The sequence below is a fragment of the Mercurialis annua genome, linkage group LG6, assembly GCF_937616625.2.
Source record: "Mercurialis annua linkage group LG6, ddMerAnnu1.2, whole genome shotgun sequence".
Lineage (NCBI taxonomy): Eukaryota > Viridiplantae > Streptophyta > Magnoliopsida > Malpighiales > Euphorbiaceae > Mercurialis > Mercurialis annua.
In genome coordinates this window covers 1780005-1851776 of record NC_065575.1, presented here as the reverse complement: position 1 = coordinate 1851776, position 71772 = coordinate 1780005, and the positions used below count along the sequence as shown (strand labels likewise).

At 30.5% G+C, this 71772-nt stretch overlaps 8 protein-coding genes across 10 annotated transcripts; 3 read left to right on the top strand and 5 right to left on the bottom strand.

Annotated features, from left to right (window-relative positions):
* Positions 1 to 11479: 11479 nt before the first annotated feature.
* On the bottom strand, positions 11480 to 14960 carry LOC126686181 (uncharacterized protein C24B11.05-like). The gene is made up of 8 exons (XM_050380227.2): positions 14844 to 14960; positions 14391 to 14470; positions 14202 to 14267; positions 13494 to 13591; positions 13356 to 13393; positions 13182 to 13272; positions 12185 to 12463; positions 11480 to 11799 (listed from the first exon to the last, which is right to left on the bottom strand). The coding sequence occupies exons 2-8, from the start codon at positions 14443 to 14445 to the stop codon at positions 11578 to 11580; spliced, it is 849 nt and encodes a 282-aa protein (XP_050236184.1). The 5' UTR covers positions 14446 to 14470; positions 14844 to 14960; the 3' UTR covers positions 11480 to 11577.
* A 2518-nt stretch (positions 14961 to 17478) lies between these two features.
* Positions 17479 to 20207, bottom strand: LOC126686182 (suppressor of disruption of TFIIS-like). The gene is made up of 8 exons (XM_050380228.2): positions 20042 to 20207; positions 19849 to 19914; positions 19616 to 19713; positions 19486 to 19523; positions 18955 to 19042; positions 18613 to 18867; positions 17932 to 17997; positions 17479 to 17727 (listed from the first exon to the last, which is right to left on the bottom strand). Exons 1-8 carry the CDS (start codon positions 20100 to 20102, stop codon positions 17575 to 17577), a joined length of 825 nt encoding a protein of 274 aa, XP_050236185.1. The 5' UTR covers positions 20103 to 20207; the 3' UTR covers positions 17479 to 17574.
* A 5627-nt stretch (positions 20208 to 25834) lies between these two features.
* LOC126686174 (ATP-dependent zinc metalloprotease FTSH 10, mitochondrial-like) lies at positions 25835 to 30265 on the bottom strand. The gene is made up of 8 exons (XM_050380212.1): positions 30085 to 30265; positions 29773 to 29986; positions 29597 to 29674; positions 29232 to 29362; positions 28195 to 28674; positions 27259 to 28026; positions 26584 to 26811; positions 25835 to 26434 (listed from the first exon to the last, which is right to left on the bottom strand). The coding sequence occupies exons 1-8, from the start codon at positions 30130 to 30132 to the stop codon at positions 25979 to 25981; spliced, it is 2403 nt and encodes an 800-aa protein (XP_050236169.1). The 5' UTR covers positions 30133 to 30265; the 3' UTR covers positions 25835 to 25978.
* A 1199-nt stretch (positions 30266 to 31464) lies between these two features.
* LOC126686701 (uncharacterized) lies at positions 31465 to 35505 on the top strand. The gene is made up of 6 exons (XM_050380890.2): positions 31465 to 32234; positions 32997 to 33830; positions 33913 to 34218; positions 34620 to 34667; positions 34742 to 34879; positions 34954 to 35505. The coding sequence occupies exons 1-6, from the start codon at positions 31935 to 31937 to the stop codon at positions 35503 to 35505; spliced, it is 2178 nt and encodes a 725-aa protein (XP_050236847.2). The 5' UTR covers positions 31465 to 31934.
* Positions 35506 to 38559: 3054 nt separating this feature from the next.
* On the bottom strand, positions 38560 to 41138 carry LOC126686700 (uncharacterized). Its single transcript, XM_050380889.1, has 4 exons — positions 40542 to 41138; positions 39882 to 40455; positions 39153 to 39766; positions 38560 to 38991 (listed from the first exon to the last, which is right to left on the bottom strand). Exons 1-4 carry the CDS (start codon positions 41136 to 41138, stop codon positions 38560 to 38562), a joined length of 2217 nt encoding a protein of 738 aa, XP_050236846.1.
* A 1825-nt stretch (positions 41139 to 42963) lies between these two features.
* Positions 42964 to 44358, top strand: LOC126686179 (uncharacterized). The gene has a single exon (XM_050380224.2). It carries the CDS (start codon positions 43075 to 43077, stop codon positions 44254 to 44256), a length of 1182 nt encoding a protein of 393 aa, XP_050236181.1. The 5' UTR covers positions 42964 to 43074; the 3' UTR covers positions 44257 to 44358.
* Positions 44359 to 45751: 1393 nt separating this feature from the next.
* Positions 45752 to 52101, bottom strand: LOC126686178 (abscisic acid 8'-hydroxylase 2). 3 transcript variants are annotated; one of them, XM_056106224.1, is made up of 9 exons: positions 51674 to 52101; positions 51029 to 51195; positions 50874 to 50942; positions 50353 to 50459; positions 49595 to 49834; positions 48594 to 48683; positions 48320 to 48505; positions 47504 to 47622; positions 45752 to 46241 (listed from the first exon to the last, which is right to left on the bottom strand). In XM_056106224.1, exons 1-9 carry the CDS (start codon positions 51928 to 51930, stop codon positions 46127 to 46129), a joined length of 1350 nt encoding a protein of 449 aa, XP_055962199.1. In that variant the 5' UTR covers positions 51931 to 52101; the 3' UTR covers positions 45752 to 46126. The 3 variants fall into 3 exon arrangements, with proteins under 3 accessions (XP_055962199.1, XP_055962198.1, XP_050236179.1); XM_056106223.1 differs by having other exon boundaries at positions 50353 to 50505; positions 50874 to 51191; positions 51670 to 52101; XM_050380222.2 differs by having other exon boundaries at positions 50353 to 50505; positions 50874 to 51195.
* Positions 52102 to 65688: 13587 nt separating this feature from the next.
* LOC130015715 (cyclin-dependent protein kinase inhibitor SMR4-like) lies at positions 65689 to 66475 on the top strand. The gene has a single exon (XM_056106408.1). The coding sequence runs from the start codon at positions 66017 to 66019 to the stop codon at positions 66266 to 66268; it is 252 nt and encodes an 83-aa protein (XP_055962383.1). The 5' UTR covers positions 65689 to 66016; the 3' UTR covers positions 66269 to 66475.
* Positions 66476 to 71772: the final 5297 nt, after the last annotated feature.

Here is a 71772-nt window from a genome sequence, read left to right as displayed (position 1 = left end):
AAACAAATGGCGATCAAAGAAGAAGTCGACAAGCTGCTCAAAGCAGGTTTCATCAGAAAGGTTCACCACTCGGAGTGGCTCGCTAACGCGGTATTGATCAAAAAAGCAAATGGAAAATGGAGGCTTTGTATAGATTATACCGATCTTAACAATGCTTGCCCGAAGGACAGTTTCCCTCTACCAAGCATTGACCAGCTGGTAGATGCGACCTGCGGTTTTGCGATTTTTGCGTTTCTAGATGCCTCCCAGGGTTACCATCAGGTGCCAATGGATGAAGAAGATGAGGAGAAAACATCTTTTGTCACAGACATGGGAACATTTTGTTACCAGAAAATGCCTTTTGGATTGAAAAATGCTGGAGCAACTTACCAGAGGTTAATGAATTACGTGTTCGATGACCAGTTGGGTCGGAATGTGGAGGTATACGTTGACGACATAGTAGTGAAGTCCAGAAGCATTGAAGGCCACGCAAAAGACCTCGCAGAAACTTTTGCTAAGCTAAGGAAATACAACATAAAGCTCAACCCGGATAAATGTGTATTTGCTGTGAGATCGGGGAAGTTCCTGGGGCATGTAGTGTCCGAGAAAGGGATAGAAGCCAACCCGGTGAAAATCGAAGCAATCAAAGAGATGAAAGCACCTCGATCGGTGAAGGAAGTGCAGAAGTTAAATGGGTGTGTGACTGCACTCGGGCGTTTTATGAGTTGCTCGGCAAAACGGTGTTTACCATTTTTCAAAACATTGAAAAATACGAAGAACTTCCAATGGAATGACGAATGCGAAAAGGCGTTTGAAGAACTAAAGGTTTATCTTTGCACTCCGCCAGTACTTGGAAAGCCAGAACCAGGAGAGATCCTGTACTTATACCTTGCAGTGGCAGAAGAGACGGTAGCTGCAGTCCTAGTTAAAGAAGAGTTGGGTCTCCAAACACCAATATACTATACGAGCAAGGTCTTGAAGGGACCCGAGGTACGATATGCAAAAATCGAGAAGTTTGCTTTGGCGCTCAGATCGGCTGCATTAAAGCTAAGGAGGTATTTTGAGGCACACGTAATAGTAGTACGAACCAACCAGCCATTGAAGAAAGCATTACACCGACCAGAAACCTCCGGCAGAATGGCTTCGTGGTCGGTTCAGATGAGCGGATTTGACATAAAGTATGAAGCTAGGCCGGCCCTGAAAGCACAAGTTCTGGCAGATTTCGTGGCTGAAACAACTACTCACGATCAACCAGCAGAAATAGACACAGAATTAATAAGTTGGATCCTAGAGGTGGATGGGGCATCCAATTTAGAAGGAGCCGGAGCCGGTATAGTCTTAAAAGGACCAATGGGCGTTGAATTGAGGAGCTCAGTGAAATTCAGTTTCAAAGCGTCCAACAATGCGGCGGAATACGAAGCACTCTTGGCCGGACTCCGGTTGGCCAACATAGTCAAAGCAGAGCAAGTACTAATTAAGAGTGACTCACAGTTAGTGGTGAAGCAAATTTTAGGAACTTTCGAAGCAAAAGATCCTGAAATGAGAAGGTACGTGGATAGAGCAAAGTATTTTCTTGACCGAATATCCGATCGTGGGGGAAAATGGGAGTTTGAGCAAGTACCCCGGTCTCAGAATGAGGAGGCTGATCGTTTGGCCAAGTCAGCTGCCCGAGGGGAGAGGCTAGTTGGAGTGCATTTTTCCACACTCGCCCAATCCAGTATAGATTACCCCGAGACAATTTTCCTTACCCAACCATTGGATGAATGGATGACTGGCATTACTCGGTATCTAACAGAAGGGAGCCTCCCAGAGGATAAGAGGGCGGCCTATAAGATCCTATGTCAAGCACCGCACTATGCCTTTTTAGAAGGGACCCTCTACAGAAAAGCTTTCCTCCGACCTTGGTCTCGATGTTTAACTGCCGAAGAAGGAGAATATGTTTTGAAAGAAGTGCATGAGGGCATATGCGGTTCCCATATCGCACCGCGATCACTAGTCAAAAAGGTAGTCCTGCAAGGATATTACTGGCCATTGATGCTTAAGCAAGCTGAAGATCTGGTGAAAAAATGTGAAAGATGTCAACAACACCAGAATTTAAGGCACACCCCGGCCACCGAGCAATCACCAATCATCAGTCCTTGGCCTTTCTCCACCTGGGGAATTGATATCCTGGGTCCTTTCCCGCCAGCGACTCGAAAGAGGAAATTCCTCATCGTGGCAATTGACCATTTTACTAAGTGGGTAGAGGCAGAAGCAGTAAGCAACATTACATCTGCTCGGGTTAGAGAGTTCTTTTGGAAAGAAATAGTTTGTCGATTTGGGCTCCCACGAGTTTTGATAGCCGACAATGGAAAACAGTTCGACTGCAAGAAATTTAAAGCTTTCTGTGCCAGGTCAGAAATCGATCTCCGGTTCACTTCAGTGACACACCCACAAAGCAATGGCATGACCGAGGTAACAAATCGGACCATCTTAAAAGGACTGAAAACAAGGCTAGACGCCAGGAAGAAGAAGTGGGTAGAGGAGCTGCAGAACGTGCTATGGGCCTACCGAACAACACCACGAGAGGGAACCGGTGAAACTCCATTCTCTCTAACATACGGATGCGAAGCCATGGTACCAGTAGAGCTCGGTATGCCTACTCTAAGAGTTCAGTTTTTCAATGAAGCCACAAATGAGGAAGAACAAAGGCTGAGCCTGGATTTACTTCAGGAGAGAAGGGAGAAGGCCTCTGCTTATATAGAAGCGTATAAACAAAGAATGGCCAGGTACCATAACAACCGAGTCAAGCCTCAGGTTTTTCAGTTGGGCGATCTTGTGCGTAGAAGAGCTGATATCGGAAAAGGAAACGCTGGGGTAGGCAAATTAGAAGCAAATTGGAAAGGGCCATACCGAGTTGTCCAAGTCGGCAAAGGGGGAGCATATAATTTAGCATCTATGACTGGTAAGACTATACCACGAACTTGGAATTCGCAAGTGCTAAGGAAATACTACCAGTAGCAGGTCGTTAGAAGGGGGTTTTTGGGCACTCTATGTTTACCTTTATTTAAGCATTTTTCGTTTTTTGTAAGTTGAGGTCCAGGGGTTTTTTCACTTATGTTTGGGTTAGGCTTTTGTAAAACTCAAACATAAGTTTTTCCCCTTATATATAAAAAGAAAAGTTAAAAAGACATGCATACTCAGAAAGGCTTCGGCCGTCCTAAGAAAGGCTCAGGCCGTCCTAAGAAAGGCTTCGGCCGTCCTATGAAAGGCTCAGGCCGTCCTAAGAAAGGCTTCGGCCGTCCTAAGAAAGGCTCAGGCCGTCCTAAGAAAGGCTTCGGCCGTCCTAAGAAAGGCTCAGGCCGTCCTAAGAAAGGCTCCGGCCGTCCTAAGAAAGGCTCCGGCCGTCCTATGAAAGGCTCAGGCCGTCCTAAGAAAGGTTTCAGCCGTCTTAAGAAATGTTTATTCATCATCACTTTTTCCGACTTAGCAAAATATAACCACGATCTAGCAATCTATTGAGGCACCGAAATAGAATAGGATCCAATACAAATCACTTTCGAAAAAAGCTCTAACTACGATTAGTAAATATGTTATTTTATACCGAGATAAGTTATCAAAATAAATACACCAAAATCATAACACTTAGAAAAAACCACTATGATACAAAACACACGTATAAATATTCCCGAAAGACAAAACAAAAATCAGGAGAAATCAAAAACCAATATAAAGCAATGTACCGGGATAAAATCCCACTTAGGATCCCACCACGGGATTCCAACATAACAAAAAACAAATTCGAATATTAGAGTAACGTACCGAGATACTAGCACCAAAAAATAAAATGTACGAATCTGTAAACCAAAATTACACTAAAAATCAAACTACAGCAAGGGCGGGTCATTATGTTCCTCAGGAGTCACGATAAAATCTTCTTCTTCATCCTCTTCATCATCTTCTGGGGGCAAGGTAGGGACCATGGCGACCAGATCCTTGACATCCAAAACAAAGGGTGTCAAGTCCACTTGGTCGCCCCCAAGTTTCTTCGCAGCATCATCAACCTTGTATTGCCCGGCCCGCAAAATCTGACGAAGGTTTTCATACATTTTCTCCTCCTTCTCGGACAATTTTTTCTTCCACTCATCATCCCTCGCCGCTAGCCGATCTGACAAAGTTTTCTCTTGACTCTTGGCTTCTTCCCTCAGAAGACGTATTTCTTCCTTTTGCCGGGCAGTAATCTTGTCATTCCGGTTGGTCAGATCTTTGATCCGGGCTTCGCACTCTCCCGCCAGCGCAGTCCTCTCAGCTTCAAAATCCGAAACTTTAGAAAGCAATAGCCCTTTCTCCTTGCTATCAGCTGCATTCTGTTCCTCCAGAACCTTAATCCGATCAGCTTGCTCCTTCACCAGGTGGGATTGATTATCAAAATCTTTCTCCGCTGCCGACAACCGGTCTTTCTCGATTTTCAATTGCTCAGAAGAGACCGACCAATCGTCATACAACTTCTCATAAGCCTCGGTCGCCAGGTGGCCGATTTGAGAAAACTAGAGAACACAAAATACTATAAGCAAAGGCAAACAAAACTTATCATGATAACACAAAGAATTTTTTGCAAACACTTACTTGCAAACCAAGAGAAGACACCATCCGACCATACAATCTCGGCGAATGTTTCTGATATCCCTCCAAGTCATCCGGGAGAGTTGTCACCCGGGCAATCTCATCTGCCACTGGTAGGGTCTCCAGGGTCACTGCAAGTTTGTTCTTTGAGCAACACAGCGACATCCAATCGAAGAAAGAAGCAGGAGTGATGACCGGAATTTCAGAAGCACTAGAAGTATCACAACTCGGTCCACTCCTTTTTCTTTTTTGCGATTTCCCGGTAAAGGTAGTAGAATCAATGTGGATCACATCCATACCTTGCTTATCGTGGGGTCGGAGCACTTGATTAGCCTCATCAGAGTTAGAAACCCTGTCCGGAATCACAGGGTGCGAAGGAGAGACGAAATCCCTTCGTTCAGGATCATCATTCGCCGTATGAACCGGGCTAGATGGATCCGCAGCTCCGAGCAAATCTTTAGCAGCATCCACTTGATGGATATTCGGAGCAGGAGAAACCTCCGCAACCAAACCAGGAGCAGATGGGTTCGGAACAGCAGGATTGATTTTCTTTTTCTTGCCCTTGGGTTTCTTCAACAACCGGCTTACATCAATATCCACTGCAAAGAAAACCACCAAAAAAAAAAAAAAAATCAATCACAGAAAATCAAATAGACACAACATATCAAAGAAGGAGTCGGTTACCATCCTCCAGGCCGGCCTTTTTCTTCCTCGGCCAAAACTTAAAAGGCACTTTAGGGCACACATGGTTAGCATGAGGTACCCCGGTCATTTTATTAGCCCTATTCAAAATTGCTATACTAGCTAACTCTAGATCCCCGGGGTTGAAAAAATGCTTTTTCAGCACTTGAGGTTTATTCACCCATAACTTACAACTCTCGAAATCTTTCTGATCCGATCTAGACACTCGAAAAAAGTCTTCCCTCCACTCTTTCAGTGAATCTTGCATACCCAAAACGACCTTCTCAATATAACCCTTCCGAGCTGGACGAAAACGAAAATGTGCATAGTGCTGATTGTCCACAAGGGTCATGCTATACAAACAAGCAAACAGCCGCACCCCAGGGACAATCCCATGAGCCCGGCACAATTTCAGGAAACAACTAAAATGCCTTATGGCATTAGGATGCATCTGACCCAGCGGCACCCGATACGCCTGACTTAGCTCTTCATATAAAGGATCTAAGGGAAATCGGATCCCGGATTGTAGATGTTCGGTGTGCAAAGTTAGAGTGTTAGACGCAGTAGTAACATTCGCCAGCTCTCCTTCAGGAACTAATGAAAGCTCATACGGAGCAGAAATACCAAATGTCTGCGCGACCTTATCCAAGTACGTCGGGGTGCACCGAGATGGAACCAACGAATCTTCCTCCTCAGTAGTTGCCTTCTCAGACACTTTCTTTTTTCCTTTTCCAGGAACTTCGACAGCGGCGACAGGCAACGGTATGTCGTTCGTCTGAGACTTTTCAGGATATTGTTTATTCCCTCGTTTTCTACCCCGAACAAGTATCACCGAATCATCCAGGTCGGTCGAAGTAGCTTTTTCAGTGTCCTTGCCACGACGCAAGCGTTTGAAAGGCCGGGCAGGTTTTTCAATCGACTGACTAAAGTCATCCCCATCCGAGTCACCCATGTGATCATCGGTATAACCCCTCCCTTCGCGATCTTCGTGTTCGTCAGACATACCTAAATAAAGTAGCAGTCTTTGGGTGAGGAGAACCGAGATATGAAAACAGTCTTTTTAGCAAATTCCCAGATCTAAAAGATCGAAAAACGCAAACAGTTCCCCCACAGACGAACACGAAGATACAACGAAAGAACAAAAATCATAAACCCAGAAACCACGATCAAAGATCACAAACACAAAACCAAAGACTAACAATTTTCCTAAAAAAACAAAAAAATCACAACAGCATGCATCAGAGAAATGGAAAAGGCACATAAAGGGAACTCTCTGCAATCCTAGCAAACACTACGCAAAAAACAAAAAACAACAATAAAAGGGGAATGAAGAAACTTACTTGTAATCTCCTCAGGCAAGCAGACACACGGAAAGCAGAAGAAACGGGAATCACCGGCGAGAAAGAAAGCACCGGTAGTAATCGTCGACGACGCGAAAGTAAAGTCTTCAGCAACAGTTAAGAACAGAACAGTTAAGAACACAGAGAAAGAAGGAAAAGTGCAGAGAGAAGAAAAAAAGAAAGAAAAAGAGTAGAGCAGGTTAGAATGATATTTATAGGAGCAGAAATTTAAGAGTCGCGACGGTTATGGAAAGTAGAAAGGTCCCGAAAAACAAGGAACAAGGGAAATTGGAGGGAAACTGAAGAGTCTTCTCCATAAACAACAGTTTTAATTTTAAAAATTCAAATCGTCAGACACGTGGCAAGCAAAATCATGACAAAATACACCCCAAAACACATTCCCAACAACTGTCAACAGAACGAGAAAGGAGGCCAGATGAAAAGACACCCAGTCTGACATAACCAGGTGAAACACGGTACCTCACCATTTTTTGCCGCCCGAAACAGGACAAATCCAGATCGCATTACCAAAGTTGCTGACTCCGGACATAAATGTCCGAGATACCCGGGGGCGGACTAGTGATAACGAGTCCCGAGATACGTAGGCGGTAAAATAGCCTCTATCATACCGGATTACACCAGATCAGGCAAATAAGGGAACCCGGTGTCTAATGATTAACGCAACCGACTTACTAAAAAGAAGAGTTGAAAGGTAACCAGAGCTTGATTCACATATCCCGGAGTAGAACATCGTCAAATAGTAAAACTGATTTCCTACCGAGCATACCCGTAAACCGAATTAAACATCCACGATAACTAACTCTGACAGTTTTACCTGACACTTAGGAAGATTCTATACGACGCATATCTCACTCGACAAACGGGACGTACCAAAAAGAAACCACGTCAGGTAACCGATTTTGTGGGGACCAAAAGAAGAGCAGGGATCCACTATGGAACACACGTGCCAGGTAAACCTATATAAACCACCTTATCAAAAACCCTAAAGGTACTCTTTTTTCTCACTCTACACTCTTTTCTCTTCTTTTCTCTTCTTCTTTCTTCTTCTCCAAGTAAATACTGACTTGATCGTCGGAGCGAATTACCGGTGACCTCCACCGGTTCTTCGTCTGACTTTCTGGGTTCTTGTTCTTTCAGGTTCATCTGACCGGTCCAGGCGTTGGTGATTTATCAGGAATGGTACATCACAAAATCAAATTGTGGTTTACGATTTGAGTAAAAACAGCTTCTGTTTCATTATTGATCCTCCTGATATTATTACCGATCCACCTGATGTATTAATTAAATATTCACCAACGGTACATGCTTTATCCGGTGGGAGTTACTACGTTTGTCAATTGTATAATGGGACTCTCAGAATGTGGCAACTCAATTACTTGGACGACAAGCAACAGCCAGAGTGGATTTTTAAGGGCCAGTACATGTTGCCTCGGTACATCCTTCATGGCCGTCGCTGGTCAAAATATGTGGTCGTGATGAATGTTCTTACCATCCATCGCTATGATCCCAATATTGTATATTTGCGTGCTGGTGCAAGACTGCTTCCTAATGGGAAAAGGAACAAAAAACAGGATGTTTTTACTTGCAATTTAAAAACCAGAACCTTGAATCTGAGAATGATTTGGTTCAACGTGCCAATGCTGCTTACACAATAGGGCTTTACATGTGGCCACCTCCTTTATCTCCAATTCCTTAAATTGGTATGTGCTCATGAATTTTATATTATGTATTTAATTAGTTCACTCTGCCTTATTTATTGAGAATTTTTCGAATTGTTACTATTTTTTGGGCTGGTAGATGCTCTGTTTTACTAGTCATCACTAAGCCATGAATAGCTGAAGGATGAAAGATCATTGATTTAAAAATCTATTTTGCTACCCATTAATGTTGGTCAAAATAAATTGCTCACTTGATATTTTGCTATACAATGAGTTTTTCATTCTCATTGTTTCCAAATTTTGTTAAGTCAAAGCATTCTCAGTTTTTTAATTATAAATGTTATTGCTAGACTATGCATGCGTGGAGTGTGTCGTTTTAGATGTCTAAAATTCGACTTACGAGCCTAGATATCATGAAATTTGATGACAGTACTTACCTATATAAATGAACTCATTTTCTGTTACCTATATTAAAAATGTTCATCATTTTCTCTTTCATATTCTCATACAACTTTTTTCTTTTGGTCATAAGTTAACTTTTGCAGTTTATAAGCTATAAATTGTATTAAATTGGTGATTTACCATTCCTTATTATACTTGTCTGATCTCAGTTGATAAAGTTGTTGTCAACTTGATTTGAGTAAAAACTAGATAGTACTGTTTTATAGAGGCTGTCACATTTGATATTTCATTTGAAATATATAATTTTTTGTTAAAAAATTTGTTGGTTTTGATTAGTAGTTTGGATTTGATAAAAAAAAATTCAATTTTGTGCCTCTTGTTTCTGTCCGTTGCTTGAAATTTTGTTGTTTAATTTTCGGTTTCCTGGTTTGAATGTTGTTGTTTTTGGATGTTGTTGCTTCTGTTCTACAGGTTGCTGCTGCTTTTGGATGTTGTAAGCTGTGGTTACTGATGTTTTAGGAGGCTGCCGCTGCTGGAGGGGGCTGCTTTAGGAGGCTGTTGCTGCTCCTCCTCAAGGCTGCTGCTGCTTACTTACTTATTGTGGGCTGTTTTAAAATTTGTTTATAGAATTACTTAAGAATTTTGGTGGTTGTGGTTGTGTTTTGAATGGTTGCTTAAAACTATAACTTTTATTTTGGTTGGTTTGTAAAGAATTTAAATGGTGGTTATTTAAAATAGGTTAGTATTTGATTAAAAATAGGCTTAATTCCTCAAAAAAAACCACCTTGCATTTTTTTTTCGTTTATACCCTAACCTTGTAAAAACACCATTTGTACCCAATTTTGAGTTTTTATGTTTCATCTCTACCCAAAAGCATTAAATTGTACTCTTTTCATTTGGAAAAGAGTTTAAAACAATCCTTCATTTTTAACTTATATACTTTTTTTTTGCCAAAGATAACAATATATAAATATGTAAGAAGAATGGCCATCTCCTGAATATAATGAACCATTCTTAAGCAAAGAAAATAAAAAGTACAAAATACCATCTTCTTCAAAAAAATTAAAAATAATATTAATTTTTTTTTAATTTTTTTCAAAAGTATTTCCGAATTTTTTAAATTTTTTAAATTTTTTTTTAATTTTTTTAAAAAATATTTCCGAAAAAAATTAAAAATAATAATAATTTTTTTATTATTTTATAAAATTAAAAAAATTAATTAATAATTTGGATGTATTTGATTATTTTTTAAGTTTAAGGATTTATTTGTATTTTTTAAAATAGAAAAAAGTACGTTTTAAACTCTTTTCCAAATGAAAAAAGTACAATTTAATGCTTTTGGGTAGGGATGAAACATAAAAACCCAAAATTGGGTACAAATGGTATTTTTACAAGGTCAGGGTATAAACGAAGAAAAAGTACAAGGTGGGGTTTTTTTAAGGAATTAAGCCTAAAAGTTTTACAAAAGTCCCAACCTTTCAATTTTGTCGATTTTGGCCAAAAACAAATTATTTGGTTTCAATTGTGACCAACTCTCAATTTGATTTCAATTTGCCTATATAGAGCCTATGTGGCATGCCAAATATTGAAAGGTCAGGACTTTTGTGAAACCAAATAATCCATTTTTGGCCAAAATCGACAAAATTGAAAGGTCAGAACTTTTGTGAAACCAAATAATCAATTTTTGGCCAAAATCGACAAAATTGAAAGGTCAGGACTTTTATGAAACTTTTGTGAAAGGTTTTGCCTTTTAACAACATTTGGCCTAAATTTTATCATCTTACCATAAATAAATAATTATTTATTATTTATTTTTAGTTTTAGTTTAAGTGTTATTTTTTTTTTCTTATTTAATTTTCTACCTTATATGGTTTTTCTCTTCTATAAATTAAAGCTCGAGTGTTTATCTCATCATATTTACAACAAGTTAATAAGTATTTATAATAAGAAATTTTTATTTATTGCTTATTTTATAATTTTAAATATTTAAACATGGCAAAACGCCTCATTGATTTGTTGCACTAATGATGTGGCACACCTCGTTCTAACCGTTGATCGACAAACTTGAAATATCTATAGCTATCTCTTTGAAATATTAATCATGGTTTGGAAATAATAAAACCAATTTATGTCCGTTTAGGATTTTCTTATTATATTTTTTTTAAATCTGCTAGATTTATTTATGATTTAATTTTCTCAGATTTGATGTAACAGACTGTTTTGGGTGGCACTTTAAGTGGCCGGAATGCCGTATTTCGATGTATTTATCTAGTCCGATGTTGTGGTTGGATTTTAGACTCTTTTAATCGATTAATTATATATTTTTTAAAGAACTTTTTAATAGAGGTGTGTGTTCATTTTAATCCTAATGGAACCGAACTAACACTTTCAATTGTCTCAAAATCAAATCAAAATTTTAAGAATAATTTTTCAAGCCGAACAAAATCAGTCAGTTCTGTCAGATTTTTAGTTCATCAAGTCATTTTGATTCATATTTCATTACAATTTTCTAAAACAATTAATGTCCAAAATCGAATCGAACCGAATTAATAACTATTCTTGTATAATATCAAACCGTATTTGCATATTCGATTCGATTTTTTTTTCTAACTGATTCAGTTTGTGCACAACTCTATATATTAGGAAATAGATGAAATGTCAAGGGATTGTGAGTAACAAATACCCACACCAAATGCAAGTATTTTCCATTTGTTAATAGTAATTGAGATCCTCATTAATTTATTTCATTGCTAATGTGAAATTTAGTGACATATTTATTACAAGGGTGAAGATATCAAACAAAACAATTCAAACTTCATTAATTAATTTCCAGACAAAGTCTTAGATTACATGATTAAATGATATAATTATGAAAATGCACATCAACTCATAACCTATGCTTTAACTGAAGTCTCAATGGCAACTTTTTCCGCATACTTCACACCTTCAGACTTCTCATTAGACTCCCATAGCTCTGGCAGTGCTTCTTTGATATTGTGGATGCTCTCTAACGCGTAGTCCACACCGTCCGTTCGGCGAGAAGAGCCTACCCACACGGTGGTGAGACCGAGTCGTTTCCCGGTTTGTATGTTTCGGATACTATCATCAAAGAACATCTGAAAAGCATGAACACACATTGTCAATGAAATATAAGCTCAAATAACAAGCATAATGACAGAGCAAATAGCAAACACAGTATGATTTGAGGATGAAAATTCTGAATATTATGCAGTGTTCATGTTTAGATGTATTAAAGTTTATTGTTCTGCATCACATATAGAGCGGTTAGCTGTAAACGAACCAAGCGGCTTAGCATTCAGCTCGATTTGTATATTTATTAAAACGGCCCAAGTTTGAACATACTAGTGTTCTGCTCGTTTACATTGACAAACAACTAGTATATATACGCTCGTTTAATAGTTCGTGAACAAGCTTATGTATGAGCTCAATCAATTAAGACTTCGTGTACTAACTTGTATAAGAAAAGTGGAAGTATCTTACTGTTCTTTGAGGGTTGATGCCTGCAATCTTAAAGGCTTGCTCAAACGCTGCTTCAAATGGTTTGCAGACAACTGGTGTCCTCGGAAGTTTGATTCCAGCGTTTGGTGCAGCGCAGTATTCATTGATGTCGAAAACCCCGTTTTCATCATCGTTTCCAGGTTCATTGCCTTTGTTTGTGTTGTTTAAGGTCTCAAAGCATATGATCTGTTCAAAGCAGTCCTCCAAGACAAGTTTACTCAAAACTCTGTTGGCATGATTCTTATCTGCATTGGTGAATGCCTTTACAAAGAGATTAAATCATTAGAACTGCAACAAAAATTCGCGAGCTATCAAGGATTGACTCAAAGATATCCAAATTGACTCGGTTTTATAGTCGAGTTGAGTCCAATTCAAGTTACTCAAGTTTGAACAAAGATTTAACATGCTCACGAGGCTAATCGAGGTTTGATTAGTTTACCTGTTTATCTTTCAGAAATCATCTATGTTTATGATAATATTCTTTTACTAATATTTAGTTTTAGAAAAGTTTATACATATAATCGAGTTGAGCCAAGTCAAATTCAATTTTCGATTTCTCTACGGTTCATGTTTGAGCTATTAAAATAAAATTCGATCAATTTTGAGTCGAGTTTTCAATTTTAAATCAAGTCAAGTTCGAATATAAGAGTATTTTCACTCAACTCGACTCAATCACACCCTAAACTAAACACCATCATAAATGAAACTGTACTTTTAGTTCACAGTCGACTTGATTACACCCTAGAGTAAACACATACAAAAATTATACATATAGTCGAGCCGAGCCAGACTCAATTTCCAGTTATATTATCGAGTACGTTCGAGCTATTCAAATAAAATTCAACCAAATTTAAGTCAAATTCAGTATTTTTGAACCTAGTGAAATTCGAGTTTAATAGTGTATTAATTTAACTCGACTCGATCACACCCTAAATTATACATCATTCAAAATATAATGAAAGAAGCAAATGAAACTTACAATTTTTCTAACTGGTAAGCTGTGCAAGAGATTTCTAAGAACAGGGTCAAGTTTTAGATTAGCATCATAGGGCAATCTTCCATGTACAAAACTGTAAAAAGTGACCAAGTATTAGCATTTAGACCATAGCCACAGTCAATAAACATAGTATAATATATAGATAAAACCAATTACCTATGAAAATCATCATAATCAAATTTATATCCAATAGCCTGTAAATAAGAAAATCCACAGAACAAAATATTTTCAATTTCAAGACAGTCTCATAAAAGCATACCAAGAACAAAAAACACATTCATGAATCATACTTACTCTTAGACCAGCCATTGTAGTGCCATAATGCTTGTACAAGAAAGCACACAATTCTATGACTTTGCTTTTCTCAATGCCAAGCTTTTCTATCATATACTCTACACAAACAACAAATTCCAAATTGAAAAACGCTATATCAATGATCCATAAATACACGAGTTAAGTTGCACGGAAACAGAAACGTTGAAACGGAAAAGGCTGGCAAGAATACATTGTAAGTATAAAGATTTGAAAATTCAAGAAATGAAATGCCAGAACATAGGAAATATGATAAGTTTTTGTTCAAGTTTCAACGTAGCAGAATACGAGTTAAGTAGCACCAAATTTCATTCGGTCAATGTTTTTCCATTTCAAAAACGTATCGAAAGTTTGATATATTTTGGAACATAAAACTTCATCTTTAGAACTGGAGACCTTATAGCAATATTTTACTGTACTCGTATCAAGTGTTCTTTTTTTCCGAATCCATGTCCGTGCTACATAGCATATGAGCAAAGTAGCACGAACAATTCATTCAAACCATATTTTCCGTTTTGAAATCGTGTCGGAAACCTGATGTTTCATAAACGAAACATCAATTTTAACATAGAAAAATTTAAAATAACATATAGTGTAGCCATGTTCGTGTACACATGTCCGAATTTTCCCATATCCATGTCCGTGCTACATATGATACAAGAAAGAAAGAAAAAGAGCAAAGCAAAATACCTTGAATATTTTCTGTGATCTGATGTGAAAAACCGGACCACGCAGAGTAAAGAGTATCATCTATATCTGAAAGCAAATTATAGAATTAAAACTCAGTCTAACTACAAGATAAATGTAGTTCCAAAATAACAGTAACGATAAAAAAATAAATAAACTTTTTTTAATCCAAAAGCATAAAAATAGACCTACCAAAAATGAGACATTCATACTTCTCTACAGCCTGTTGGTTTTCTTCATACTCCATTTTTACTTATTTCCAACTCCAAAACCTAAACACATAAAAACATATAAATAATAAATTACAAAAAATTTAGACTGGAATACAAAAATTACAACTTTAAAACTTCCAAATTCAGAAAATGCCAGATCAAAAGCATAAAAAAGTCAGTAGAATGCATCATTAGTGTCAAGGTAGCACGGACAGCTCATTCAATCAACGTGTCCCCGAATTGGACACGTTATGTTTCGTACACGAAACTTTCACTTTTTACACAGAAAACTTTTTCCATGTCCATGTCCGAGCGTCGCATTTCCCGTATCCGTATCCGTGCTACCTTCATTAGCTCAACATTAACAGCAGAGAAATTGAAAAACAAACACTAAAGCCTCAATCTTTTTTGAAAAATAAGAGAACCTATTTACCAGCAAGATCAAAGAACTTCAAAACAATGTAGAAACTCGAAATCGAAGAGAAATTTAGAAGAAAAAGGTGGAGGAAATAATATGCAGGGCTTTGGTTAGTTTAAATAGGAAAAAAATAAATATAAAAGGAAAAGAAATAATGGGTTTTTTAATTGGCTGTGGAACACGCAATTGCTGGAGTAGTTGACTTCACATTAAATGTGACGTATGATCGTTTGCCACGTTTACCTTTTGCGTAAGACTTTTCCTGAGTGTAATAAAGAGTCAGAACGTGAAGATATTTGGCACGTGGAAGTTGAACATTGGCGTGCTACGGATATTGTATAGTATATCCGCTTAAATTAAGATATTTTCATAATTAGTGTCTACTTGTATGTTGAAGTACATTTTATTTTATTCATAAAATTGAAATATCTTTATAAAATTAGAATAATCAAAAAACGATTAAACTATAAATAATTACAGTACTTAATATCATATCAAATAAATAATAGAATAAAAAATAACTTTCTGTTAAAATTTCATTATTATAAGAGGATTTTTCACATTTGTCTTTCAGTTATTTAAGCCTTGTGTATAAATTTAGAATCAATTAGGCTTAAAATTAGAGACTTTCGTCTTAAATTAGCAAAAAGATCTAACTTTAAATTGTTTAAGCGTGTATAAATTTAAGAGTCGATTTATAAAAAAAGTGTCATTTTGACATAAAACTATCAACTTTTTGTCTCTAATTGCCAAAAAGACTAAGTTTGAGTTATTTAAATTGTATGCTTAAGTTTAGGGTCATTTCTTTTATCCCATATGAAAAAATTACCTTTATTTGTAAGGGAAAACATACATACAAGCCCTTCAATGTTTCTTAAAATAATACTACATGCGTTAAAAATCTAATAATTGAAATTAGGGTCATTGTTACAAAATAATATTTAAGCACAATTTAAAAAAATCACATCCCAATCTTTTAAAACATTTCATCCCACAACTCAGTTGTCGTTTTATGCGTTATTTTTCATAAAAATTATGTTGTTTTGGCCGTTTAAAGACTAAAACGATGACGTATGAGGCACTTAGACTATATACGCCACAAAATAAAAGGTCGGAATATATAGGGGCGGATTTTTTAAATTGTGCGTAAATCAAAAAACAATGCTAAAGATGGGGGTATTTACGACAATAATCCTTAAGAATTATGTACTTAATTTTCAATTTATAAAAACGGTGATTATAATAATCTTTTATTTTTTATATTATTAATAATATTAGGGTTTAAAAAAATATAGCTATCAAAAAAAAACTACGCTATATTGTGTCAGTTCACTAAAAAAATAAAAATGTTGTGCATTATACTTATTTTATGGCTTAATGTTTTAAAAAAATCATGACCTTTCATCCCTTTTTCAATCCTACTCTGACGTTGCAAATCTGTCAATTTTATCATATTTTACATTTTTTTTATTTCAATTGTACCCTAAAACATAAAATTGACCTTTTTTTATTTGGTAAAAATTCTCTAAATTGACCCTTTTTGCATTAGATTAGCTTTTATATTAAATTGACCATTTCTAAAAAATTTATTGAACTTTTGTCAAATAAATAAAGGTCAATTTTATGCTTCAGGGTACAATTGAAATGAAAAAATACAAACTGGGATAAAATTGATAATATTTTAACATCGGGGTAGGATTGAAAAAGGGATAAAAGGTCGGAGTTTTTTTAAGGCATTAAGCCTTATTTTATTAGCCATTTTGAAGCATGAGCAACACAAATTCACACTAAGATAATGGAAGAAACTAAAAATAATTATTAGGAAACAAAAATATACCAACATTAGATATAGGGATTATAATTACTTTCAAGAGACTCAAAGCAATTGCCCACTGAAATCAAGGAGTTGCATTGAAATCCAGTTTTCTTGCGTTATGCGGCTAATTCGATATTTAATAAAAAAAAAATAGCGTTCATATAATAAAACTAATTTTCATTTTGCAGCTAGTATGATATTTAATAATAGAACAAGATATAAGAATTTGACTGTATTTTTACTTGTGATAAAATTGAATTAATTTTTTTGTGATATTATAAGCGAAAGTTGAGAGTATTGATTAAAAAACAAGATAAGAATTGTGTATTATAGGTGCTGCCCCATTCCACCCACGTACCATAAAGAAAGATATTCACTTAATGCAATATAGTCTTCCTTTTTCATTCTTGATTCGGAGCTTGTATATGTAAATTATATGACCCGTCATTCCACAATAAAAACACATATCTGAAATTTTTTTTTATATAGTTTTAGAAAACCTTGAAAAAGGTTTTTCTGTGTCTAAAACCGCCCTCCTAAGCAAAATTTTGTTGTCCCCAAATAGGATTTATATTATCTAAATCTACTTCTAGAAATTTAAGAGTAGTATTAGTCCATTTTATGAATATCTTCTTCAATTACGTGTTTTTTTAGTGAGAATTTTACCCACCAAAACCCAATTATATTGCGCTGAAACTACTGAGTTATCACATTGGAGGGTAAGCACATGATCATTCATAAACATTTTTTTAGTATTTTCAATAATTTCTGTAATGTTGGTATGAGAAGGTTTATTTTCAATAATTTTCTGTTGGTGTAATAAAAAAAATCATATAAAAAAAAATTATTGAGAATGCTATTATTAATGACCACACATAGGGATAAAAAAAAATTCCCCTTAAAACATTTAATTACATAGACAATCTTAAATTAGGCATAAGTCTCTATAGCCACATTTTCTTTGTACTTTATTGTTTCTGAATTGTTTTCATTTGCTTCCCAAAGTTCTGGCAATGCTTCTTTGATATTGTGAATGCTTTCTAGAGCATAATCTGCTCCACCAATTCGGTTCGAACCGCCCACCTAAAATTCAATTTTTCGCATAATGGTAAGAATTGATTTATAAAATTCCGAAATCCGACAATTAGGCGAGCAATTATATGCAAAAATATATTATAGTTTTATTTATTTTTATTTGAATATAAGGAAAAATAATAACTAAATATTGAATTTACTCAAAATGTTGAATTTAGAAAAGCATAGAGTGTTGAGTTTTATTGAATTTACCAACACTGTCTTGAGTCCCATTCGTTTTCCTCCCTGTATATTTCGGATACTATCATCAAAAAACACCTGAAAACAAGTAGTACACAAAATGCTAAGGATCATATATATACTATTCTTAAAATTAAATAAATATATGAGAATAAATTTAACTCTCCAAACGTAGAGAGTAAAACGAATTTTATATTTTATATTTATATGTAAAAAGTCTATTTAACTTTAAATTTAGTGTTGATAGCAAAAAAAAAATCTTAGAGTGTTTTGCATTTTAACACGAACTTTTCTCTCTGACACTTTAAACTATGAATTTCATTTTTTTTATAGTTTGGAATGCCAAATATTTTTTTTATACAAAAATTGCTACTATTGACAATGGAAAATATACTATTCTGCTGGAGTACACATCAGCATTTTCCAGTGAAAAATTATCCGGTGTTTTAAATTATAAAAAATGATTCATAAACAATTTTAAAAAATGACATTTCTTGTTTGAAATTGTCAAAATTAGAAGTTTGTATCAAAACTTCAAAACATGCTAAATTTTATAAAAAAAAGTTATAAGTACCCTAAAATTTGTTGATCTTTTTTACCGAGTCTATCGGACATGCTCAGACACTTATCGATAATTCCGAAACTCGGAAAATAATTTAAACTATATAAGAAAAAGAAATTGAAATGGCTTACTGTTGTTTGAGGATTGATGTTAGCTAATTTGAAAGCCATCTCAAAAGCATCTTCAAATGGTTTACAAATTATTGGAGACTTGGGAAGCACCAAATTATCAAGATTTAAATTCTCACTTGCAAATTTAACATTGCAATTAGTGGTTTTATGATTAGGATTAATAGATTCAAAGCTTATAATTCTCTCAAAACAGTCTTCTAATCCAAGCCTTCTTAGGATCTTTGCCACGTGGATTTCATCAGCATTTGAGAAAATCTAATAAAAAAACAGAATCGTCATTATCATGCTAAATTATGAATTAATATTCTTATTAAATCAAAATTAATTAATTAATTAACTTACAACTTTACGGATCGGTAAGCTAAGCAGAAGACTCCTTAGAACATGGTCAGTCTTTAGATTATCATAAGGCAATCTCCCATGAACATAGCTGTAAATAATATTTATATGTCAGCATTTGAGATTTATTTATATTCATAAATCGCCTAATGTATTAAAAAAATCAAATCGTACTAAAACTTTAAAATTCGGTAATTATAACCAAATTGTAAAAGCGGACGGTGATTCTTACCTAATTTCAATGTGGATGTTGCATTAAAATTTGATTTTTAAAAAAGTTTTGCGTGTAAGAGTACTATTAAAAAGGTTAATATTCAGAAGGATTGATTTTTTTTAATTCATCATTAAAAATACTATGCATATATGTAAAATTGTGTTAAATGTTGCTAATCTTTTAAATTGTAGCATTAAAATTTTCAAGATTAAATTTTTTGATTAAATCAATAGGAAAGTAGAAGGATTTTGATTTTTGGATCATTAAAAATCATGAATTTTACAAAGAAGATTAAGGACTAGTAGAGAAATTTACTATACCTGTGATAGTCATCATTGTCAAAATCATAGCCAATAGCCTATGAACAAGGAATGAAAAATATATATTAAAACATCATTAAATTCAATTAAAATTAAAACTAATTAGTAAAATAGTTCTTGAATATTATACCTTGAGACCTGCCATTGAAGTTCCATAATTCTTGTACAACTCTTGATTTAATGCAGAAACTTTATTTTCTTGTATTCCAAGCTTCTGAATCATATATTCTAAACAAAATAAAGATTGCAGAAGCAGAACAATTAATAATCAAATATTTATATCTAGTTCAAGAACAAGAAGAACAATATGATAAATTAATATTTATTACAAACATTCATCAAAAAAAGAAAATTATTACAAACCTTGAATATTGATTGTACATTGTTTGGAGAAACCAGTACTTAAAGGATAAAGGGTATCATCAACATCTGCAAAAATGATAACAAAATCGAGAAAAATCTTAAAATTCATGCAACTTGAGCACACGATGTAGCAGGTTACTGTCGAGCGCTTATGATCTCGTTTTTGGTGGAAAAAAAATCAGAAAAGACTTACCAAAGATAAGAGTGTCATATTTTGAAACTATGGATTGTTGATACTGATCTTCAAATGCCATGATCAAATTGTAGTGATTTTTCAAGAACCAAAGAAGAAATTATGAAAGAAAATGAAAATAATTATTAAAGAGATGCAACAGACAGAATTATAGGTGGATTAATATGTGAAGGATTTGAAAGATTTTATAGAATTCATAAAGTGAAAGGCAGATGAGAGGAAAGAAAACAAAAGCATCTTTCTCTTCCAATGTTTTTAAAACCGGACCAAAAATCAACCCGTTATCATGGGTGATTTTTGATTTAATCACTTCGACCAGTTTACTTCAGATTTTTAATTTTTAATAATTTTATATTTAATTAGAAAATAATGATACTCCTGTAAAATTAAAATTAACAAAAACTAATTATAGAATGTAGTATTGAAAATATAATTAAAAAATTGTTGATCCATCATTTATCAATTAGTATAATATAAAAAATAATAACATGTCTCGGAAAATGTTAAGAAAAAAAGAGATTCAACGATAGATAAAACTAAATTATATTTTATGTCAAAATGTAATGTTAAAGTAAGTGATTTTATTAAAACATGAGTATCTTACCGGTTTTGAAATAAATTTTTTATTTTTGAATTTGATGTCTGATTAGTTTTCGGTTCGACCAGTCGGTTTGGTTTTAAAAGCATTGTCTTTTTCATACTGGGTCCAAACATCCAGAAACAAAAAAAAGCTTATGACCGACTTAAAATATTAGTCGGCCACATCTTCTTGACTTCTATGTCAATATAGAAATTTATTTAAGTGCAAGACTTTACTTTTTCACATTGATAATTATTTTCCGGCTTAATCACCAAAAAATGCCAAACCTATACGTTTTGTGTCAATTATAGCCAAACCTTTAAAAATCACCAGATTTAGCCAAACCTTATATGTTATGTTTCTTTTTTAGCCATTTTTGAATCGAACCGGTTTTTTTGACACCGTGTCGTCCACGTCACCGCCAACTAAGCAATTGGCTGACATGGCAGCTGAAATATTTAAATAAGGTTTGGCTATAACTGACACAAAAAATATAGGTTTGGTATTTTTTGGGTGAATAAACCTAATTTTAAATTCAAGCAATTTTTAAATTTAATAATTAGTAAATTAATTATATCATTTATGAAATTTATATATATTTAAAAATAATTAATATTTCCTATTTAATACTAATTAAAATTAATTTTAATTTTTTATTAAACTTAATTAAATCTAATAAATTTATATTATAATAAATTTTAATGAATATGTAATTAAAAAAATAAATTAACGTATTATTTAGGAATTAATATTGAATTAAACTTGGTAAAAGGATTTAATGTTTATGATGATTTTGAACTTGATTTAGTATTTTTAATGTTGTTGAGATCTTGTTATGACTGGATTTAGGTAATAAATAAAATAGTTATGTATAAATTAAGGTAATTTTTTGGCTATGCCGAGTAAAATGACATATGCGTTTATGCTTATAAACATCATGATATATATTGATTACACCACAATGAGCTTCACTTTATAAAGAAAAAAAATGAAAAAATAATTAAACTCGTCCTTTAAATAAACAGTCTATTCAGTAATTATTTTATATTTATATGTGTATAGTTGACTTATGAACACTGTCGTATGTTTGTTGTGTATATTACTCTCAGATTGTTCGTTGGAAGACGAATAATTGGGTCTCAAACGGCGGCGGTGTCAAAGAATCGACGACTGGAATTTAAAAAAATAAATTTTAAAATGAATATGACATTTTTTGTTTTTATTAGAATTTAAATTAATTATATATCCCTCAAATATGTAAAAAAAATATTATAATTATTTAAATTTAGTAAAAATAAATTAATTTTAATTAGCGTTAAATAAAAATATGATTTTTTAAATATATATGAATTTTATTATAATATAATTAATTATTTAATTATTTAATTTTAAAATTAGTTTTATTCATCAAAAAATACCAAACCTATGCATTTTGTGTCAGTTATAGCCAAACCTTATTTAAATATTTCAGCTGACATGCCAGCCAATTGCTTAGTTGGCGGTGACGTGGACGACACGGTGTCAAAAAAACCGGTTCGATTCAAAAATGGCTAAAAAAGAAACAGAACATATAAGGTTTGGCTAAATCTGGTGATTTTTAAAGGTTTGGCTATAATTGACACAAAACGTATAGGTTTGGCATTTTTTGGTGATTAAGCCTTATTTTCCCTTTAAGCTCCTTTTCATTTAAGTATAGTTTAATATGTTTACAGTTTAATAGCAAAACTACATTACGTATTAGTTATTACTTTGATTAATGAATTAAATCAATATAAATGAAAAAATATCAAACAAAAAATGAGATTTTTTTTATAATTGAGAAAGGAGAGTGCTTGTCAGGGACGAAGCCAGGATTTTATTTTTGGAGGGGTGAAAAAAGAAAAATTTAGATAGTTGGAGGGGCATAAAAATTTAAAGAAAAACTTAAAGTGTCAAAAAAAGTAAAAACAAAATTTTTTAAGGATGAAAAAGTAAAAAGTAAAAATTTAGGGGGCTAATGCCACTACAAACCCTCCTTGTCTCTATCTATGGTGCCTGTGGAAGAATTTAAACCCACAACCTAATAGTTTATTGCTAAATACTAATACGGTTTGAAATATAACTCATTGGTAAAAATGATATACTGATAATTGGGATTTTCTAGTAACCTAATATATAATAGTGTCGAATTCTTTTTTTCAAATTTAGAATATCTATTTATTTTTAAAAATTATAAATTTGTCGCAATTTGATAAATTTTCTAAAATTTATTTAATTTTTTAAATTGATTTAATTATTACAATTGAATGTCTAATGTTTAAATTAGTGTTTTTTTTTCAGATCGTCAACTGGAATGCCAAATAGTTCAAATAAATTGTTTTGAAAAATATTAGTTAATTTAAAAAAAATGAACAGATCCAAAATTGGCTAAACTTCTTACGAGCTATAAAACAAATGATACAAGGACTCAACAATATTTTGTTAAGGTATTGAGTTCAATTTCCCCTACAAGTGTTCCTCATGCCTAATTATCAAAATAAAAAATGGCTAAATTGAAATAAATTTACAAATTTTAGAATATTTGAATAAATTTTAAAACGTTAAAAAATTATCTTTTAGCATAGCTAGCCCTAACTTAATGAGGATAGAAAAAAAAGTTATTTGTATCTAATATTTTTTCAAAATATCTCTTATTTTAATTATTTTAACATTTTTAAGATTTATTTATCGACATCGAACTTTTGATATAAATTATAAATTCAATTTTTTTTCTAAAAGCTATTGCCTGAATAATAAAGAAAAACGAGAAAGAAAAATAGAAATTATTATTTAATTCTTTATTTAAAATTATATAATTATGTGGATCGCAATATAAATGGATGGTGTCACCATAATAATTATTGATGCTTTAGGCATAGAAATATTTAATTTGATAGTTGATACGTATGATTTTTCTCTCTTTTTTTAAATATTTTCTGTTGCTACCTTATGAGTCATGTGTTGTGCTGTTCATATATATAATGTATATAAAACGTTTAAGTATGAACATTCTTTTTCTTATTTAATATTTGCCACACTTTAATGATTAATTTGATCAATCTTGATAATAATTGTTCAAACTAATATAATACTTAATGGTTGCTAAAAATAAAATAATATAAATTGACTAGCATGTTTAGAATGACATCAAAAAAGTTGAATCAGCACCACGCGTCTTTGATAATAGTATTTTTTTTCTCTTTTTATAATTAGTTTATGCAAATGGAAATTATTTCTTTCCCTTTCTCGTGTTATGAATTCTGAGTTCTTTATGAAAACACACATTTACACGTTCACGAGTTATTATAAAAAAAATTGGCTAAACCTATTTTTAGGTTTATAAACTATATAATTTTTAATTATTTGATTTTTTATTTTTAATTATATCTTCTCCAGTTTCCAAACTGATAAATTTTTTTCATCAATTGGGTACTTTTAAGCGACTGAAGAAGTACCTGATTACTAAAAGACATAAAAGGTTTAAAAATTCAATTGCTGAAAAATTAAAAATTTAAGGATCCAACTGCTGAAAAGAATAAAAGACTCCAAAGATTATAACAGATGATAACACTTTCATTGGAAGACATCCTTTTTTTAGAGAGCAAAATTAAAAATTGTTTATTGTTTGGAGTTGTAAATTCATATATACATCTTATTTGACCCCTCCGAGATAAAAGACATATTTCATGGTTAAAATAAGCTCCTAACTAAATTAGTTGAATGTGAATTTAATTGAAGAACAAATATTCATGACCAAAGATTTAAATTTAAAGACATAAAAATCATAGAAAAGCAAGGTCAGTGAATTGTGAGATGTGAAGGTCAATAACATATAATATGATGGTTCAACTTTGAAGTTGGTTTTTTGTATGACCTGAAATGGAAAAATCAATTGAGGCTTTGGCAACTCAACAAGCCAGAAAATGGGAAAAATTAATGAAGAAATTCATTAGTGGTCAATTTCAATATTAGGTTCAGCCATTCTTTTTGATTTTTCAGTTGATTAACTACCATTATTTTGTTCTCCACCATTTATTAATTGTCCCATTTGTTAGCCATGGAATATGTCTAAAATTTACTTTTATATATAATTTTATTCAACCTGCTCAACCCGTGGTTGTACCGGACGCGGGGCCTCATCAGTTAAGCCACCGGTTCAAATTGTAAAACACTAATTTAAACTGTCTAAAAGAAGATCCAATTTCTAGTCCTTTGCCTTTTTAGGCCAGTAACAAAGTTTAAGGGGCCGTTTGGTTCAAGGTTGGGAATGGGAATCGGAATGAGAAGGAATGGGAATGGGAATGATTGTTTTCATTTTTTGTTTGGTTCAAAATTAATGTAGGAATGGGAATGGATAAAGTTTAATAAAAAAAAATTATTTATTATTTATTAAAAATACTTTTTTTTATTTTTTTTTATATAAAAAATAAAAAAAAATCGAAAAAATTAAAAAAAATTAAAAAAAATTAAAAAAATTATTTTTAAAAAAATAAAAAATCATTTAAAAAAATTAAAAAAAAAATAATTTAAAACAATTTTTTTTTTATTATTTTAAGTATATTTTTTAAAATAAATATTTAAAAATTGTTTTTTTAATAATTATATATTTATTATTTATTATTAAAATATTTTATAAATTTTGATTCTCATTCCCAAAAGTCCATTCCCATGGGGTAAGGGGGGAGTGGGTGATTCCCATTGAGGGTGTAATCACATTCCCATTCCCTAGTACAATTTGACAAAACAAACACAAACAATGGAAATCATTCCCATACCCATTCCATTCCCCCCTTTTTATGTAGAACCAAACGGCCCCTAAGTGACTTCCTAAACTTCTGTAGCAAGATCAAGATGTATGTAAAACAGAACCGAAACCACTTAATAGACATAAACCGATAATTTACTTCACTTTGAAATTATTAAACTTCTTTTAATTTTTTTTGTTCCATTCGGTATTATCAAACCGAACCAGACAAACCGATTGGTTTAATTCCATTTGGGTGTGACATATTTAAAAGTTATTGTTAAGGCAGTTTAGAATAGAATTTTAATTCTGTTCGATTTGAAACAACCGGATGTACATCCGGTGTAAGATGCCTGTGCAGATACTTATTTTGGTTTTATGCTCATCACTTTTCGCAACATTTAACATAAACAGAAACAAATAGAACATATGACGAACAATGAAGTTGGGATTTGAACACTGAATGCAAGTACTGCACTTTAATGCGATTTTCGAATCTAATGACACTCAGTCCGTGAATTGCAATTATACAAAATTCAGTTATAAGTAAAAAAAATTGAAAAATAATGTACAAAGTTTATTAACGAGCCAATTGTTATGCAGGAGCAACCTGTATGGTTGAAGCATCATCATCCTCATTACCACTTACTAAAGTTTCTTCTTCTTTAAATCCTTCCTTAAATATGTCATAATTTGTAGCCTCGCTTGATTTAAACGGCCGCTCGCCCAAAACCCGTTTCAAGTCATCTTGGTGAAGAACTTCCTTTTCGAGCAAAAGCTCGGCAATCTGAGCTATGTGCTCTTTGTGTTCTTCAACAAGTTGGACTGTCCGTTCATATGCCTTGGCTACCCACTCTCGCACTTCCCCATCAATAAGTGCTCCGGTCTTGCTGCTGTACGGCTTGGTCATCTCCATTGAGTCCTCTCGTTGCGGGAACGAGAGAAGACCGACTTTTTCACTGAATCCGTAAACTGCTACTTGGGCGTAGGTCATCTTTGTTACCTTCTCCAAGTCATTTTGAGCTCCGGTAGATATTTTCCCAAGCAAAACCTGTGTTTGAAAATGAAACCCGATCAGCACGACATGGTAAAAAACTTAAATCATTGCGAATAAATAGAGTGGAACTGCATGTTTTAAGTCCGAGCATTATTTATCATTTGTGCAGTTCAATCCCACTCATACAGCAACTTCATAAGTACCTGTTCAGCTGCTCGGCCACCAAGAGTCATACATGTCATGTCAAATAGCTGCTCCTTGGTCAAGAGAAGGTTTTCATTAGGAACGTATTGGGCGAACCCAAGTGCAGCAGTACCACGTGGAACGATTGTCACCTTTAGAAGGGGTTCAGCATGTTCCAAAAACCACCCAGTAACAGCATGACCTGATTCATGATAAGCAACAGTCCTGCGTTCCTCCTTGCTTATTACCTGCTCAACAAAACAAAAACATTAGAAATTATTTGCAGCAGTCTCGAAAAGAAGGGACAGAAAAATTAGTCATTGTAGTGACGGAAAATATCACCCAAATATGGCGCGACAGATCAATATATCTATGCATTTTCATGTCATCTGAAGTTTTGTATCTACATTTCTCCGTCCCAATTAATAGGCAGTTTACGACAAACAAGTATTAAGAAATTTAGTTTATCTAGGTTACATGAGTTGATCTATAAAAAAAATCACCTACCCTTATTTAATTATGCAGTGCTTCATGTTTTTAGCGACTTTTGTTTCTTTTTGATACATGAGGATATACATATCATTTTATCATTTAAGTAATAATTGAGTGCCTATAATTTGGAAAAAAATACCCTTAAAATAGTGCTTATCAATATGGGACAGGGAGTAATAGCTAGTAGCAAAAAAGATTGTTACCTTATTCTTTTTCTCCAAACCACCAATGACTCTATCTATTGCTGACTCGAAATGATCCATTGTGATCCGCAGTCCTTCATGCCTTGCAGTAATTAGAGCAGCTTCATTACAAACATTTGCTATATCTGCCCCAGCAAATCCAGGCGTAAGGGCTGCAAGCCTCTGAGAGTAAAACGATGGCTCCTTATCAAGTTTAAGTTTATTCAAGTAGATCTTAAAGATCTGTTCACGACCCTTTATGTCAGGCTTATCAATTGATATTTGGCGATCAAACCGACCCGGTCTCAACAAGGCTTTGTCTAAAATGTCTGGTCGGTTAGTGCCAGCAAGCACAATGGTTCCAGTGGTAGTTCCAAAGCCATCCATTTCTACCAGCAACTGATTAAGGGTACTTTCCCTCTCATCATTGGAACCCGAGAAACCACCTCGACCCCTAGCTCTGCCAATTGCATCAATTTCATCAATAAATATAATACTGGGAGCACATTGCCTTGCTTCTTGAAACAAGTTTCTCACTCTGGATGGTCCGACACCGACAAACATCTCCATAAAATCTGAACCAGATATGGACAGAAAAGGCACGCCGGATTCCCCTGCAGTTGCCTTTGCTAAAAGGGTCTTTCCTGTTCCCGGAGGACCTACCAAAAGAGCACCTTTAGGAATTTTAGCTCCCAGTTCCTCGTACTTCTTCGGGTTCTTGAGGAAGTGTACAAATTCCATAATCTCTTGCTTGGCCTCGTCGCAGCCAGCAACATCTTTGAAATAGACCTGGAGTGGTAGCACAAGGGAAACGAACTAAATAAATATCTCAAATAGTGTGGAACCATTTTCTAAAGCACATCTTTAATGACTAAGAAATGATAATTGGAAACTTGGGACTTTAAAAAGCTATAAAAAAGAGTAGCCACCATTACTGATAGAAAACAGAAAGTAAACCTTGTTCTTAGCATTTTTATCCACTTTGGTCACGTGGGCCTTCCCTATGTTGAATATTCCACGTGCACCCTTTCCGCCCCCACCACCAACACCGATTCCACCTTGCATTTTTCGTCCCATGTACATTAGGGTTCCCAAAAGCAAAAGTGTTGGTGCAAACCTCATAATTTCTTGGTACCAAACCATTTCAGATGCATATGTAACAGGTACATAGTCATGAGGGTCAGTTCCTATAGCTTCTTGGGCTTCCTCTAACTTCTCCTCAAAAGACTCGACGCTTCCAATATTAAAGTAGTACTTGTACTGGCCGCTATGTCCTCTAGCAGGGGCATTGTTGGTGGAACTCTGCACAGCATCATCATTTGTTTGAGTCTGAGGCGAGCTCCTTACATACACTTTAGCAACTGATTTATTTGAAACCACTATATGGTCAACTAAACCTGGTTCAAGAAGCTTGTTTTTGAACTCTTGGAAGCTAATCTGCTAGAACAAAATTCAATAAGCAGCAAAACAGAAATTTATTAGCGTGAGAAACAAAACAAAGTTTGAGCAATTTCCTCGCATGAAAAAAAGTTGACACAAAGCTGAGGTGAGGACAAAGTTTAAGTAGTGACACATTTCAGCTAGCTAATTCGCTAAAAGCTGCAATACTCTGCCATCAATACATATTTACCAGCTTAGAAATAGTGAGTTTTAATTGGTGGTAATATTTTGAAAAATTGACACTCGAAAAGATAATTAGATTTGTAAGCATAACAAAATGTTGCTATTAAATATCAGTCTGTAACATAAAATGAATATGCATAGAACATTGTAGACGTGTGAGCAAAGGCTAAGAGATACTAATACACATTTGAAATGAAAATGTTACGTTGCACATGTCAATAAAAAAATAAACCAATGTCATTTTGCTCTTCAAGAAGCTGTTATCAGGCCACTAACTAACATCTTATTAAAATAAGAATGAACAAAATGACATCGCACTAAGACATGCTAAAAGAACAGGAAGAAAAACATCAAGAAATTGAATAGCTAACCTGCTTGTGTTCATCAGAACCAAAAGGGAAGCTAGCAAGCAACAACCCAATCACTATCAAAGGAGTAAGTAAATTAAATTGTTTCATGAATATTTTCTGAAAGTTCCACTCATCGTCTGCACTTGATTCCTCTGAAATTGAGAATGACAGAAACAATAAGGATCATTGTATGTTAAAGTTTCATTGTTTATAAGGTGTAAAATTACAAGAATCCATTTAATTACAGTCAAATTCTAATGTTTGCAAAGCCCGTAATAACAAACATGATTAACAAAAACAATAACTAATTCCTATGGTCATCAACATCAAATTAATAAAACACGAATTCAACATTACAATCCAATCCAATCACCCTAACGAAATACCTTTTGACTCAGATTTCTGATCATTATTATCCCCTTTCGGAATCTCCTTCTTCTCCTTCGGATAAAAATTCTCATAATCTGCAAATAAACAAACACCACAACTTAACACAAACAATTAACTTCTTCAATTCAATTAAAAAAAAGCAACAAAAAAGCAATAAAATTAGCTTCCTTACTTTTCTTTTTAGGAGCTTCACTAGAGAAAAACCGAACAAATTTAGGGTTAGAAAAGAGAAGGTGATTAAAATCAGACAATTGAGTTGTTCTATTAGAACTCAAAAACCCTCTAAAAAACCCTAATTTTGCATCAATTTGTTTATTATTGTTAATAATTGAATCTCCAGCTGCTGCCCTTATTGCTGATCTTCCAATTCCGAAAATACCCCCATTCTGTTCGATTCAAACACACAAAAATCAGAAAAAAATTGGAAATTAGAAATTCACAACATAAAATAAAATAAATGAATTGATAATAAAATTAAGGTTACCGGCGAACGGGAAGATCGAGATAACGAACGGAGCTTTGAGAGTATCATGGAGACTAAAATGGATAAATTATGAGGTGAAAATTGAAGGACTTAATTGTAATAATAATTCGTGTTTTATGTTACAGAGGAAATAGGAATAATGAAAAGCATTTGGATATGAATTTGGGGAAGATGAAGTGAACTAATTTATCTAAAACAATTTGAGAAAAAATAGTTTAAATAATTATGCCAATTTGCATTAACAATTTTATTGTTAATTTTAATTCAGTTTAAAAATAAAAATAGTTAGTAGTAATTTATATTTTTATAATTATTTTATAATTATTTTATAATTATAATGATGAATTATAAATAAATTAAAAGTTAAAAAATATAGAATCTTATAAAACAATATTATAAGTTTTTAATTATTAGTATTATTTATGCAAAGTATATTATATTATTAATTTTGGGCAAGATATTTTCTCAAATATTAGTTAGGTTTGTAAACTTGGGAAACAAGACATGCATTACAGCCCATAGACTATAGCTCCTTTCATTCCCGTGTGCGGTAATTAAATAACCAACTATAGTCTATTTCATTAAATTAAAATTACTTTGTTAATAAATATCCATGGGAGTATGTTTAAATTAAAATTTCACAATTGTACTATGTTTTTAATAGTTTTTTTCCGTTATAAATAACTTTTGCATTATAGTAGCTATTCTTTTTAATCATATTAAATATACAAGTCATAATAATATTATAGGGCGTCAAATCAATATGTACGGATATTTTTTTTTTTTAAATGGTGGTTCGACGAAGTGTCTTTTTGAAGCACCAAATTTCAACCTAGGTATGCAGACAATTCATTCAATAGATGTATCCTATTTCGGACACTAGATTCCGATGTTTCACATAAAAATTTAAAATAATGTCGTTTTGTTGTATTCGTATTCAAACCTCTCGTTTTTCCGTGTCCTTGTCTGCACTACCTAGATTCTAACACAAATGCTAAATAAAACGCACATTAAAAAGACTAATTTTCAATTTAATTTTAGCAAAAGTTCATAATTCATCCATTTAAAACTTTTAACTTCTAATTCTATAAAATTATTTATTTTAAAACTTAATTTAATTTTAAAATATAAGTGCCTTCCGAAATCACAAGCATGGGCTAGGCCGAGAAGACATTCTATTAGGCCATTATAACCATGGGCTAGCCCAACCAAGACTGCAAGAAGATAGAGAAAATTAGGGAATACACTCCAATTTTGAAAATATTTATATAGATTACCTCCCTTATTAAAAGATATAAAAAATACTTCCTCTTTTATTGTTATTTGTGTATTTACTCCCACGTGTCATTTTTAATTATATTTGCGCTGTTTCATTATTATTTTACGCCGTTTTATTTAAAAGTTTTCTTTTATACTCTTAGGGCAGTTATTGCTCATTATTTCCTGTTTCCCTCTTTTCTCTTCTCTTCTATTCTCTCTCGTTCTCGTTCTATTTCACTCTTCGTGTTTTCTGATTATTTGCTCTTCACTGTATCGTTTTTTGATTGTTGTATCTTCCATTGTTACTGCTCTATCATCTGCATTGTTCATCGGTGAGTGATTTCTCTAATTTTTTTTTATTTTTAACGGTTATGCTTTTGTTATATCTTAATTTTTGTTGTGTTAGATGTAGGATTGTGTTTTTTTTATGATTTTATTAGTTTTTTTTATCTTACAATATGAATTGCAAATGATTTTGTATTAAAAATTTGTGAATCTGTTAATGCATGTACAATTATTTGATATTTTGTTAGTTATTATCACTGATTTTGTTTTTTTATACTTTTTATCTCCAGTTTTTATTATACATTATGTCTGATACTGATTTTGATCAAACATTATCGGAATTCTTGATTCAATTGAAGAATCCTGACATTGCTCCTAAAGAAATGGAGGAAGCTTCTGATTCTCCGGTCCGTATGAGTTTGAGGAAAAAGACTATTGGTAGTAAACCTGTTGCTCCTAAAATAGAGAAGAAAGCAATAAAGAAATCAAAATCTGTGCAGAAGTCTGTTGCTGGAAAAAGGAAAGCAAATTTTGTGGTACCTAAAAGAGATATTAAGAGGAAAAGGCTTGGTACTGATAATTTGGATAAGAATGATTCATTTCAGGTATTTTTTTGATTAATTGTACTGATAATCGAATGATAATATGATTATAACATGATGACAAGTTGATGATAACATGATGATAGCGTTATGTTAGTATAAATGTGTATACTGATAATATTATGATAATATGCTTTTTGTGATAATATTGTGCAACTTGTATGTGTTCAGTTGTTTGGTAATATGATGATAATATAAAATATTTGTTTCTGTTGATACTCTTATGATAATAGTATGTCATTTTGAGAGTGTTGTTTTTTTCTGGTAGTTGTATGTGTTCAGTTATTTGATAATATGATGATAATATAAAATATTGCTTTTATGTTGATACTCTTATGATGTTTTTAATAGTTTTTGTATAACTGATGACAATTTTATGACAGTATGATACCATGATGGTAAGTGTACTGATAATCGAATGATAATATGATTATAACATGATGATAAGTTGATGATAACATGATGATAGCGTTATATTAGTATAAATGTGTATACTGATAATATTATGATAATATGTCATTTTTTGTGATAATGTTGTGCAACTTGTATGTGTTCAGTTGTTTGATAATATGATGATAATATAAAATATTTGTTTTCTGTTGATACTCTTATGATGTTTTTAAATACTCTTTGTATAACTGATGACAATTTTATGACAGTATGATACCATGATGATAATGATGTTTTTTTTATAATAATATTTTTGTATAACTGATAACATTATGATACCATTTATAATACTCTTTGCATTTGTGTTTATTGCAGACATTTGATTTGTTACTTGGTCCAAAGGATCGATTTGTCGGTAAAGTTGGAAATGCTTCACAGAATGCAGTGCTGAAACATATTAAATCGAAGCTTAGTGAAGATCAGTTAGCAACGTTCAAGAACAGTAGGTTTGGTGTCTTTCTAGAACTTGACAAAGATGTACTGAGTCTTAGACTCATACATGCCATACTTTTAAGGGAAGTTCATCACAGCAATTTGTCAGAGCTTTGGTTTCATTACGGTTCGCAGAATATGCGATTCAGTCTATATGAGTTTGGTCTTGTTAGTGGACTTGTTTGTGTTGGTGATGAGTCAAGGTTTTCTGGTCATTTTAAGGACAGTAACTTTTTTAATAAATATTTTGGTGATGTGAGCAAGATTACCCGTCAGGTTATTGAAGCGAAATTTAAAGAGGCTGTGTGGGAGAATGATGAAGATGCTGTAAAGTTTGCAAAGCTTTACATGGTTCAGTGTTTTTTATTGGGTCATCTTGGAACTACTTTGGTTGACGATCGGTTCATTCACTTGCTTGACTGCCCTGATTATGATGATTTTCCATGGGGAAAATATTCATTCCAGTTATTTGTTCAGTCTACTAAGAACAAGCTGTGGACTAAACATAATGCATCAAGTCAATCTGCTTTCTATCGTTTGTATGGTTTTCCGCATGCTATTCAGTTTTGGTTTTATGAAACATTGGTTTCTGTGCCTGAGTATTTGTGTACTTTGAGCAATGCTGCTGTTTATCCTCGATTACTGCGTTGGAGTCCGAAGGATATTAAGAAAATGCAGAACTTTGATTTTCAGGTTTTTGATGATGGAACTGAAAAGGTATTATGATTCTTATTTAACTTTTTTTCTTTTATTGATTTGTGTGTTATTTGTGAGCTAATTATTTTTTTATTTTTTATAGGTCTCAGTGCTTTCAAATATTGTAGCAAATGAGTTTGAGTCAAGTCAACTTATTGTTACTGGACTAAATTATCAAGGTCAAGTTGTGAAGCGAGCAAGAACTTCTGCTTCTGATTCTGAAGATAAAATATTGGAAGTGGCAAGGTCTGCTTGTATTAAATTTGTCCATGAATTGAAAGCACTAATTTTTGATAACAAGGCTGATTATTCTGATGTGGAGTGTGACGTTCGAAAGCGCATTTGTGCTTCTGTGGTTAGTTTTGAAGAAAATCAATTGAGTGATATTTTTGATGACAAATCTGGAAAGGTATGTGTTTTTATAATAACATTACGATAATAGTATATTATGATAACTGTATGATAATGTGAAAATACTGATACTTATATGATATTTTGATGCTCATCTGATAATGTGATGATAATCTGATAATATGATAATTGTATGATAATTGAATGATAATTGTATGATAACATTTTTGCATAAAACTGTTACTGTTTTAATATTACATATTTATTGTTAGCATTGCAATGATACCTCTATGATAATACTTAATTGTACTGTTATTTTTATGCTTTTTCATGAGTTGTGTTTTGCTGTTTTGTTAATGGCTTATATGTTCATGATAATGTTTTTAATTAATGAGAATATGATGATACTTTTATGATAATCTTTTTTATTTATAATGATATAATCATTGTTTAATATAGGCTGATACTGTAGAAGAACTGATATATTCTTCTGACGGTGATTCTGAGGTAAATATTTTTATATATATTTTAATAATATGCATTATTCTAATTATTAATTTGATTAATTTTCATTTTTGCAGACTGTTAATGAGAATAACAGTGGCTCATCGGAGGAAACTGTGAGTGATGATGATGTGAGTCATAAGGTTTTTAAGGAGAGTGCTGCGATTTTAAATAATGAAAATGTTGTACCTGTTTCTGAATCAGTTGGAGGAAAGGTATTTTTTTTATTGTTGTTGATTTCTTTATAATTAACTGTACATTTTACTAATTAATCTTTTTCTGCTATTAGTTTGATGCTGAGGTAAATGTTGAGGAAGTGAAATCCTTGTCCAATGATAATCCTGAAATTGATGATTGTGGTGTAGAAGATGTGGCTGAAGATGTGGGAGAAGCTGTGGCAGAAGTTGATTCTATTGCTGATGATTCAGAGAGGAATTTTGATGTGGATGCTTTTTTTGATAGCAATCCTAGTCAGTGTACTGATAAATTTGATGTAGTTAAGGAGGCTGAGTTACCTGACATAACAGAAGAAATTGAGGATGCTGATTTAGTTCAAAAAAGGGATGTAATTGGGGATGCTGAGAATGTAAATGTAGCTGATGATATTAATCAGGCTGAGAATTTTAATTCTGTTGAGCCGTTGGAGCAGGTCGACAATGTCAATTTCGTTGAGCCGTTGGAGCAGGCTGAGAATGTTACTGCTGTTGAGCTGATGGTGCAGGATAAGAATATTAACGAAGCTCTGGATTCCGTTGCAACTGAGCAGTCTATTAGTACTGATGGTGTTCCAGACAAGGAACAATTGAGTTTAAAAGAAAAGGAATCTGACTTGGAGGTATAAGCATACAAGTTTGTTAATTTTTTGTTCTCTTCCTTTTTTATGATATTGTAATGATACTGTTCTTTTTTTTATTTTTTGAGTTGTATGGCTACTTGTAAGTTAATTACATGATACTGTAATGATAATGTATTATCTTTATACTGTTATGATAATGTAATTTTATTATTTTTTAATTGATACTGTATTGATAATATGGTGTTTATATGAGCTGATTTTTTACATTTATGTGATACTGTTATGATAATGATAATTACATGATAATGTCTTATTTTTTACATTTATGTGATACTGTTATGATAATGATAATTATATGATAATATGTTTTGATACTGTTATGATAATGTAATTTTTTTATGCATTGAGTGTGTCATGATAATTATATGATACTATATGATACTATTATGATAATATGAAATATTTTTGATTATTTTTTATGTAACAGAATGTTTGTAGTGCTGCTGGTGAAAAAACTGATATGCACAAACAAATTGAAGTTGAACTTGAGATGCTTGGTGAAGTCTGTAGTGATGAGTTTATGACACCTCCTGTTGAGCAATCAGATTTAGATGTTGCAAAGACAACTTTAGAGAAGAAAGTGGATGATAATTCTGATACTGAGATGGATGGTCTTGCTGCTTGTGAGCTACAAGTATCTTCTATTGTGGCATCTTTGTCTACCTGGATTTCGAATGAGGTATTTATTAAATTTAGGTTTTGTTTATTTTTCAATTATTTATGCAAGATAAGTTAACTGAACCTTCTGTTTTATGAAATAAGGTTCCTAAAAAAACAGTTATAAAAGAAGAGAATGTCATTGCTGAACAAGATATACAAGTTAAAACAGTTACTGCTCCTCCAAGAAGGAGATTGAAAGTAATGTTTTTAAATTTATTTTATTTTTAATTAGATGTAATATTTTTTGATATTGTAATGATAATGCAATGTTTTGTTTTCGTATTGTAACAGCTTCCCACAAGGAAAGCTAGTGAAAATTTGAAAAAGGAGACAACGTTGACAAATGTAAAAAGTTGGGCAATTCCATCTTTTGCTTTACTGGAAAAAGTTCGAAACTTAGACAAACCTGAAAAGGTTAAATCAGTTGGTTTGGTGTTTGTAAATCGCAATCCGTTGCTCCTAGAAAGTGTGTCTGATATGTGTAATCAAGCATGGCTTTCTGAATTTAATGATTGGATTTGTGTTGGCACATACAAGAGGAAAACAGAACAGTAAGCTTTCTGTCATTTTCTTATTTTAATATGTATATTTTTTTTATCTTGTTGTGTATTTAACACAATTTTTTTGAATTTTTGTAGCCATGAAATTTATTATCCAAACTATAAAATTTTAAAACCAGTTATAAGGCTTGGCGGAGAGGAAATTCGTGTGAAAGATTTCTTTTTCAAGCTTCATACACCTGGAGCTTATTTGGATTCAAGTGTAAGTGTATCATTATTTGGATAACAATATGATAATATAGATTGATAACATTATGATAATCACTGGTGATGAAAACAGTGGATAAAATAATGAGATAATGTTTTCTGATAACATTATGATAATCTAATTATAACATTATGATAATATGTGTTTTTATGATCATAAATGTTTTTATGATACTTCTATTATTAATTGGTTTGTTTTATTATTTTATTTTCAGCATATTGACTGCCTGTTTGCATATTTGAGGAAGAAGTGTTTGTTTCTGAACAATGGTTACAGTACATGTGCAAATTTCTTTGACCAGTATGTGCAGAATGGGTATTTAATCTATAAGGAGGTTGGCAGTGTGACTGAAATACCGCAGTTCTCTGAATTGTATAATATCATTGTTGGTGAAGATGGTGTTTATAAGAGGGCTTGGGGAGATGTGAAGAATGTACTGTTCCCAGTTCATCTTAAAGTTGATGGTGAAAATCAGGATCATTGGATTCTTGCTAAGCTCAGTTTTGAATATAGGACTTTTTTTATCTACAACTCTCGCAGGAGTGAGCTCTATGACAAGCATACTGCTATTGCTATGAATGCATATGCAACATTGATCCCATTTCTATTGGATACTGTTGGATTTTATGATCGAAGGGACATCGACTTCAAATCTGTTTATTATATGGGCAAGAAAAAAACTGATCCATTCGTTGTAGCTTATGTTAACAACCTTCCTGTTCAAGAGGATGCGTAAGTCTCTATCTTTTGGTCTTTTTTATATTTTTTTGAAATAGTGATTTAATGAGATAGTTTCATAATTATTATACCACAATGCAGAGATTGTGGCGTTTACGTTGCAGCTTTTGCTGAATACTTGATAGAAGGGAAGGCTATTCCGAGACAAATCAGTTGTAGTGTTGTTCGTGAGCGATATGCAGCAAATCTGTACATTTATGGAAGGTGGAAGATCAAGAGTGGATATATATCAAATGAATGTTAATGTTTTAGTTTTTGGTTTAGGCGTTTCATTTTGTTATTCTGTAAAAAAAAATGGTTGTGTAGATTTTTTTTACTGTTAATGACTTTTATTATGATGTAATGACAATTGTTTGATCAGTTTTATGATAATGAGATGATAAGTTTGTGATACATAAATGATGATAAACTGTTTGTTCATTATCAAATGTTTGGTTTACTGTGACTCATATGATAATTGTATGTTTAATATTTAGATGATTTTTATATATTTTAATGATTAACATATGATAATATTTTATAATATTTGTATATGGTTGATAATAAGATGATAATGTAATGATAATATTATGATAATAACATTCATAAATGATAATAAACTGTTGTCCATTTATCAGATGTTTGGTTTATTGTGACTCATATGATAATTATACGTTACTGTTATCAAATTTATGATTATCTGATTTTATATATTTTAATACTTAGATGATAAACATATGATAATATTTTATCATAATGATATATGGTTGATAATAAGATGATAATGTAATGATAATATTATGATAATAACATTATATTACTCCATCAGATATTGAATGATATTTTTTTATTTATTGAAAAATAGTACTATTGAAAATCTCAAATCACAGTTTTCTATCTGTTTTTTGGAATATTTTTACAAGTTTTACGATTATGTCCATAATATCCACATCTGCTGCACTTGTTTTGATTCTTTTGTTCTTCTGCTCCTTTTATTCTTCTCTTTTTTGGTCTTCCTGGCTTAGTTCTCCCTATAGGAGGTAAGACAATGATATCCTCAACCTCTGCAGTGACTTCCCATGTTTCTTCTTTAGGAACTGGGTATACAGTTTGTGCATATGTAGCAAGCATTGCTTCATTTGTGAAGTACTTTGAGCAATATTCAGTTGGGTCTTGATGTTTGTAGTTTAATACAGCAGCAGCATGTTTACATGGGATCATTTCTTCTTGATATCTGTTGCATGTACAAGATTTTTCCTTGATGTTAACAGTAGAGGTATCACCATTTTCAGTAACAGTGTATATGTCATCATTAGATGGCTCTACCTGATATACATGTGATAATGTCAAAAATATTAAAAGATAATAGCATATGATAATAGAATGATAATAAACTGATAATAGCATATGATAATAGAATGATAATAAACTGATAATAGCATGATAAGATGAAAATATTTCTAACTGTGATAAGAATGAATCCGTACCTCTATTTTGAGTGAATCTAAATAGTTTTGCCTTAGGACAGCATCATATTTTGAAGACAATTTTGTAAAGGTTCCTTTAGCAATATTTCTGTTCTTGTAGCTCCACCTTTGAACCAAATTTCTCAAGTATTCCATAAGCATCGTAACTGGTAATTCTCGTGCTCTATTTACTGCTGCATTAAATGACTCAGCAGTATTTGAAGTCATTATGTTGTATCTTTTGTTCACAGAATGTGAAACTGCCCACCTTTCAAAACCTGCATCTTTGAGATAAGCTGTAACTCCTGGATTTACGTTGCTTATTTCTGCCATATGAGTATTGAATTCTTCCTTTGTATAAGCTCTTGCTGCTGCTTTGAACAGGTCTTTAATTGTCTTCTGATCCTTTTTAAATCTGCTTTTCACGTTACTTAGTAAATGATATAAGCAAATATCATGTTGAACTTCTCCAGCAAAAACACTTTCTATTGCATTTTTAATACTCATATGTCTGTCTGAAATTATACACATTCCTTCCCTTACACCAAAAACAGTTTTGATTTGTCTAAAAAACCAATTCCAAGATGCATCATTTTCTGAATCTGTTATTGAAAAGGCAAGAGGGAAGATTTTTCCTGTAAAATAAGAAGCAAAATAAAATAATGATATTACGATGATACTGTAATGATATTATAATGATACTGTAATGATAATATGATGATATCGTGATGATAATGATATTAATCATACCTGCTGCATCAAGAGTTGAAGCTGAAAACAGAGAACCTCCAAATGGTCCTTTCAAAAATGTAGCATCAACAACCATAATAGGCATACAGTGACTCCATCCACTTATTGATGCATTAAGTGACATGAATGCATAAAGAAAAGTATGATCCACATTTCTTTGTAAGCTTACAACTGATCCTGGATTTGTTTGCTTCACCATGTGAAGATATCTCGGTAGTAGACCAAATGAATTTTCTGGTTTCCCTCTTAAAAGCTCTAGTGCAATTTCTCGACATTTCCAAGCTTTCCAGTAATCCAATTTAATGCTATAATCATTTCTCATGTCTCTGATTATGTCATTAGGTGTGTAAATTGTCTTGATATCCAACAAGTTTGACTTTATTATTTTTGCTATGGTTTTTGAGCTGACAAACCTCAGGTCTCCCATTCTCATCTCCAAAGAACATGTATGATAATTGTTGAACTTACGTACCCGAAACATTTTTGTATGACCAATTTTCGAGGCATAAAATTTCCAATCACAATGGTCATCTATGCATTTTAATCGGTACTGTCTTGCGCATGATTTTTGGACCTGTAATTATTAATAATATACAGTATCAGTTTTTTGTGAAACTGTTATGATAATAAAATGTCAAAATCAGAATATTTGAAATGTACCTTGAACTGAAAGTGTTCTTTTAGTCCATATAGGCTCATCTCTGATATTAATGTTTCTTTATCTGTGAATATACCTCCTTCTTCTATTTTCTGATTTGCTTGATTGGTTGCAACATGATCTTCATCAAAATCTGTTTCTGGAAGATTTTCTTGAAGTGTGCAGAGAAGATTTGCATATTCAATCATATCCAAATTTGAATAAGACATTTCTGTTTCTTTAGAGTTTTGTTCATCCAGTTGCGTTATATTGTCTTCATGAACAAGAAGTGAATTGTTTGCAGCTTCTGATGATGATGTTTCCAAAAAAGAAGCAGATTTATTCAATATGATGCAGATTGGATATCTTGTGAAGTTAAGTTCACTCTTCTTTAACTGTATATAGAATCTGAGACTTCTTTCATCTGCTATTTTGACTGGAGGATAATCATCACTGATTAGATATTGAATATCTAATTCAGTTTCAGTATCTTGAACTTGCAAACTTTGATATACTAATTCGATAAAACTATTGAATGTGCAGTTCATTTCCAATAAAATTCCTGTCATTTTGAAGTCAGTATACTTTCCATCTTCAGTCCATTGCCCATCATGTTGCATTAGTACTTGGATAAATTCCATCCTGAAAATGATAAACAGATGATTATCAGTTGAAATATTATCATATGTGTATCACAATAACATATGATAATCTGATGATACTGTATCATCTGATAATCAGACTGTCAGATACTCATATGATAATCAGACTGTCAGATAGTCATATGATAATCAGACTGTCAGATACTCATATGATAATCAGACTGTCAGATACTCATATGATAATCAGACTGTCAGATTATCATATGATAATCATATGACATTATCATATGACACTCACAGCTTCAATATGACTATCTGATTATCATATGACTATCTGACAGTCTGATTATCATAACAGTATCTGACAGTCTGATAGATAGTCAGATACTCATATGATAGCTGTCAGATAATCATATGATAATCATATGACACTCTCAGCTTCAATATGACTATCTGATTATCATATGACTATCTGATAGTCTGATTATCATAACAGTATCTGACAGTCTGATAGATAGTCAGATACTCATATGATAATCAGTTTTTGTCAGATACTCATATGATAATCAGACTGTCAGATAGTCATATGATAATCAGTTTTGTCAGATACTCATATGATAATCAGACTGTCAGATACTCATATGATAATTAGTTTTTTCAAATAGTCATATGATAATCAGACTGTCAGATACTTATATGATAATCAGTTTTTCAGATAGTCATATGATAATCAGTTTTTCAGATAGTCATATGATAATCAGACTGTCAGATACTCATATGATAATCAGACTGTCAGATACTCATATGATAATCAGTTTTGTCAGATACTCTTATGATAATCAGTTTTTCAGATAGTCATATGATAATCATTTTTTGTCAGATAGTCATATGATAATCAGTTTTTGTCAGATAGTCATATGATAATCAGACTGTCAGATACTCATATGATAATCAGACTGTCAGATACTCATATGATAATCAGACTGTCAGATAGTCATATGATAATCATATGACACTCACAGCTTCAATATGACTATCTGATTATCATATGACACTCATAGTATCAATGACTATCACATTATCATATGAGTATCAGATTATATGCATCACAATATCATATAAGTATTTTTTTTTCACATTATCATATGAGTATGAGTATATCAAATTATCACAAGAGTATCATTTGAGAATCACATTGTGTCATAATCAGACTGTCAGATACTCATATGATAATCATATGACATTACATTATCAGACAACATCAATATGAGTATCAGATTATCAGATGAGGATCACATTATCAGATTTGCATCACAATATCATATAAGTATCAGATTGATTTTTCTTATAGGTTAAAATTCAAATATCATCATATTTTTATAATCGTATAATCAAAAGAAGATAATATAAAAAGCAATTTTATTCACGAATATAGTCAATTACCTTCAAGAATCTCCGTTTTTTCAAGAGCGAGCTGTTTTTCGAGCAGATTATGAGGAACGAACTATTTTTCGAGATCTGGAAGTTGTTACAGAGATCTGGATTTAAGAATTTGCAGAATCGGAGAAGATTTTTCCAAAACAGAGAGCTTGAAAACGAGCTGTGAGAAAATAGAGAGAGAAAATAGAGAGAGAAATTTGAGAGAGAAAAGGAAGGAACCTCGTTGTTAGTGAAATTAATGAGCTTATATAGTGGAAGTAAATTTATAATTATAAAAGTGAGGAGAGTAAAAAAATAAAAGGTTTAAATTCGTGATGTATTTTTTGTAAGATTTCCGCGCTGATGTATATTAACATATTATTTTTGTATTTTAGGTAAATATGTATTTTTCTCAAGAAGATAACCAGTCTAACACATGAAAACAAGAGCTATTCGTCAAGGCAAATCAATGGTGTTTCTCCCCAATTTCTTGTTTCACAAACTGAAACTAATGTAGAAGCACTTCTGTTCAACCATGGAAAGCACTTCAATTCTTCTCCACTCCACAGCACTCCCATTTACTTCCTCCCTCACCGCCAAAACAATCACCGGCGGCAACAAAAATAAATTCTCTCTCAGGCATTTTAACAAACATCTTCACTCAAATGCCCCCAACGCCAACCTTCACTTAAAACACCCTCATAAACCCATCAAATCTCCATTTCCATTGAAACTAACAAGAACCCAGTTGTTACCTCATCTCAATTGCTCATATTCCACCTCCCCTCAATCCCACCCATTTCCAGAACCCTTAAAAATTCTCTCCTTTGATAAAGTTAAACAAACCCTCTTGCAAGTAACTCCATTTGATATAATCAAATTGTCTGCAGTGCTTTCAGTTGTGATTGCAGCCACAAAATGGGCTGTGAATTTGTGTTTGAACCCGTTTTTTTGGATGTATTTTAGCTGGAGTTGGTTGTTTTGGCCTTGGTTTATAGCTATATCACTTGCTTTTTATGGGTTCTATTGCTTTTATAAGTATTCATTAGGTGAAGCTAGTGTCTTTGAGCAAATTGGACTAGTTACTGCAGTGTTCACTTGGCTAACACTTGTGCCTCCTGCCTTTTTCAATGGCTATCTCCAAGGCTGGCCTGTTGTGTTCTTTTTTGTGTACCAGTACTTCTTTTTCTTCAATGTTAGTGTGAGGAAACGGTTGTATGGCGATTATTTTATGCGGGATCATGATCCTAAGTGGGATGTGAATCCGCCCAAATGGTATCGCGGTTTGTTCTGCATTGGAGTCATGGTTAGTCATTGGCTTGCGGCGTTTGAAGGGCCGGAATTGCACCTTATTCCTGGTGGATGGAGCAATGCCGCGATGTGGGTTTTGGTTGTTGTGACTTTGTTGATGCAATATAATTCGACGCTTTACCTTGCTAAGTACTCGGAGAAGGTAGTGGTTCCTACTGCTGTTGTGCAATTTGGGCCGTTTAGATGGGTCAGGCATCCTATATATTCTTCTACAATGCTTCTGTTTGCTGCTTATTTTATTTCGCTTCGCGCGCCTTTGAGCTTGTTGTTTGTAGTAGCAGTGTGTTTGATGTATTATGACCAGAAAGCGAAAATGGAGGAGGCTCTGATGATTGAGACTTTTGGGGAGAGATACTTGGAGTATATGAACAAAGTACGGTACAAGTTCATTCCGTTCGTTTTTTAATGCATCCTCCGTGTATGACAATGTTTAAGCAACTAGAGAACTGAACCGTAGAGTGTACAATTTTCCCTGCCATCAATATTCATATGCTTTTCTTTGTTTCTATTTCTTGACTATAAGGCATAAGCAGTCATTTTCACATAGTTGTTATGTTTGATATGATTGATTCTCGTTTAAATATGACTTGTGCCTTTGGATAAGTGGTGATTTCTTGAAGAAATGTACTCATTTCTTGTAGTTGTCGCTCAAAGTGCTGTTTTTGTATGCTAAAAATGCGTGTATAATCTTTAATTTGGTTACTACTAGTTTTTCTAGTTCATGCAGACCATTCTAAAGTGCAACCTTGATTCTCTTTTAATCATATTTCACATCTAATAATGGAATTTTGAAGGCCTTATAAGTCAGAAGTTTTCTTGTATTTTTAGTTGGAGATTCACTTAACCAAAAAGTATCTTCGCTAAGCTTGTTTGTAGAGTTATAGATTTCAAGAGGATGCCTTAGAGATTCATTGAGCAAAACATTGCCAAGTAATATGTGTCAGCTTTTGGTATTGGAGAAACAAATATCAATCAAAAGACAATGTTGTGATATACGATGAGAACATGAATGGAAATAATTGATTTTATAAAGAACAAAGGTAACACTAGTTGATGATAAGATAGAATTACACTGTTTAGATTTTCACTGTTTTTCGTGGATATATCACTATTTAATTCTGCAGTGTTTTTAGAGGAAATGTCATTGTGAACTAACATATGTGGCTTTTGATAAACTAACACACCTCTTTGAACAGTTGATAGGCATCGAAAATGAAAGTTTGGTTTAAATATGTAGAGCATGATAACAAAATTTATGAAGAGGTTTTGTTTGTTGTATTTTCTATCATGGACAAAATTGTTGCATTACACAATTAGTAGTCCATATCTAATGGTGCCTTAATGCTATCTTTACGCTTTTCAATTGCGTTTTTTAGACTGCAACATTGAAGATATTGGTGTTTTACGTATGTTGATATATCGATATAACTCATTTGTGAAATTTGAACAGTTGATAGGCATCCATTTCTATGTTTATAAATCTGGCTTCTTTTTGCTGCTTTTACTATAGTTCTTCTATGTTATGAAACTTGTAAATTCATTTGCTGCATTGCTATCAGTGTCTTGGCCTGGAGTCTTTCTAGCAAATTTCGAACTTTTTGAAATGATAGAAATTTTATGTACCTGAACTTAATTTCACAAACATATTAAATCAAATCCGCATCATTTGCATGATATAAAATTTTCAGTTTATATCATGGTAGAAGTTTGAAATCATTTTTGAGTCATTTTTATTAATTAATTCGCAGTTAAAATTGTGGAGAAAATCTTCTACTGTTGCATTTATTATACCAATGGTAGAAGTTAGACATTCTTTTTGAATCGTATGAAGCAGTTTTTTAAAAAATCGAACTAGTGGTCTAATGACGGTAATATTCAGTCCAGTACTGTTTCTGTCGAAATTTAATAACGCGCTGCTAGAGTCTATAATAATAAGAGAGATACATGTTTGAATTTAATGGACATACATACAATTTTTATTACATTTTATGATATGAAATCGACTTGGAAAATTTTCTAGTTAGAACTCCCCCAACCGTTAATTTTTTTCTCCGACTCTGACGTGGATGTACATGCCACGTGGCTGATTCCCATTTGGTTACATCATTTACATTCACTACTACTCAAATTTGATCCTCAATTAAACAAATTTGAATTACTTTTTTTGTTTTGTTAATATTCCCATTTCTTCCACTATATGTTACAGCAAGAAATGCATCAAACCATTAAAGGTTGATGAAACCTAAAATAAACTAAATAATACTGAAATGTTGGATTTATGCCAATAATTTGCTGCTTCTGGGCCTATGGGTTACTCTTATAGGCAAACCCCTCTTTGGTACTGGGAAAGGCCCATATTGTATTCCATCCTCTTCTTCCACAATTTGCCACCTGAAATAGCTAAATTTTTCATTTCACTATTTAATAATTCTTTTTAATATAATGAACGCGGAAGATTAATTTAAGACTTTCAACTCGAATTATAATATCAATATATTCATTTTTTAAATTATACTATTTTTTTTGCTAATTCTCTATTATATCCTTATTTAATTTGATTTGTTATCAAATAAGTACTATTTACTAATATTTTGATTCTTAAGAGAGATTATTTAATATTGATTTCTTTTCATAAAAATTATTATGTTTTTTAATTTGTGTAATTTTAAGTGTAACCTATTACTATTATGATACAGACGGAGTTTTTTCTGTAATTTTTTTTATTAAAAATGTTTATATTTTGTAATCATTACCGAGCTAGTAACTTAATGACATCATTGAATCTCTATTCGGATATAATTTCCAGTGAATGAATACGAGATCACATCGATGAAGAGGCAGAAAAAAATTGTTATCTTGTTCTAAATATGTAATTAATTAAATCCCCAAAGAAAAAAACAAGAAAAATTGTTAATAAAGATGACAAATAAAGAGATGACGTGGTTAAAATGTCATGATTCTGGCCGTTGCTGGCAGCCTAATTGTCATAAAGCCAGATTGATTAGCTAGCAAACTATGCATGTTTGTTACTATAGAGTATAGACAATTTGATTTTATAGAGTTTATCTCATACAACCGTTACGTCCTGTCATATTTACAGCATATCAATGAGTATTTGCGATTACTAATTTTTTTTATATTAACAGAGTTATACAAAATGTAATTTAACCTATTTCGTATAACAATGAGAAATAATTTGTTCAAATCTAAATTCATAGTCCATGTAATTTTAGCCAACAACAATGACATAAATTTATCACAAATCGTGCGATATTATTAGACATTTTGGCAACAATGACATAAAGTAATTATGATGATGTATTATTTTTTAAAAATATGTAAATAGAAAATGAAACAAATTTATATTTGTACACATTTCAAATATAAAGAAATATCATGAGAAAATATGTAAAAATATGTTAGCAATATTACTTTTTAAAAGCGCTCGATTAGTATATTTTTGAAAAATAAAATAAAAATATCAAAATAATAAATTTTAAAAATATCAAACATCGCTAATTTATTTAATATGTTGATTTTTAGGTTGTTCTGTTATTTGAAAATCTTAATATAAATTTTAAAGAATTTAATTATAATGTCATTTTGAACATGTGTATACTAAACAATGAGAAAAAAGAAAAGAGAAAAATGACCTGTAAGTGAGAGTGAGATGGTGAATGAGAATGAGCATCTCAAGCTTGGCTAGTTCACTGCCGGGACAAGAATGAACTCCATTGCCAAATGGCATATACGTGTTAGGTCTAGGTGGCACCTGCACAGTCAATAACAAAATTAACTAAAAAATATCAATAATTTTAAAAATTTAAATTGATTTAAATCAGTATAATCACGGATTTACGACTCGATTAGTTCAATCATATACAACTATTGACTCCAAAAAATTGATCGAAAAATAAGTAAATTGACCACGCACTAATAAATAAAGGACTCGGCATTTTTACGGTTTAATCGGTTTGTTTAATAGTTCGGTTCAAACAAAGAGATTAAACTGTATTTTCAATTTTTATAAATAGCCCGAACTAACTGATCAATTTTTGGTTTACAACTAAATCAACTGAACCGGCATATTCAACACGATTCTTAAGACACTAATGTGCAAGTATAAAATTGGTTAAAAAAAATCTGAGTTACTGAATTATAAGTCTTTTACATAACGGTTAATATCGTTTTATTTATTATATTTTTAATAATTATTTTTGTTTACTGACAAAATTTACTAACCTACAAAAATAATTCACGTGTATCTGTAAACAAAAAAAGATTTGAGAGCCAGAAATCAAGTATCTAAAATAGAAAAAAAGGACACTGCAACACTGAGTAGATAAAAAAAATCTAGCAAGCCATTTTTAACCTTATATTTCCTGCAGTATATATATATCCAAAATTGTATGTCCCACTAGATTCTGTGAATGTACTATATTTATAATTTTGGATGAAAATGGAATTACCTGAAATCTTGAAGGATCAAATTTTTGGGGCTGAGGAAAATAATCTGCAGAGTGATGAATGGTTCTAAAAAGAGGCAAAACTTTCCAGCCTCTTGGAATTAAATAGCCTTCAAATTCTACATCTTCTACTGCTTCTCTGAATGTAAATGATAATATACTCGCTGCTCTTAGCGTTTCTTGAATCACCTGAATATCGATACATGTATGCATAATTTGATTTAAAAATATTTCGGTAAAATAAAATATAGAGATAAAAAAAGAAAAAAAAAATTACCCTGGTAGTCAATGGCATGCGCTTGGTATCATCCCACGTAAGTCTACGATTTGCCTCAATTATTTCTTGTCTAATTTCTTCTTGTTCATGCTGTGAAAAATTTCAATAAATACAAATTAAAGTAAATAAAAATTGATTGGCAGTAAAATAATAATAACATAGTATATAAATATGTATGGAACGAAGATCTGATTGTCTGACTTAAATTTTTATAGATATTTCACTATTTTATTTATACAATGATTGGCTAATAAAATCAAAAGATGCATGAACTGAAAAAATATCACCAGCCAATAATATAAATAATAAACATTTGTCCTGACAAATGTCTATCACAAATTGAAAAGAAAAAGTCAAATGTATAATTATATTGAGAAATATATTCTAATGCACAACTCCTATATTTTTTTAATATATTGTATCAATAAATTATAAAAAAAATTAATAATTTGTTTGTATTTTTATCTCCAAATAAGAATTACAATTCAAATTTGGAATCTCTTTGAATAAATATTGCGTGCATTCTACATTAAACTAAAATATGATAATTAAATAATAAACTTGCTGTCATACAAGTAAACTCAATTACTATATAAGGCAAAATATATAATTGGGATCCTTAAATTTGGTCCGAAATTTAATTTGGATCTTAATAATTATTTTAAAGTAACACCTATATTATTAAAAAAAATAGATCTTATTTTAATAAGTTTTGTTCTACCGTTACTTATACTTGCGTGAAAAACACATGTCATACATGTAGTATTGACATAGGGTTAAATACATGTACCACGTGTATGACATATGTCGTCCACGTCAACCTAGATAACGGAAAAACAAAAAATTGTTAAAGAAAAGTTCATTTTTTTTAATTACATTAGGTACTTTTTTGAAACAAAATTATTCTTACAAGATTAAAGTTAAAATCAACCTAATAGGAGTGTTAAAATTATAAATTTGCTATGAAATATCATAAAAATAAATAAATAATTGAAACTTACAGTAACAGCTTGTAATAGATCTTGATTATCATGTAAGTATTTGAGAAGCCATGTGAGGACACTTGCAGTTGTATCATGAGCAGCAAAAATGACTCCAATTATATTATCACAAATTTGAGAATCATTTAATTTATTATTTTTCTCATCCAATAATACTCCAAGCAATCCTCCTCCTTGTTTTCCACTTTGCCTTCTCTTCTCAATCAATTTCTTCAATCTCACATTAAGTTGCTTCCTTGCCTTTACAAAATTAATCAAAATAAGAATATCTATCAAATTAATGTATTAAAAAATAATTAAACGAATTTAAAAACTATAATTTCATGTCAAATAATCTAAACTTTTTAATTATTCCACCTCGGTTTGAATATATATTGCCGATAAAAGATATGATTGTAATAAAAAGGTATCGAAAGAAATATGCGCTAAGAATGTGTTAACGGGCTGTGATGAATGTCATAACGGACTGCGGTCAACAAAAGATTGATGCCAGGATAAATTCATCCAGAATATTACAATATTACGTACGGCGCCAAAAAAGATATCCTAACTTAGCAACCGATTCGGGACGAATTTGTTTGTCGATATATAGCGACAAAATTCCGTCCGTCACCAATATTAATTATTTCAATTTAATTGATCAAAATATAGATGTATTCAACTTTGCGGCATAAATTTATAAACCGAAATGACTCTTTTTTATAAGACAAAGACAAATAAAATAAACTATAGGGGCAAAATTAATGAAAAGAAATTACCTTCATAGCTTTGTAAAAGGGAGTTCCAGGCAAATCCAAAGGCATGGAATTGTAGCCATTTTCAAGACAGCTATACAAATGTTCAATTCCTTCCATTTCCAACTGATCTTGTTTTTCTCCAAACACAGAAATCATTGCCACATCAAAAGCATACTAAAAACAAAGAACCCAAAAAAATAACACTAATTAATTTTTAAAACCTTAATTAATAGACTTAATTTTTTTTTTATTTACGAACTATAAATTTTTTATCGAAAAATTATCATCGTTTTATTTATACATCCAGGTTACTATAACAATTCAAATTTAAATTTATTTATATGGTAACAAACACGTACCAAAATTTTAACCTGAATTATTATAATAACCTTTACTTAATATAAAAATAAAAATTTCAATAAATACAACAATGATAACTGTTTTCTATAAAAAAATCATATAGTTTAATAAGTGTAATTTTATTAACCCTAATTAACAAGACACAATTATAATTGATATAAGTAAATAAATATAATAAATACCCTTTTCATTTCTTGCAAAGTATTGATGGTGGACTGATTTTTCCAACAAGGCAGAAAAGATAAAACAATCTGCTCAATTTGAGAAACAGAATTTCTTATAGCAGAAGGTAAAAAAGAAGATTGAACCAACTTTTTTAAGTTGTAATGATGGACACCTTGTTGAAAAAATAAAGCTTCGGGGCCTATCATTTTTTCTTTACTTATTGGATAAGTTGGCTTAAATAAATGAGCTTTCGTCACCAAAACAATTTTTGCTGCTTCTGGACTTGAAATCATCACACATGGACATCCCAATATATGCGTCTTGAATATGTCTCCGTACCTAAAAATACAAAAAATAAATAAATCCCATTATACATTTTTTTTTCAACTTCAACTAGTTTTCATTCAAAAATTAGTAATTTTTAATTATTTTAAACGCATAAATATAATGTTTAAAAGTTTGTAAAGCCATCCAAACTCGACGGTTTCATAAAATGAGTCATGATTTCAAAATGACGAATAATGATATTTATATCATAGTTGATATTTTCTTATAAAATTTTAAAATTTTATATTTATATCTATAAAGTAAAATAAAATTGCAAAGTTAGCCTCTCCAAATACATCAAGAGGTTTCGAGTTCGACAAGAACCTCGGCCTAACAATTAAAAACTAATTTAATAAATATCTCTATTTAAAAAAAATCTACGATTTTTAATTTCTATCAAATATATTATTCATTTCGTTATCTTTTTAACTTTTGTCGAATATATTTACAACTTGTTTAGAGACGACGTGGGAGCGTTATGAAAAGATACCGTTTTTGGCGGTTGAAGAAGAAAGAATTGGGATTTTCAGTGTAGAGTTTGAGAGTTTCGCCAATATAAGGCCAGCCCATAGAGCCAGGAGGCAGTCGCCGGTGATCATTGGAGTGACGCCGGCGCCGGCAATGAAGAAGAAGAAGAATGAGGAAGAAGAAAAAAAGAAGGAGCATTGTAAATAGTTGGTGATGAGCTAAAGAAGCTGATAATAATGGTGATGATACTGAGGATATAATTAGAAGGTGGTGGTGCATGGTTTGTGAAGCAAGAAAAATACAAAAATAAAATGAGAGGTAGAGAGAGAATTAGTTGAAGTGAATGAGATTGAGAAATATTCAGAGAAGATTTTGTATTGTATTTATAGAGAGAGAAAGTTAGAGAGATTTTGCGTTGGTGATGACAGGCGTCACCTGCTTTACGGGAACACCTGGCTTTTCTCCTTCTCAAATATGTGTCAGTCTCCATTCATATTTATTTCATTTTTTATTCAAGATATTTATTATTTGTTTAATAAGATAAATAGGGTTATTTATTTTATAAAAAGCAAAATAACCTTATGAAGGTCTTTTTGTACATCATAATTCCTCGGATCCGTAAAGATAATAAAAAAATCAAAGCACTATGTTAATTAGGGGAATAAATGAATCAAGACGAGTCGAGTTTTGAAGTGTTCATGTTTATCTCGTTTAGTGAACAAGATGTTCATATTTGATTTATGTTCATTCGAGTTTTCAACGTGTTCATTCGAGTTCGTATAGAGATTATAATGTTCATATTCAGTTCGTGTTCGTTCGTTTACCTGCTAAAAAAACAAGCTTGTGAACAAACTTGCGAACAAACATACTAACATCCGATAAGTTCCAAACGACCTTGTTTGCGAGCCTGTTCGCGAGTTCATTTGCGAGTCCATTTGTTTGACAGTAAAACATATAAATTCGCAAGCACAAAATTTAAATATGAGTCAGTTTGCAAACACCTAATCGAGTTTTTAAATGAGCTTGCTCACGGACTTTTATTTGAGTTCGTTCACAAATTGTCGACAAACTCTTATTCGAACTCGTTCACAAACCACTAATCGAGCTGCTCGTGAATGTAAATAAATCAAACACTATTATGTTCATATTCGGCTCGTTTAAATTAAGAAACACAAAATCAAGTTTGAGCTCGGTTCGTTTAAAATATGAACAAACACCAATCGAGTTTTTATCAAGCCGAACATCGAGTTGCTCGCGAGCAGTTCAATTCATTGACACTCCTAACAGTGATATACTAGAATTATAAATTCAATCAATATTGATATAATAAATTTTAAACGTATTTAATTAACTTCGTATTTGACTAACAATAAATTTTTATCATTATAAAATAAAAATTTAATTACTTCTATCTTTACGAAACGTACAAACGGTCTTATAGTTTTTATAATGCTAAACGACATCATTTTGATTTAGACTAATTTCTTCTAATTATTTTAAAAATAAAAAAATACAAATTTTTTTTAAAAAAAGTTTACAATTTGTGGTAAATGTCAATTTTTCATAAGATTTAAATGAATTAAATATAAAAATGAAGATAAAATATTTTTGTGAAAAAATGAAACAAGATATACATAGAAAGTGTAGTGCCCGCCCAGTAGCAGAATCACATGAAAGCAGAAGTAAGCGGCAAGATGATCGTCATTCCTCATTGTGTCAGCCCAGGCCCGAACCTGCCAACCTTCTGAGACCGACCAACTTCGAACACTATGGAAACTTGGGCTAGGACACGTGGCCGAATTCAGGCTTCCACAGTCATTTGCTTGCTTTTCTTGCGTCTGCCTGACCTTTCTTTCTAGTACTTCCATGCTGAAAATTAAATTAAAATTTTCATTATAATAATTTATTTTTAATAAATTTTATATTCATCTAAAATAAGTGATGTGATTATTGATGACAATAATTATTATGTTCTAGTTTAATCATTGAAATATCTAAAAATAGTATCGTATGTGTCATCTAAAACCTGAAATTATCACTATAGATAACACTTTCTGATAATTATAAAAATATCAAATTAGTATGTTTTAAGAAATTTTCATTTGTGAAACTAATATTAATATTATAAATATACTTCGCACTCATTGTAAATTTATTTATTTATTTGTATTTTATTCCGCCAACTACCTGAATAAAAAACTTTTATTTAATATCATAATAAAATAAAAGTGGGTAATGTTTTAGTTATGGTCAATTAAAATAATTAGTGAATAATAAACACTAGCTAATAAGAGTGTACAATGCTTTTGAAGTCTTTTATCTAAAATTACACATATAAAAACAAATAACTATCCATTTTTATATATTTATTTGGTTGTGGTGTATTTTTTATGTATTTGTATGCATATATTTTTCAAATTTGATTAAGATCCAACACAATAATACAATTTTATTTCTTTATGATTTGCAAGGCAATCTGCAATTAAAAAGAAATATTTTGTAATATAAGTTTGAATTTTGAGTCAGGTCGTCAAATTTTTCCGAAACTTACACTTCATATTACTTATCATCACTAAAATAAAATATAAATATATTTTAATGAATACTATCAAAGACATTATAATTTTTAATTAATAATCCATTAAAACACAATCTTATAAAGAATGCGACAGTTTAAATTTAAAATATAGACATTTTTAAATTTAAAATATAGACATTTTAATTCTAAGTTCATATTATAAAAGAAATATTTTTTAAAAAAAAATCATCAATTTTTTTTTAAATATTATTTAATAATTATTTTTAAAAAAATAATTTAAGTTTGTTACAAGTATTAATGGAGAGCACCTAATAAATCTGAATGTGTTAGTTTTAGACTTTTGTACTCTTTTCTTTTGAAGGACAAATATTTGATCCGTACCACAACTTTCTTCTTTCTTTTTCTTGCTCATCTTCTTGTAAACTCCGACCCGTTCTTGAATGCCTATTTCTGTGGGCAGGAATTCAATGTAGGCGGCCGCAACAAAATACCAACACGATTACCATTCAAAATTGACTTTCTCATGAGGTTCTATGCCACTTGGACGGTTAGGATTTACCCATCTGTCAATTTTCGAGATCACCGCCTTCTATTTATTAGGACAACTGCTTATGTGGAGCACGTTGGTTGGGTGATTGTTTGGGTTTGACAATAAAATTGAGATCTTTGACTTGATTCTATCCTAGTTGTCATATTACACGTGGCAATTAGATTCACAATGACAGTTTCCTAGTGTGTCTCTCTATCCATGGAATATTTATGCCATCTTGATCTCGATGATCATCTTCGGATCTCACAAACTCACAATGATAATTTTAAATATTTTTTATTAAATAAATAAATATTAATAAAATAATTAGAATTGTTTTAGCAATATTAATATTAATAAGGCTTAATATCTTAAAAAAGTTCGACCTATTAGTCCCTTTTTAATTTTACTATGACGTTATAAAAATTTCCACCCAAATTCACATCTCTGAATCTTAATTCTACTCAATTTTATAAATTATATTTATTAAATTCGAAAAAATTCAATAAAAAAATTATGACTTATTAAGATCTCGCATGTGTATAGGGAAGTCAATGCTGTTGTAGACATCTAACCTCGTTAATGGAAAATGGATTGGTGTTGAAGGGATCGACATGCATGGCGTTCCTCCTCTTATTCAATGGCTTAAGCATAATGCCTATGGCGTGGTTTATGATCGTAGCGTTATTAGTTGTTTGTAGGTGTTTTTTAGGCTTTTGCCTTTTTTTATACGAGAAAGTATAATTTAAAATACCATCAAATTATTTATTTTTTGAAATTTGACTTTGAATTATTTTTAGAAAATTAATAGTTGATATATATTGAGGGCCAACTATTCCATTTCTAGAAAAATGAACAGACTATTACAAATTGTCCAGTCCATAAATAAATAATAGGACCCATCATAAATTGGCTCAATTGGTCACAAGTGTGAACAGTAAGTATGGGACATAAAAGAACTAAGGTTCGAATATCATATTCCACAAATGGGACTTATTGGAAGCATTTGTGGATGAGCTGTTAAAAGCACATATTAAATGAGAGGTCCGGCGGTGGGATGTCAAGACTAGTCTCCCCGAGGGTTTATCCAGGTGGTCGGACTCCGCCCTAAAAAGGTGGTCGGGCTCCGGCCGGAATTTTCTCGTCACTAAAAAATAAATAAATAAATAAATAAATAAATAATAGGGCTATGTAGTATTTAATTCATTTCTTTAATCTGTAAGGATTTTTTTTGTCTCATTATTAATTATTTTTTCCCAGTTTCAATTTCAATTTTCTTTAGGTAGGATATATTTACATCGTTTTTATATAAATTCTCATTGTCTTGAATTATTTTGATGAAAATATATACTCCCTATCTCCCATAGAGATAAAAAAAATATTACACTTACATGGAAGTTAAAGAATTAACTAATTATAGTAGATTTATTTAACATTCCTGCAACAAATTTTTTATTTTTTAAAAGTGAATTATGATAGAGATTTTTCTTTAATGCTTAAATTATACTCCCTCCGTTCCGTAAAAATAGAAAAAGTAGCTACTTTTTTTGTCCCACAAAAATAGAAAAAGTAGTGTTAGTTAACTATAAAATTATTAAAATATCCTTATACTAACAGTAATTGATTTAGAGTTTTAATAATTGCTTTTTATACATTTAAAATTCTATTGGCTAATATTTATATAGTGGTTTTGGGTTCATGGATGACAACGAGGCAGGGTGGGGACGGGGAAGCCATCCCCATCCCCATCCCCCGTCCCCATTTAATTAATGGGGATATAATCATCCCCGTCCCCATCCCCATGGATTTTCCATTCCTATGGGGATCCTCGTTCCCCGTACAATTAAATATAATTTATAAATAATTTTATTATTTTTATAATATATTTAAAAAATTAATTATAGAAAATACTATTATCTTTTATAATATTATATATTTATAACTAAATAGAAACTAATAAAAAAATTAAGTTAAATTATTTAAAATCATAAAATAACATATTAAAATTTTTAATATAATATAAATATACATAAATATAAATCGGGTCTCCATGAAGACGGGAATGAGGATCCCCATGGGGTGGGGACCATACTCCCCGTCCCCTCCCCATCTCCGTGGTTGGGGAACGATTTTTCCCTATCCCCGTACTCATGGAGGTAATTGGTGGGGATTTCTGGCCCATTAGAGGCGGGTCCCCACGGGAAACGGGGAATCCCCTCCCCATTTCCATCTCTATTTGGATTGTGTGAATTACTAATTTATTATGATTTACTTCAGGAAATTAAAAGGACAATTTCGAAAAATTATCCTAAATTATCTATAATCAACTACTTTCTTAATTCTTTGTGAAAGGGCTATTTTTTCTATCTTTACAAGACGGAGGGAGTAAGCTAAATACAAATGTTTTGATAATTTTATTTATAATACATAATAGTAATTGTTTTTTTATAAAACACTAAAAACAAATTATTTTTATGGGACAAAGAGGAAAACAAACATAATTTTTCCTTAAAGTCTAGTCTATTGTCTAATGGGCTAAATTTTAAGTGTGAGAAAGATGGAATTTTTAGCCCAGCAACTATTTTGTTCTTGTAACTTGTAAGTACAGAATAATAATGTTCATTGGAAAAATTATGTAAGTGGTGTCTCACCTTTTCATAATATAGTATCTTATTTTTTATTTCTTCTAATTAGTATTTTAACTTTTTAAAACATCAAATAAGTGATTTTTAGTTATCTTTTTATCACCCATAGGCTAAAAATACAAAAATAAGTCACATATTTGTTTAAAACTTGTTATATTAGTAAAAAAGTGATAGTACATAGTAACGAAGTTTGCAGCGGGTCATTTATCTTCCATTGATGTTGAACATAATATGATAGATGTTTTTAGACAATGGCTATCTTTCGAATAGTTTAATTGTGTGGATTATATATACATGATGAGCATAAAGCTTCTTGTGATCGTTTAATATAATTATTTATTTTTGTGTAACTTTGTCATTTTTTCTGTAAAAAAAATGAAGCATAAAAGTTGGACTTATTAAAGTCGAAAGACAACCATTAAAGTAAGTTTAAGTTCACAGGGATTAGTAATTAATACAGAGTACATAGTAGATTAAAAGATGGTAATTGATTCTTTCAAATCTCAATTGTTAATTTATTAGTGACGGAAGTGTAGTTCGAACCTACAACCTCTCGATGCATTTAAAGGCGCTTAAGCCATTAATATATGCATATACAGTCGACCCGCTAATAGTTAATATTCTATAAATTAATAATTCTAATAATTAATAGAAAATTGAGAGAACCAACTTCGTTCCACGTCGGATAATTAATAATTCTATTATTTAATAATTAATAAAATTTAAAATATATTCTACATGAATATTAATTATTAGAGAGATTTTTAAAAAAAAATATATAACAATTGATTATTTATTTGAGGCAATACTAACCTTAATTCATAAAGTGGAAGTTAAAATACCATCAAATTATGACTTGTTTACTCTTATGAAAAATTTTAAAAGAAGTTATTAGATAAACAAATTAAAGTAAATAAAGTATCTCTAGTATAAAAAATATTAAAAATTATTTTACTTTATGAATGCAACTTCTTAATAATTATTTTTTAATTTGATATCAATTGATATTTTTTAAATTGAATATAAAATTATTTCTTTTAAATTGAGTGATTGTAAAGTGTATCTAGTTAGTTTTTTTATAATATAATATTAATATGAGGTCTATTAATATAGATGCTTTAAAATATTTTTTATAATTTTTTTATATAAATTCAATAAATTAATAATTCTAATAATTAATAAATTTTTGATCCACCATGTGCATTAATTATCAGAGGGTCGACTGTATGTGATCGGAGATATTATATAACTAGCCAAAAAAATAATAATCATATGAACCCAAGTATTCTAATTATCTTTATTAATAAAATCACTCTATTTTTTTGTCATACGCTAGATAACAACTCCTCATTATAATGGGTGAGTTATAATCAAATCAAATGATGATACTGCATAACAGTCATCCAATAAAACTTTTTAACTAACAAATGAGTTATCCTATATATATATATATATATATATATATATATATATATATATATATCTAAAAATTAAACTGAAACTGATTGTCAGCTCTTCTCATCAGATTATCCTTTAAAGATCAACTCTATAGTAACAACCTCTTCGCTCTATTCAATATGTGGTTTAATTTATAAAGCTAAACTTGGATCAAAAATAAATTTAATATTTATATACTCTATGTAACATATCAAAACATTAATTAACTAGCATATTATCCGCGCGATGCAGCGGTTTATTAAGATCTATATTATTATTATTATAGATTTAATAATATTTTTATGGATTAATGTTATTATATAGCAAGATATTTAGCGTATTTTTTTAAGAACAAATTATATAACGTCTTATTTAGTAGCACAATTTTAAATTATATGGCATATGTAGAATAAATATTTTAAACGATATCGTTTTGATAATCCACACAGCCATACACAATGTTATTTTACAAAAAATAGAGCATAAATACATATCAATCTATAGTAAAAAGTTTAAAAAGGTTGTGCTAAATGATGAAACAAATTATAATTTGTGCTTAAAATGAAAAACACAAAAGTTTGTTTTATTTAACACCATATAAATTTATCACATGAAAAATGGTACAATTATTTTTAAACGCAGGAAGTAATATTTTATCACATTATGAAAATATTAGTATTAATGTAATCTATTATTTTTAATCTTAACTTATTTAATAATATAATAAAATATTATTAATTTTCTACATAAAAAAGTAGATAAAGTACATATAATAATTTATCCATTTATCAATTTAATACTTAAAATTAAAAGATTTATGATAAAAAAAATATAATGAATAATGATGAAAATAATAAAAAGAAAAAGAAATTCGTCTCACCAATAAATAAATAAAAATAAAATTTAATTTTAATTATCATTTTAAAATTAATTGTGGGAACAAATGTTTTTTTTTTCAATCTCGTTTTAATTTTTAATTTTTTTATTTTAAAATTCTGTTTTATTTTAAAAATTTATATTGACTAAATTTCTAATTTTTAAAGCAAAGATATACGCAAATCTTGATCACAATATTCCTAAAATGGTCAAGCGTTGCTTTGACTTTTCTATTTTTATCATCGATTAAAAAATCAAAATCGGATAATATGTTATTTAAAATAAAAATCATTCTAGTTTTTTAAATAATCACACAATATTAATTTTTAAAATTGTATCACTTAATTAAACTATAATTATGGACACTAGTAGGAATTTTATCAAGAAAATTAATATAAATAAATATTTATTTTATCCAAGTACAAAAATATAAAATAAATTAAGAATATTAATATATATTATAAATTTAATTTAAAATTATCATTTTTAAAATTATTAATTTACATTAAATATTTAAAATTTAAAATAATTTTGTCCAAAATAATTATAGATCAAATTTAATAATTATATTATAAAAAATAAATAAATTATTAAATTACGAAATATAAAATTTGATTTTTCGTGAATCTTCTCTTGCTTTGTCTTCTTACTAAAATTTTATCCTCACAATAATCTTTATTTTTTTTAACATTTATTTTGTAGGATATATTTTAGTTAGAAAACAAACACATTAAGATAGTCAAACTGTACAGTGCACATGCTGAATTTTTATTGCTCCTTTTTTTCATGGCCATGTCATTTTCACGTGCTATCTAAAAATATCTTTACTAGTATTAGGAGTACCAAAAACATCTCCACTCTAGTGCCAAATTATCTCATAATGCTATAATTTAATATTTAGTATAAAAAATACATCTCTATTACACTTCTATTTCATGTGCTAAATTTAGCATATGCTAAATTTTGTACCAAATTTATTAGAAAGTTTAGCATATGCCAAATTTTATTATATGTAAATTATTTATAGATTTGCCATCAATATTGACAATCATTTATAACTTTATAAATTTAGCATTTAATTTAGTATTTTGCAATATAGTGAATTTCAATAATATGTGCTATATGTAGTATTTTATCTTATTTTGTGCTAAAAATAGCATAAAAATACAACATGTAATGGAGATGTTCTAATTTAACACAGAATACTCCTCCAAGCTACTCAGAATACTCCTTCAATCTGTGATGTGAAGCTCCATATGGCTGCTGTGTTGGCTGCCTTTGCCAACTAGATTACAGCTGTATGCCAGCTATATTACAGCTAGATTACAGCTGTACTTACAGCTCATTTCCCGCTCATAATATTAGTCTATAAATAGCTTTAAGTTTGTAGTTTGTAATTTCAGTTTTTGTAATCACAAAACTCATCAATATAATCAAAGTTTCTGTTCTCTGATTTTTGTTATGGTATCGGAGCGGGTCCGAGCCCGGGAGTTGGCATTGCCACCGGTGTTGCCGCCGCGTTTCCAATCGTTATTGTTCTCCGTTGCATCCAAGTGATCCGGATTGATTTGATTGTTGTTCTCCGTTGTATCCAAGTGATCCGGATTGATTTGATTGATATTATTTTGATTGTTATTGTTTGATTCTTGATTGATTGTTCGTGTCGGTATTCATCGACAGTTATTTTTCTCTGTTCGTGTTTGGAGCTGCATCAATGGAGGCTCAGTTTATGAATTTCAAGCTCTGCTTCGTTTTATCTCAATGTTGAACTATTGCTATCGATAATTCAACTTTGATCTCAGATCACAATTTCAATTTCAGGTTCTTTCTCATCAATTTTTCTTTCGATTCAAATTTCTTGTTTCTTCATCTTTCATTTCTCTTCAAATTCTATCTCAGCAGATTTTTGTTTTTCAAGGTTTTTTGAGCTTTATTCAGCTCAATGTTATCGATTCGAATTGAGTTTTTTTTTCTTTTTCTTTTGATCAGATTAAGTTTCAATCAAATTATCATTACCTCTCTTCATCTCTATCTCTATTGATTTCAGTTGTTCACATTTTATTTCATCAATTCTTGTTTGATTCACATTATGAGACTTTCATATTCATGGATCATTTTCTTTTTCATGTTCGATTTCTTATTCCAATTTAGATTGAATTTGAGTTCTATGTCAGTTAATATGATCCTAATTCTGTTTGTTATTGGAGAAATTCTTCAATTTATGGAGAAAAGTGAGTTTTTCAACAATGCTCACTATCTGTTTGAGAAAATGCCTCAATGAGAAATGGTTGTCAAATGCATATGGCTGCTGGTCACAATATCTACAGAGAAACAATACAAAGAGGTGTGTTCATTCAGGGAAAGAGTACCAGACATTTGCTTCATGAAGAGTTATTAATGAAGTCCAATTCAAAAGAAAATATGTACATCGAAGGCAAACGAGCTGGTGGATTGCTTATTGGTTCTGTTTTGTTCTTGATAAGAGGTCTAAACTGCTGAAAACAAATGAACAAATATATGCTACTTGGTTTTTCCAGAAGGGTACTATTACAAGTTTTGTGGTTTATGGTGTGCTATTATTAGTCTTGTGGTAATATACAAAACTGCTGCTGCATGATTTTTTTTTCCCGTCAAGCTAGACATATTAGATTCATATGTCTAGCTTGGGGGGGGGGGGGTAACACAGAATACTCCTCCAAACTGCTCAGAATACTCCTCCAAGCTGTGATGTGTGAAGCTCCATATGGCTGCTGTGTTGGCTGCCTTTGCCAACTAGATTACAGCTGTATGCCAGCTATATTACAGCTAGATTACAGCTGTAATTACAGCTCATTTCCCGCTCATAATATTAGTCTATAAATAGCTTTAAGTTTGTAGTTTGTAATTTCAGTTTTTGTAATCACAAAACTCATCAATATAATCAAAGTTTCTGTTCTCTGATTTTTGTTATAATTTGTTATTGAACTTCATAATTATCATTTCACTTCACCACGAACGGCAGCCGTTTTTTCTATTTCAGTTTGTCGTTTCAAATTCATGTCGTTTGTTCCTTAGCTTTAATGTATACTATAATAGTTTAATAAATGAAACTATATTAATATTAACATTTATAATTTAATAGATAAACACGACATTTTTTTATACTAGTTTCGCATTACGTGCTACGCATGTGGCTCGTAATTTGACTCGTCAATATATATATTAAATAAATTCGTCATTATTATATCAATTTATTTTATTTATAGTCAATATTAAATTAATTAGAGTTTTAATTTGTTAGAAATAAATACAATTCAATTTATTAATTTTAAAAGTTAAGTGACATCGATAATATTTGTTTATAATTTATTATTATATTTATTATATTAATTAAATTATTTATAATTATTTAAACATATATATATATATATATATATATATATATATATATATATATATATATATATATATATATATATATATATATATATATATATATATATATATATAATTTATTCATTTGACTCAGTCGAGTACCACCAAAAATGATCAGAGTGGCTAAATTATTGACTAAATTAAAAAAAACTATATAGTTTGATTTTTAAATAAGAAGAATAAAAGTGTAAATTATAATAAACATAGGATCTCATAATAATTTGATATAAAATATTTACTGTTACACGGTTCTTTTGGTAAGTTATAGTGTAATTTATGGATTAAATATTTTGTAGGTTACCGAACCATCAGTTTATTTCAAAAATGTTACCGAATACTCACGTGGAGGTTATGACAATAAATTTTCGGATAATGCTATTTATATATGCAGATATTTAGAGCTGACATGCTAAAAACATATAGCCATGTATTTTTATTGCACCAATTTAAGATTATTGATTGCTTTAAAGCTTTTGTTAAATTGTAGTTTAAATATTTATAAAATACTAGTTTCGCATTACGTGCTATGCACGTGGCTCGTAACGTAACTCTTCAATGAACATATTAGTAAATTTATTATGCTTATATAAATTTTTATTTATAATTAATATTAAATTAGTTAAGAATTTTTATAAAGTAAATATAATATATTCGGTTATTAATTATTTTTCATACTGAATTTATTCTTCTTTTGGTTTTATAATAACCATAATAAATAATTAACTTAATTTTATTAATAATGTTTTTAAAAATAATAAGATAGAAATTTAAATAATATTATATTGACCAAATATAGTATTCTAATTTTGTAATTTAATAAAATTAAAAGATAGGTATTCCTTTTAATTTGGAGACAATTTAGTTATTTTTTTACATACTAAAAAGTAAATTGGAGATAATTTAGCTACCTATTCTAATTAGCACTTTAATTACAATAGTGATTAATTAAATAACTAATTAGTTAATGACTATAAAACCTTTATTTAATAGTAAACTGAAAAGAATTATTCAGTAAATTTGCATGTCTCCCCCCCATCCGTGCTTTTATATATAGTATAGATAATTATTTTTCTGATTTAGTTGAGTAAAATAATTATTCCTAAAACATAATTTAGTTGAGTGAAACACTAATTGTTTGGTACGTTCTCATTATAATAGGAGAAATTTAAGAGTTTGTATTGCAGTTCAAATTTACAATTAGTTTATATATTATTGCGTACAAAAAAGAGTCCAAAAATTAATAAATTATATTACATAAGGATGCTACGTTAATTCGTTTTCCATGACGTTGGTGGCGTAAAAATATCTTATGATTATTCTTGCGGTGGTTAGACCACATTGTAATAATTTGCTGATAATCTTTAACTAAAAGAAATAAACGCTTTACCTTAATTTGCAAGAAGATAATGATTAACTTGCATTAGAAATAGGAGTAGATGGTATAAATAATGAAATTAATACGTGTTATCTGTGAGTTTTTAGTGTTTGGATTATAACAAAATTGTTTACTATTTAAATTGTTCATGCTATCCGGAAATTAATTGGAGACTAATTAGGGTCATTGTTTGAAAAGGAAATATCTTATGAATTATAATTTTTTATTAATCACGAATGATAATTACCATATCATGATAATTAGACCAATGAAATAAAGTTGAGATTTAAAGAAAAAAATAAAAAACTATAAGAATAATAATAGTTCCAATATAATAGAGCAATAGTTACTTTATTTGTAGTACTTTTTTTGCGGCAATTTTCCTTATTTTGTATCCTTATTACATTATAACTCTAATACTAATTAAATATTTAATTTAATTACAGTTAATTAGTAAATTAATAAAACATATAATTAATTAATAAATTAAAAAGGGCTATTAGGTAAAAGTGTCTATTCCCCTTTCATCCGTGTTTTTATATATAGTATAAATATAGATATAGATTAATAATATTGTTCAAATGGACAATGAAAAGGGTCGGGAAGAGATATAAAATAAGACAGCATTCAACTTGTTTATAATAAGACCTTGCACCAACCTAATAAAAACAATATTATACACAGAATTATTTGATTAAAAGTTAAACAGCAAAGCAAATAAATTTTTGCCAGTTGTGTTAATTTTGAATCATTTTTTTATTTTTTATCGCAATATCATAATTTTAATATTTTGTTGTAATTTTAGCTATTTTTTAACTAATTTTTTTAATCTTTCATATAAATTTAATTCCAATTAGGCTTATCTTTTATTTTTCTGATTATTTTTAACGTTAAATTTGTTGCTTTTACTTCAAATGAAAATTTAGAGAATTTAAATAAAATTTTAAAATTCTGAAAAATAAATTTTACTAATTACAAAATTCATTTTTAAATTCAATTAAAAAATTTAAAATTAAATAAAATCGCATAAAATACTGAACTCGGTATATTATTATAAAATTACAAATTTTAATTATAATTTCAACAGTCCGCAAAAATTTAATTTATTTCGCTATTGCACCTTTGATTAAACAGCGCAACAAAATTTGAAGGTAAAACACTGTGGCAAACAAAATTTCCCGCCCTCTTACCTGCCACTAGCTCATATTGGCGCGAAAATTGAACTTAAAATGTAGTTAGCCACGTGTTGATTCCACGTAGACAGGTGGTTCATACATTTTTGACACGTGGTGTATTACTCTTGCTTGAGTGTTGCTTTCTCCACCACAAGATTTTAGTTCCTCTGTCCAGAACCATCCATATTCTTCGAGCTTCTCAAGAACTCATTATTATTTATACTCAAATTCTTCTCTTCACTTTCACTTCCACACGAGTTTTCAGTTCAAGAATCAAACCCTACTCTTGAAATTCTTGATTTTCTTGATTCTTGGTTCTTGATTTTTTTGGTTCTTGATTCTTGATTTTACTTGGTTTTTGTTTCTTGAAACGAAATGAAGAGAGAAGATTTTGAGGATATGTCGACGGTGGTGGCGGAGGAGGAGGAGGAGAGTGACAATGACGGTTGCGCCACCCCGATTCGCGGCGAGTTTAAGATACCAGAGCCGAAAGTTTGTCCTCCGCCGCCGAGGAAGAATAAGTTTGTAATCGGAAAGAAAAGAGAGCCGCCGAAGAATGGGTATTTTGAACCTCCTGAACTTGAGCTTTTGTTTACTGTGAATTCAAGAAGACAGGCGTGTGTTTGATGGGATCAGTATGATTTTTTGATGGGTCATTTTCAGGTTTAGGGTTTAGTTTTATTATCACGACCCCTTTTTGTTAGGTTAAAATTAAGTGTAAAACTGTAAATTATTTAGTATGATTTTGTTTTAGTAGCTAAACGTTTTGTAATTATTGCAGTTTTGTGCTTGGTTTTTCTTTTGTAATTGTGTCTGAAATGAAAGAAAAAAAGTTCGGACACTAACAGTGCATTTCTTTCTTATATACCTTACAAATTATTACTAGCAGCCAAACAGAAATTTAAGGAAAGTAAAATAGTAAAATGCGGTTGGCACATTTTAATTTCCGGCTGCTACCTAAGCATTTTTGGCCTGAAATTAAAAAAAATAGTTTAATAATAAAAAAAAAATAGTTGAATGACTAAAATAAAAAAACTGAAAAATGCAATGATTATTAGAATTAATTATCCATTTTAATTATATTAAAGTGAAATAAATGTACATATCAAAATTAAGGTCATTTTTAAGACTTGAAAAAAAAAATAATGACTAATTGTATGTCATATCAGTTGATTTAACATTCAAATACGCTACTGTTAAACAGAGAGTATATTTGTTGCATTTTAGTAACGGCAAGGTTATTTCTGAAAATCGAAAAATATTAAAAAGTCAAGTGAGCAACAGAATAAATATTAAGATCATTGTTATACACCTTAACCTTTCAATCGATTCCAAACCAATAATCAAATATACAACACGAATCAAATTAAAATCTTAAAGTAGTGTAGCAATTCATACAACACATTAAAATGCATTACACTATCCGACGAACATGTTTGAAATACAAGAGGTGGGCAGGGTCTTTTTTTTTCTCCAAAGCGGGCAGGGTATCACATATTTACATATGTTAAAAATGAATTTTACATTGTCAATGTCCTACAAATATAAACACTTTACATGATTATAACAAGTTAATGTATATTTGTGATAGAAATGTTTATTAGTTATTTTTATTTTATTATTATTAAATATTCCACCTAGCCAGCACATTATTAATATGTTACACAAATGAGATAACACACTGGTTATTTTGCATAATTGTTTACCACCTACCAACTAGCACTATATTATAGTAAAACCTAAATACACTCATATGCATGTGAGCATTCTAGCATATATATAATTGAATACTATTTGCGGTACAATTCAGTCACACAAATCTTTAAATTTATAATAAGCTTTATTTAGATTTGATGTTTTAATCGGTTCAGTCAAAAGGTCTTATCAGCAATATGATGTAACGACACTAAATTAACTGTAACAGTCCGGAAGTTAAAAAACAAACAAAATTAATATCCAACCACTCCTACGTTAAAGTTTTAATCCGAAGATAAAAATAAAAGATTGAACATTAGTTTTTGTTGATGAAAAAAATGTGTTTATTAACAACAAAAACTCGGTTATTTATAGGGATGAAAACCCTTAATAATAGGAAGATATACTAGTGATACACAATAACTAAAAACCTATCATAGTGAGACTCAAACTTATTTGGATAAGATCAAATGACTCAAAAAGGTCAAATTTTTTATGAAAGTTTTATAAAAGTTCAAAACTATTAATTTTATCGTATTTGTCCTGAATCGCATGGCTTCGTTTCAGTTTTGTCCAATTATATAATTTTGCTCATGTGGCGCCTATGTGGCATGCCACATACCAGCACCACATAAAAAAATTGTGTAGTTGGACAAAATTGAAACGAAATCGTGCGTTTAAGGAAAAATTGCATAAAATTTAAAGATTTAAACTTTTTTGAAATTTTCATGAAAAATTTGACATTTTCTAATCATTTGTCCTTTAGATAATGCTAAAAACTAAAAAAAAACTAATGTAACTTTGCTATTTGGGCTCAAACTCATGTCAGCCCATTTCAGTATATGGCCTATAAACTATTTGTTGGGCTGGTATAAATAAATACTTATATTTATTAATCAGTAATTATTTTAATATGGTATCAAGTGGGTTTGTTTCGAGTTTTTAATTTTCTAATCGTTCGTCTAGATGTTCAATTTCATTGATCCAATCCGGTGTTACTGTTACGTATTAATTAGAATTTCAGTTTTAAGAAAATGATTAAATTTCAAATGAAAATTCGATATCCAATTTCGTTTGCACTTGGGGAAGAGTGTTAAGAAAATCTCTAATTGCTAAAATAATGCAAACATAAAAAAATCAATAGCCTATTAATTCTCTCTCTCTCTCTCTCTAGAGAGGAAAACTCGACTTTAGAGAGAAAGTTATAATTAGTGGTTTTTTTAGGATGGAAAGTGGATGATTCTGGTTTCTTGCCAGAAAAATTCAGCTTTTAAAAAAATTGAACAAAATGAGATTTTAAAAGTAAAATATATATTTTAAAAAATAACTGTATTAATTATGAAATAAAGAGAAATTTTTTAATAGTTATCTATATCTATACTATATATAAAAGCACGGATGGGGGGGGACAAGTAAATTTACCGAATAATCCTTTTCAGTTTATTAATAAATAAAGGTTTTATAGTCATTAACTAATTAGTTATTTAATTTATCACTATTGTAATTAAATTTCTAATTAGAATAGGTAACTAAATTATCTACAATTTAGTTTTTAGTATGTAAAAATTAACTTAATTGTCTCCAAATTAGTAGGAATACCTATCTTTTAATTTGATTGAACTACAAAATTAAAATATTGTATTTGATCAACATATTATTATTTAAATTTCTATTTTATTATTTTTAAAGATATTATTAATAAAATTAAGTTTTTTTTAGGAAAATAAAATTAAGTTAATTATGGCTATTATGGCTATTATAAAACCAAAAGAAGAATAAATTCAGTATGGAAAGAAATTTAATAACCGAATATATTATATTTACTTACAAATTTTTTTAACTAATTTAATATTAATTATAAATAAAACATTGATATAATTATAATAAATTTATTAATATGTTCATTGATGAGTTACGTTACGAGCCACGTGCATAGCACGTAATGCGAAACTAGTATTTTAAAAGCTATGTATGTCACTAGTCCACGAACAATAAGTTGGCGATGTAGTTGATTATTAAACTAAGGACATGTTATAAGACGATTATTACAATAATGTTATTATTTTAATAACATGTTATAACATGATTGGATAGTTTACGGATGACGTGATAAATTGGATCTATCTACAAATTTCTCTACTATATATGATTTTTAAAACATATTTAACTCTACCACTTTGTCCTATAAAAAAATGATCGAGTCATTTTATCTTTAAATCATGTCTCACGGTCTCACAAATCAAAAGCTATAAAGATGTTTTAATTTTTTTTAAAAGATCTTATGGAAAATATACTATTTTTGTAAATTATCTTTTCAAAAAAAATGTATGTTTCAATTTTTCATTTTAAATTGATCCACTCGTTCCCACGTCAGGTGCTACAATAAGGTGGGTTAAAATTGATGTGTTAAATAGTATCATCCTTAAAAAAATAATTGTGTAAACTATTAGTTTTTAAATAAAGAGAAAAGAATTATTTCTCAAAAGTTATGTATGTCACTAGCCCACGAACAATAAGTTGATGATGTAGTTGAATAGTATTAAACTAAGTTAAACCCATTGCTTGATTCCTCCTCACATCACGCCAATTAAGCTGATAACCACTCTTTTCTGATGTATCTTTTGGCTTTACACGTATTTCACACGCTGAGTTTGCCTAATTGATTACAATTAGAATCATGATTAGCATAAAGTACCCTCCATAGCTTCTTAATTAACTCACAAATCAAATTGCGCTTCACCTTTCCCTGGAACGTGGACTAATTCTATCCATAGAGTCATAGAATATAGGTACGGTAATTTCCCGCTCCAATCCGTTACCATCCGTCCTAATAAAATTATCTACTTTTTCAATATTATATAATTTTTGAAAATATACTAACTAATATTGTAGCTTTTTTTTTATTTAATATAGTTATTAATTCTCATTTATTTAAATTTTGAAACTTATAAAAAAATATTTGACAAATCGTTAAACTCGGTAATTGCCTTTAGATCTTTTTTAATAAATCAAACATTTATTGATAAATTTTAGATTCTGTACTTACATTTTAACAATTTTTAATAATAACCATTTAGACATTTTTGACGGATTCTTAAGATTGAACATTCTTTGGCAATTTCTCCCTATGTTTTTTTTAAATGTCTATTATTGATATTTTGTTTTATTTGAAATATTTTTCCATTAACAATTTAATGAAACATTTTTTAAAAAATTCATTATTGTTTTTTAGTTCAGTTAGCGGAGTCGAGAAAATACTATCTTTATTTACTTTTAAATGCCATTTTTTTAACAAAATACACATATTAAAAAAGTCATTAAATTTTTATTTAAATGACTAAATAACCTTGCATAGATATGCTAAAAGTTACTTCCTCTGATCCATAATATTTGTCGTATTTTGAAATTTTTTTAATCCATAATTCTTGTCACTTTATTTATAATATTTCCCGTATTCGCTAAAAAAAGGTTTTAAATAATCCATATCATTCAAAATTGGTTAGTTTAGCCAGTTTACGAATAATAATTTTTATTTAATTCATAAATGGCTAGAAAAGATTTCAAATATTCACAAATTGGGCTAAATTAGCCGATTTTGAAATGTTTGGTTATATTATACCTGACACAATCCACAAACATTTGCTATTTTATTAGAATTACTTTTAAGAAAGCAATAATTGCTATTTTTCAAATTTACCCTATCAATAAGTAACTTAATAAGACTAAAAAGACTAGTTAAACATGAAAATAGTAATTAATATGGATAATTTAGCGAAAAATATATTGATCAAAACATAATTATTATTTTCTTAATTTACGTGAAATGACAAAATGGACATATATTATGAACCGGAGAAAATACCATACTAATAAATACTTTCACTATTTAAACTACAAAATGCCAATGGAAATATTTTTAAAATTTTAATAATAAATTTGCAACGGATAACTATTTTGAATAAAAAAAAACTTAAAAAGGAATAAACAATTGGGTACAGAGGGAAGTGTTTATAGATATATTAATTGCCATTTTATTTTGGTATAGGATTTATAGTTTTTTTTTGAATGGTTCTCAATTATGAGATGACACGTTTAAATTTTGTGACAATTTTTTAAAATATATGTTTTGGTAATTTATTTACACTTTTATATGTCAGTTTTTTGACTTTTCTTTTCTGATTTTTTTATTTACTATTTTTTTTTAATTTCACAAATACCTGTTTTCGGTATTGGATTTTCACCTAATTTTGATTTTTGGTTTTTTAGTTTGGTCGACCGAACCGACTGAATGCACAGCGCTTCAGTTTTTAATAATTTATTCTATTTTTATAAATCTTTTTCTGGAATTTCTTTTATTTTTTTTATCGTGTTTTTATAGTGCAACAATAGTGTATATATAGTGTTTTTGTGGTGTTTTTATAATGTAAATATAGTGT

Bases quoted from the DNA above. Each gene is read 5' to 3' on its own strand.
- LOC126686700 (XM_050380889.1), bottom strand. From the start codon at position 41,138: ATGCAACATGATGGGCAATGGACTGAAGATGGAAAGTATACTGACTTC. The intron at 40,456-40,541 runs GTACATTTCAAA...TAATAATTACAG, and splicing joins AAGAACACTTTCAGTTCAAG to GTCCAAAAATCATGCGCAAG. The intron at 39,767-39,881 runs GTATGATTAATA...CTTATTTTACAG, and splicing joins TTCAACTCTTGATGCAGCAG to GAAAAATCTTCCCTCTTGCC.
- LOC126686179 (XM_050380224.2), top strand. From the start codon at position 43,075: ATGGAAAGCACTTCAATTCTTCTCCACTCCACAGCACTCCCATTTACT.
- LOC126686701 (XM_050380890.2), top strand. From the start codon at position 31,935: ATGTCTGATACTGATTTTGATCAAACATTATCGGAATTCTTGATTCAA. The intron at 32,235-32,996 runs GTATTTTTTTGA...TGTTTATTGCAG, and splicing joins ATAAGAATGATTCATTTCAG to ACATTTGATTTGTTACTTGG. The intron at 34,668-34,741 runs GTAAATATTTTT...TCATTTTTGCAG, and splicing joins CTTCTGACGGTGATTCTGAG to ACTGTTAATGAGAATAACAG.
- LOC130015715 (XM_056106408.1), top strand. From the start codon at position 66,017: ATGAAGAGAGAAGATTTTGAGGATATGTCGACGGTGGTGGCGGAGGAG.
- LOC126686178 (XM_056106223.1), bottom strand. From the start codon at position 51,930: ATGCACCACCACCTTCTAATTATATCCTCAGTATCATCACCATTATTA. The intron at 49,835-50,352 runs GTAATTTCTTTT...AATTTTGTAAAG, and splicing joins CCTTTTACAAAGCTATGAAG to GCAAGGAAGCAACTTAATGT. The intron at 48,506-48,593 runs GTAATTTTTTTT...ATCGATATTCAG, and splicing joins GCATGCCATTGACTACCAGG to GTGATTCAAGAAACGCTAAG.
- LOC126686182 (XM_050380228.2), bottom strand. From the start codon at position 20,102: ATGGCATTTGAAGATCAGTATCAACAATCCATAGTTTCAAAATATGAC. The intron at 19,524-19,615 runs GTATAATATTCA...CCTTGTTCATAG, and splicing joins CTTCAATGGCAGGTCTCAAG to GCTATTGGCTATGATTTTGA. The intron at 17,728-17,931 runs GTAAATTCAATA...ATTGAATTTTAG, and splicing joins TGGGACTCAAGACAGTGTTG to GTGGGCGGTTCGAACCGAAT.
- LOC126686174 (XM_050380212.1), bottom strand. From the start codon at position 30,132: ATGATACTCTCAAAGCTCCGTTCGTTATCTCGATCTTCCCGTTCGCCG. The intron at 28,675-29,231 runs GTTAGCTATTCA...TTGTTCTAGCAG, and splicing joins GTTCTGATGAACACAAGCAG to ATTAGCTTCCAAGAGTTCAA. The intron at 28,027-28,194 runs GTTTACTTTCTG...CTACCACTCCAG, and splicing joins ATAAAAATGCTAAGAACAAG to GTCTATTTCAAAGATGTTGC.
- LOC126686181 (XM_050380227.2), bottom strand. From the start codon at position 14,445: ATGGAGTATGAAGAAAACCAACAGGCTGTAGAGAAGTATGAATGTCTC. The intron at 14,268-14,390 runs GTAGGTCTATTT...ATTTGCTTTCAG, and splicing joins GTATGAATGTCTCATTTTTG to ATATAGATGATACTCTTTAC. The intron at 13,394-13,493 runs GTAAGTATGATT...TCTTATTTACAG, and splicing joins CTACAATGGCTGGTCTAAGA to GCTATTGGATATAAATTTGA.